This window comes from Triticum aestivum, chromosome 7A (genome assembly GCF_018294505.1).
Source record: "Triticum aestivum cultivar Chinese Spring chromosome 7A, IWGSC CS RefSeq v2.1, whole genome shotgun sequence".
NCBI classification, from domain to species: Eukaryota; Viridiplantae; Streptophyta; class Magnoliopsida; order Poales; family Poaceae; genus Triticum; species Triticum aestivum.
The window spans coordinates 274,544,253-274,616,341 of NC_057812.1; the positions used below are offsets into that span (position 1 = coordinate 274,544,253).

Genomic DNA, 72,089 nt, shown 5'->3' on the forward strand with positions numbered 1-72,089 from the left:
AGACATCTTCTATTGGGAAGAAAAGTGGACATTTTCACTGATCACAAGAGTCTCAAGTACATCTTCACTCAGCCTAATCTCAACCTCTGGCAAACTCGATGGGTCGAAATGATTCAAGAGTATAATCCGAGTATCGAGTATACTCCAGGCAAGGCCAATGTGATTGCTGACGCATTGAGCAGGAAAGCTTACTGCAACAGTATGATTCTCAAGCCTTATCAACCCGAGCTTTGTGAAGCTTTCCGCAAACTTAATCTGCAAGTTGTTCCTCAAGGATTCCTCGCCAACCTTCAAGTCTCTCCTACCTTGTAAGTCCAGATTCGCCAAGCCCAGCTTCTTGATGCTATGGTGAAAAAGGTGAAGATTGGGATTGCCAAGAGTCAGTCCAAGTACAAGTGCTACCGCCTTGATGACAAGGACACTCTCTTCTTCGAGGATCGTATTGTTGTACCCAAAGGTGACCTCCGTAAAGTGATCATGAACGAGGCTCACAATTCTCTCCTCTCCATCCACCCTGGGAGCAGGAAGATGTATCAGGACCTTAAGCAAGCTTATTGGTGGAATCGAATGAAGCGCGAGATCGCTCAATTCGTTAATGAATGTGATGTCTGGAGAAGAGTGAAGGCAGAACACCAAAGGCCAGCAGGTCTCCTCCAACCTCTTGCCATTCCAGAATGGAAGTTTGACCACATTGAAATGGACTTCGTGACTGGGTTTCCAAAGTCCAAGCGTGGCAATGATGCTATATTCGTTTTCATCGACAAACTCACCAAAGTGGCTCACTTTCTGCCTATCAAAGAGTCGATCACTGCAGCTCAATTGGCGGAACTCTATACCTCTTGAATTGTCTCTCTGCACGGTATTCCTCAAGTGATCTCTTCAGACCGTGGCAGCATTTTCACCTCGAAGTTTTGGGATTCTTTTCAGAAGGCCATGGGCACCAACATCCGCTTCAGCACAGCTTTCCATCCTCAAACTAGCGGTGAAGTCGAGCGTGTCAACCAGATTCTTGAAGATATGCTCAGGGCTTGTGTGATCTCCTTCGGCATGAAGTGGGAGGATTGTCTTCCTTATGCTGAATTCTCCTACAACAACAGTTTTCAAGAAAGTTCGGGCAAGGCCCCATTTGAAATTCGGTATGGCAGGAAGTGCCGTACCCCTCTCAACTGGTCCGAAACCGGTGAACGTCAGCTTTTGGGTAATGACTTAATCACAAAGGCAGAAGAAATGTGCAAAGTACTTCGCGATAACCTCAAAGCAGCCCAATCCCGCCAGAAGAGCTACTATGATAGTAAGCACCGCGATTTGGCTTTCGTGATCGGAGATCATGTTTACCAACGTGTCTCTCCTATGAAAGGTACTCGTCGCTTCGGTATCAAAGGGAAGCTTTCCCCTAGATACGTGGGACCTTTCAAGATTGTCAGCAAGAGAGGCGACCTCGCCTATCAACTCGAGCTTCCTTCAAACTTTGCAAATGTTCATGATGTGTTCCATGTCTCTCAGCTTCGAAAGTGCTTCAAGACTCCTGACCGCACCGTCAACTTCGAGGACATTGAGCTCCAAGAAGATCTCTCTTATCGTGAGCACCCAGTTGCTATTCTTGAAGAGACTGGCCGCAAGACTCGCAACAAGTCAATCAAATTTCTCAAAGTCAAGTGGTCACACCATTCCGACCGTGAAGCTACCTGGGAACGCGAGGATCACCTCCGTTCTGAGTACCCGGCGTTCTTTCAGTCCTAGATCTCAGGACGAGATCTTTTCGTAGTGGTGGAGTGTTGTAACACCCCGGATGTAACTTTCCCAATTTGTACTCCAACTCTTGCCGTTTCCGGCGTTAAGTTATATTTATTTCCTCGGGTTCGGGTTTTGTCTCCGTGTGTTGTTGTCGTTGTCATGCATCTCATATCATGTCATCATGTGCATTGCATTTGCATACGTGTTCATCTCATGCATTCGAGCTTTTTCCCTGTTGTCCGTTTTGCATTCCGGCGTTTCGTTCTCCTCCGGTGGTCATTTCTACCATTTTTTCGTGTGTGGGGATTAAACATTTCCGGATTGGACCGAGACTTGCCAAGCGGCCTTAGTTTACTACCGGTAGACCGCGTGTCAAGTTTCGTACCATTTGAACTTCGTTTGATACTCCAACGGTTAACCGAGGGACCGAAAAGGCCTCGTGTGTGTTGCAGCCCAACACCCCTCCAATTTGGCCCAAAACCCACCTAACTCTGCTCCATCATCTAGAGCGTTCGATCACAATCGCGTGGCCGAAAACCACACCTCATTTGGACTCTCCTAGCTCCCTCTATGCCTATTTAAAGACCCCTTCCCCGAAATTCAGATCTCCCTCTCCGAAACCCTAAAAACTGCACCTCCCGCCGACGGACACGTCCGATTCGGGCCGGACGCGTCCGCCGCCGCGCCCCAACCAACCGCCGCCCGCCACGTGTCCACGCCGCCGCCTCCCACCGCTCCGGCTCGGGGAGCCCGACCGCGGCCCTCTCGGCCCACGCGCCGCCGCCGCCCGGTTCCCTCGCCCGCGCCTCGACCCCGCCGCCTTGCTCGCTGGTCGGAGCCGCCGCCACCTTGCTCGCCGGCGCGCCCCGCCACCGCACCGGGCCGCCGCGGCCACCGCGCCCTCCGGCCGCTCCGCCGCCTCCACGCCTCGCCTTCGGCCAGATCCGGCCACGGGAGAGCCGGATCCGGCGCCCCCAACCCTGGCCGCCGCCGTCCTCGACTTCTCCGGCGAGCCGCGCCACCGCCTTGACTTCCGTGTCCCGAGTTGACTTTTCTCGCGGTTCGATTTTTCCTCCAAGTCCCAGGAATTGCAGATCCATGTGCTCATGTTCATGACCCCGTAACTTTGCATCCGTAGCTCCGATTCATGCATATAGCATATCAAAATGTTCATCCCAGAGAGTACATCATTTCATTCCATTGCATCATTTTCATTTGAGTGCATCTTGATGCCCGAAATGCTGTTAGAAGAGGGCTACTTGAGTTAATTGTCAGATCTGCTAATCCGTTTAGGTTTTTGTCATTTTTGCCATGATTAATGTGTGCATGATATGCCCTGATGCTCTACATGTGTTTTGTTAAGGGTTTTGTCATCTTTCCAGAGGTGCAACCCATGTATTTTTGTGATGTGTGTGGTGACTTGTGCAAGCTTGCAAAGTGGTGCACTTGCTAATTCTGTTTTCAGGGACTTAGCAATTTCACTGTCCTGGAGTTGTTTATCTCATGATGCCATATGTTCATGTTGTTTCCTAGTGATCCATGCCTCTTTTGAGGATGATTAGTAAGGATGTTTTGTTAATATTGTAGTACTCTATCCATACATTTCTTTGTTTGAAATTATGGAGCATCCTAGCTTGAGTCAATCGAGCTCTACTTTTGCTACTTTGTGAATCTGGGCAGATTGTCAACTTGTTTGCAATTTTGCCGATGATGTTGTAGTTGATCCGTGCATGCTATGCTATTGTTCTTGCCATGTCTAGCTTGCATTTTGTGCCTTCTTGATGGATGTATGCTTGTCTTGTCATGACTTGCACCGTAGTGAGTGCATCGAGCTCGTAAACATGCCTACTTGAGTTCTGTTTTCAGCATGCTCCAGTTTTCTCTAAGTCTGTGATCTAATTATGTTTTTGCTATGTTCACATGCTTGCAATTGTATTTTCTGATCCCTTTTGGCTCAAGGTCACTAAGGGACTTTTGTTAATCTATTTGAGTAGCTCTAGGAAATGCTTTACTTTGCCATGTTCAGGTCCTGTAGCATATAGTTTTGTTGCTCCGAAGAGTGCTACCTGATCTGAAATTCCAGACAAGTGTTAATTTCACTAAGTCTGAGATCTGTTTGCCATATGCATTTTTGCCATGCTTGTTTGAACCTGTTAATGGATGAATTGGACGTAGCTCAATGCTAGACTTTTGTTAAGCATCTGATGTGCATCCTTGCCATGTATTGTGTTGTCATGTTTGAGTGCTGTAGCATGTTCATCTCATTGCATTTAGTTGGCTACTTGCTCTAAATCGCAGACCGGTGTCATTTTTGAATCGCTTGCCATTTCCAAACCGTAACTCCGATTCCGGCGTTCTTTATATCGTTTTCAAGCGATTTCATCTCATCTTTCCAGTGGAACACTTGGTTTTCCAAGTTGAGGCCAGGTTCATGCATTTCCTGTCATATCTTGCATTTCGCATCCCGCATCGCATCCCGCATAGCATACCATCTTTGCATTGTGTTGTTTAAGTTTGCACGTGGTTGATTGTATCCTTGTTGCTTGTTTGTCTTGTTTGGGTAGAGCCGGGAGATGAGTTTGCTAACGAGGAGCCCGTTGAGTTTGCTTACGAGGATCCAGTCAACTCTGACAACTGTGCAGGCAAGATGATCATACCCTCGAAATCACTACTATCTTTGCTATGCTAGTTTGCTCGCTCTTTTGCTATGCCAATGCTACGATGCCTACCACTTGCTTTCAAGCCTCCCAAATTGCCATGTCAAACCTCTAACCCACCATGTCCTAGCAAACCATTCATTGGCTATGTTACCACTTTGCTCAGCCCCTCTTATAGCGTTGCTAGTTGCAGGTGAAGATTGGAGGCCGTTCCTCGTTGGAACATTTATTTAGTTGTTGGGATATCATTATATTATCTTGTTATCTTAATGCATATATATACTTGGTAAAGGGTGGAAGGCTCGGCCTCTCGCCTAGTGTTTTGTTCCACTCTTGCCGCCCTAGTTTCCGTCATATCGGTGTTATGTTCCCGGATTTTGCGTTCCTTTCGCGGTTGGGTTATAATGGGAAACCCTTGATAGTTCGCCTTGATTAAAGCTTTTCCAGCAATGCCCAACATTGGTTTTACCATTCGCCACCAAGCCTTTTCTTTCCCTTGGGTTCTGCAGACTCAAGGGTCATCTTATTTTAACCCCCTGGGCCAGTGCTCCTCTGAGTGTTGGTCCCACCGAGCGATGTCCGGGGCTACCAGGGGCAACTCTGGGCTGGCCTACCCGACGTCTTGCTCATTTGAGTGTGCCCTGAGAACGAGATATGTGCAGCTCCTATCGGGATTTGTCGGCACATTCGGGCGGTGTTGCTGGTCTTGTTTTAACCTGTCAAAGTGTCCTGAATTACCGAGATACCGAGTTTGATCGGAACGTCTTGGGAGGAGGTATATTCCTTCGTTGACCGTGAGAGCTTGTCATGGGCTAAGTTGGGACTCCCCTGTAGGGATTTGAACTTTCGAAAGTCGTGCCCGCGGTTATGGGCAGATGGGAATTTGTTAATGTCCGGCTGTAGATAACTTGAACCTTAACTTAATTAAAATGAATCAACTGAGTGTGTTACCGTGATGGCCTCTTCTCGGCGGAGTCCGGGAAGTGGACACGGTGTTGGAGTAATGCTTGCGCAGGTTGTTCTCTAGTTTCTCGCTCGCGCTTAGCCTCCTCTTCTCGCTCTCTTTTGCGAATAAGTTAGCCACCATATTTGCTAGTCGCTTGCTACAGCTCCACATATATTACCTTGCCTTACCTATAAGCTTAAATAGTCTTGATCGCGAGGGCGCGAGATTGCTGAGTCCCTGTGGCTACAGATTACTATTACACCAGATGCAGGGCCTGATGATTCCGCTCCAGGTGACGCGCTTGAGCTCAAGTGGGAGTTCGACGAAGACTCTCAACGTTACTATGTTTCCTTTCCCGATGATCAGTAGTGGTGCCTAGTTGGGGGTGATTGGGACCGTGTCGCATGTTGGGTTCTCTTTTATTTTGGCGCCGTAGTCGGGCCATCAGTGTTTGGATGATGTAATGTTATTTATGTACTTGATTGACGTGGCGAGTGTAAGCCAACTACGTTATCTCCCCTTTATGATTTATATTACATGGGATGTTGTGAAGATTGCCTAACTTGCGACATATGCCTTCAATGCGATTATGCCTCTAAGTCGTGCCTCGACACGTGGGAGATATAGTTGCATCGAGGGTGTTTCATAGAACCTTTATGAAGAACTCCGGTAAACAAAAAGAATAACGAAAATAAAGAGAAATTGGAAACACAAGGTGAAACCTTGTAATGATTCAGATGGATCTCCGTGATAATTAGAGCTTGGAACTCCGGGAAAGAAAATATAAACAAAAGAAATCAAGAATTTTGATGAACCTCTGGAACATTTATTTACTTGTTGGGATATCATTATATTATCTTGTTATCTTAATGCATCTATATACTTGGTAAAGGGTGGAAGGCTCGGCCTCTCGCCTAGTGTTTTGTTCCACTCTTGCCGACCTAGTTTCCGTCATATCGGTGTTATGTTCCCGGATTTTTCGTTCCTTACGCGGTTGGGTTATAATGTGAACCCCTTGATAGTTCGCCTTGATTAAAGCTTTTCCAGCAATGCCCAACATTGGTTTTACCATTCGCCACCAAGCCTTTTCTTTCCCTTGGGTTCTGCAGACTCAAGGGTCATCTTATTTTAACCCCCCCGGGCCAGTGCTCCTCTGAGTGTTGGTCCCACCGAGCGATGTCCAGGGCTACCAGGGGTAACTCTGGGGTGGCCTACCCGACGTCTTGCTCATCTGAGTGTGCCCTGAGAACGAGATATGTGCAGCTCCTATCGGGATTTGTCGGCACATTCGGGCGGTGTTGCTGGTCTTGTTTTAACCTGTCAAAGTGTCTTGAATTACCGAGATACCGAGTCTGATCGGAACGTCTTGGGAGGAGGTCTATTCCTTCGTTGACCGTGAGAGCTTGTCATGGGCTAAGTTGGGACTCCCCTGCAGGGATTTGAACTTTCGAAAGCCGTGCCCGCGGTTATGGGCAGATGGGAATTTGTTAATGTCCGGTTCTAGATAACTTGAACCTTAACTTAATTAAAATGAATCAACTGAGTGTGTTACCGTGATGGCCTCTTCTCGGCGGAGTCCGGGAAGTGGACACGGTGTTGGAGTAATGCTTGCGCAGGTTGTTCTCTAGTTTCTCGCTCGCGCTTTGCCTCCTCTTCTCGCTCTCTTTTGCGAATAAGTTAGCCACCATATTTGCTAGTCACTTGCTACAGCTCCACATATATTACCTTGCCTTACCTATAAGCTTAAATAGTCTTGATCGCGAGGGCGCGAGATTGCTGAGTCCCTGTGGCTCACAGATTACTATTACACCAGATGCAGGGCCTGATGATTCCGCTCCAGGTGACGCGCTTGAGCTCAAGTGGGAGTTCGACGAAGACTCTCAACGTTACTATGTTTCCTTTCCCAATGATCAGTAGTGGTGCCCAGTTGGGGGTGATTGGGACCGTGTCGCATGTTGGGTTCTCTTTTATTTTGGCGTCGTAGTCGGGCCATGAGTGTTTGGATGATGTAATGTTATTTATGTACTTGATTGACGTGGCGAGTGTAAGCCAACTATGTTATCTCCCCTTTATGATTTATATTACATGGGATGTTGTGAAGATTGCCTAACTTGCGACATATGCCTTCAATGCGATTATGCCTCTAAGTCGTGCCTCGACACGTGGGAGATATAGTTGCATCGAGGGTGTTTCATAGAACCTTTATGAAGAACTCCGGTAAACAAAAAGAATAATGAAAATAAAGAGAAATCGGAAACACAAGGTGAAACCTTGTAATGATTCAGATGGATCTCCGTGATAATTAGAGCTTGGAACTCCGGGAAAGAAAATATAAACAAAAGAAATCAAGAATTTTGATGAACCTCCGGAATAAGTAATTGAATTTACTCGATGAAACAAGAATAAGAATTACATTATGCTTATCCTTCACCAATTAAATTGATGACAAGCAACGGATTTGGCATACTACTTATTCTCGTAGGAGGGATTAAGAGAGATATAGCGTAAACTTGGAAGGTCTTCAATGAACCACGGGTTGGATTAGGAAACAACGAATGAATTGGTATGATAAAGAAGGAAGAGAAATCTTGAACAAACCACCGTAAGAATTAAAAATGAACGAAGAGAAGATAAAGAAAACACCGGGAAGAATTAGCAAATGAATGAAGATGCTTGAGAGAATTTATATATGAGAGAACGAAGAGATCATGCACTGATTAGAGGATATTTGATCGATGCACCGGTAAAATTAGGAGGATGAGAGCTGAAATCTAGAATGAATAATCCCGAAATTATGGCCTTCGGAGAATCAAACTGAAAATACTCTGAATTACTCTGGATGGGTGAAAAGAATTGTCACAATCAAAACAATTATGAGAGGATGACATCAAGCTAGAACCATGAATCTCTGAGAGAGCGGATAAGATATGGAGTAAAAACTCTTCTTTGGTCTTCAAGTGTTGAGAACGACGATGAGAAATACAACCATGAATTGTTTAGACACTCCGGGATGACAAATAGAAAGGTTGAGCCAACGATGAAAAGAATTTGACAGATCTTGGAGAAAGACATATGACCGATGATAATTCATTCTTACGTCAAACTTTAGAAGATTTGAGCAGAACTCCGGTAAAATTAGAAGAGTCAGGTAAGATCCTGGAAAAGACCTGTGGGTTAGGGCCCACTCAAAAGATACACCATTGAAATTATTTAAAAGAGAGAATGCACCAGTTGAATTAAATGACTTGAATGAGATAACATCCTCGAAAGATCTTGAACGACTGTAGAGTGGAAACATGAATCTTTTGAGCTATCTTCGGCACTCTGGAACAAATTTATAGCGGGAGGTGAATGATTAAGAGGTGCACCAGTATGAGATGGTATTTGAAACGAGGAAAGGATATGATCAACAAAGCTTGAATTGGTTCCACCGGAGAAGAAAGAGAATGAATAATGATGAACTTGAGGCTTTGTTAGGATCTTCATGAGAATCACCGGATAAGAACATGAAGGAAAAAGATTGGAGAGACTTCCATCAATAAAATGGATACTCGAAAAAGAAATCTGAGTCCTTGAAGAAAAAGGGAGGGAGGGTGGGAAAAACAAAGACACTTGGAACGGATGAAACGAACACCGTTGCAAAGAATTGAGAATTGATCTCGCGAATGTTGACATGATCGGATCCACTAGAAGAGGAGCAAGCCAGTAGAGAAGAAATTTAGATGACAATCTTGATGATTAAGAAGGAACTAGCATTCACATAGATATATGAGAACACCGCTTAGGGAAGGTTATGGAATCAACATTTGACTTCGAAGCAACTCGAATACCACAACTGAAAAACAAAACAAAGGATTGGCTTGCAAAATAAGCCGGAACAAACATATGATAGAGATTTCGTCTGAAGTTTTCGTGGTGGGGCCTACACGGGCCCGATCGTACAGCACCATCATGTACAAGGCAGTGCACATGACATACAAAGCGTCCCCGAGTCGGCATAGCCAAGGACTCTTTAAGACACAACGAGAACACTGTAAAACCAACCATGGATAGGCGGACCACTAGACGTCGAACCCCAATTTCATATCATACATCTGTCGGAAAGATATCCAAAGAGCTACTTGAATTCCCACTTATAAACTCCCCAAATTTTCCAGTTATGCAATCAGGTGTTGGGGATACAGGGGAAGCATAATATCTCACCCAACACTAACAATACCTACATCCAGCTGTATCCATCCTTCAACACATAACCAAGAAACCTTCGGAAATCATTTACCTCAACCTTCGAAAAGCATCCGCTGTACGAGTTATGGCAATACTCCCGAACTCTCGCCCCAGTACTGGGTGGCGTCGAGGTTATCTCACCAACAACTGCATAAAAGAGATTTTCAATGTCGGGGAAACTAATCTCAGGTATTCTAGAACTGCAACGATAAAATTGTGACGACAACACCTCAGAGCTCAACTCCACAGGACACTGCCACAACCCCTAAATGACAGGAGGCACCAAGAACAATGTTCTCGTCACAAAACCATCGGAACAATTCCAAGATACCCGCGTGATCCTAACTTTTTTTAGTGAAATTTGAGAAGAGAAGAGTCAAAACTCTACGTCAGGATGCCTCACCAGAGCGACGAAGGGACTGAGGAGTAAACAGAAGTCCTAACTCTCTGATATATATATATATATATATATATATATCCTAAATGACTCAAAACGTTTCTAGACTCAATAACACTAGAGATTCGATCAAGCAGGGGGCTCCTAAGGTCGGGGAAGACTCTGATTACCAACTTGTAACGCCCTCGATGCGGCTATATCTCCCACGTGTCGGAGCACGACTTAGAGGCATAACCACATTGAAAGCAATGCTGCAAGTGAGGTAATCTTCACACAACCCATGTAATACATAAGGGAAAGAGATACATAGTTGGCTTACAATCGCCACTTCACACAATACATGAATAAAGCATTACATCATCCAGATACAATCAAGGTCCGACTATGGAACCAAAATAAAAGAAGACTACCCCAAATGCTACACAGATCCCCGATCGACCCCAACTGGGCTCCACTACTGATCAACTGGAATGAAACAACACAACGGACAAAGTCTTCATCGAGCTCCTCCTGAGCTTAGTTGCGTCACCGACACGGTTCAACGACACCTGCAAGCTGGTTTTGGAAGTATCTGTGAGTCACGGGGACTCAGCAATCTCACACCCTCGCGATCAAAACTATTTAAGCTTATAGGTAAGGCAAAGGTATAATGTGGAGTTGCAGCAAGCGACTAGCATATATGGTGGCTAACTTATTCGCAAAATAGAGCGAGAAGAGAAGGCAAAAGCACGGACGAACAACTATGATCAAGAAGTGATCCTAGAACAACCTACGTCAAGCATAACTCCAACACCGTGTTCACCTCCCGGACTCCGCCGAGAAGAGACCATCACGGTTACACACGCGGTTGATGTATTTTAATTAAGGCCATCTTCAGGTTTTCTACAACCGGACATTAACAAATTCCCATCTGCCCATAACCGCGGGTACGGCTTTCGAAAGTTCATAACCCTGCAGGGGTGTCCCAACTTAGCCCATCACAAGCTCTCCTGGTCAATGAAGGATATTCCTTCTAGCGGGAAGACCCGATCAGACTCGGAATCCCGGTTATAAGACATTTCGATAATGGTAAAACAAGACCAGCAAAGCCACCCGAATGTGCCGACAAATCCCGATAGGAGCTGCACATATCTCTTTCTCAGGGAAGCTGACAGGTTGGACCAACACTCAGAGGAGCACTGGCCCGGGGGTTTAAATAAAGATGACCCTTGGGCAGGCCTACCCAAGGGAAAGAAAAGGTTAGGTGGCAAATGGTAAAACCAATGTTGGGCCTTGCTGGAGGAGTTTTATTCAAGGCAAACTGTCAAGGGGTTCCCATTATAACCCAACCGCGTAAGGAACGCAAAATCCGGGAACATAACACCAATATGACGGAAACTAGGGCGGCAAGAGTGGAACAAAACACCAGGCATAAGGCTGAGCCTTCCACCCTTTACCAAGTATATAGATGCATTAGTTAAATAAGAGATATTGTGATATCCCAACAAGTAAACATGTTCCAGCAAGGAACAACATCTCCATGTTCCAACAAGGAACAAACTTCAATCTTCACCTGCAAGTAACAATGCTATAAGAGGGGCTGAGCAAAGCGGTAACATAGCCAAACAACGGTTTGCTAGGACAAGGTGGGTTAGAGGCTTGGTTCAACAATATGGGAGGCATGATAAGCAAGTGGTAGGTATCACAGCATAGGCATAGCAAAAGAGCGAGCAACTAGCAAGCAAAGATAGAAGTGATTTCGAGGGTATGGTCATCTTGCCTGAGATCCCGCAAGGAAGAAGAACGAGTCCATGAAGAAGACAAACGGACGTAGTCGAACGGTTCCTCACAAATGCGACGTAATCGGAACCACCCCGAAGAAGCAACACCAGAAAGAAGCACACAACATAGTAAACAACCAACACATGAACATGGCATGATGCACAATCAAGAATGATGCATGTTCGGTTTAAAGAGGGCATGACATGTCAAAGTGCACAAACAATCCTACAAATTAAGTGGAGCTCAACATGCAACGGAGTTGCATATTGAAGAAAACACCACATGACTTATTTAGTTCTCTCTCGTTACCCAACAAGGTTAAATGTTGTTAGCATGGCAAGAGGTGAAGCATGATGAAACTATCTAATCTAGGCAAGTTTAAATGAGGCCGGAACAACAAAACAACAAGTCCGGAAACTCCTCATATGCATACATTAGGTTTGGTACTGTTCTGCCCTAAACACATTTTTAGAGTTATTAAACATGCAAGAAAAGTGCACCATGTTAAACTAGGCAATTTTCTACCCCATTTACATATAAAGTTTGTTAAAAACGGAGCTACGGTTATTTAGTTATGAATTAAATCATTTTAGCATGTTATTTAAGCAAATTAAAGCAACATCATTTTAAACATTTCAAACATGCAAGGAAGTTGGATATTATTATCCTACACAAAATTCTAAGCAACTTTCATATATAAAACATTTTAATAAGATGCACGGTTGATGAGTTATTAATTGCATGAACTCTAGGGACTTCTCTGTAAAACTGGCAAACTCTGGATAAAATGATAAAATCGTTGTACTGAAAAAAAACACAAACGGGCTGGATCTGTTGGACCAACAATGCAAAGGGGGGTTTCTCACCCAGTGGGCCTGGCCCAGATTGGTAGAGAGGTAGGCCGAAAGGGGGGTGCTGGGCCTTGGAGAGCCTGGAAGGGAGGCAGCCCAGGCACGGTGTTGGGGCGTCGTGTTCGTTCGACGCGGTCACAGGCGAAGGTGAGGCAGCCCAGGTGCGTGCGGTCGGTCGTGGGACTTGCGCGATCAACGCGGGCGGGCGAGGCGCTCGTCGTCTCGTCCTGTTGCTCGAAGCGGGGAGCACAAATAGGCGAGGCGGACGCATGTGGTACTCCGGCAGCGACAAGATGGAGATGGGTCGTCGTGAGAGCTCGGGATCTCTGTCGAAGAGGGAAAAGCTCGTCTCACTCGCACAGAGGCGAGGCCGGCAGCGGCTACGCTAGAACGGGGGGGGGGGGGACGGCGGCGCCCTCTGCCGGATGAGGACGATGGCCAGACCAGGGACAAGGCAAGGTGCAGATCCGGCAAGGCGGCTCCATTCCCGGCGGCATCCGACGGATCTGGCGAGGTGGTGGCCGTGCTCCTTCAGGAAGCCTCCAAGGCGGCGCTGCGTTGAAAACAGAGAGAGATCGTGAGGGAATGGGAGAGGGGGCTTACACGAAAAGGGAACGGGGAGAGGGAGTAGAGGCACAGCCTGGTGGTCGAGGACGCTAGCGGCGGCATGCTCCGGCGAGGGACTTCCGGCGGGGAGGGATCGGGCAGCAGGCGCTGGTAGGAGGCGGGCGATTGTGATTGGGTGGATCGGGCAGGGAAGATCCCGAGGGGGATTTGGAAAGCGGCGGCGGGCGATGGGACACATCTCCTAGATTTTAGGGTTGACTGTTATATAGGTAGGTTGGTTAGGTTAGGGGCTACTCGGTCCATCCGATCGTAATCGGACGATCACGAATAAAATATCTACGGAGTCTAAATAAGAAAACGGTGACGTTTTGCAAATGTTTGGGGATGATCCGGACACAACGGTGGCGACAGTCCGGGTCGGGTTCGGGACAACTTTCGGACACGCGCGAGGGGGGGGCTACGGGCTGACGAGAGAGGTTAGGATGGACCTGGAGGTAGGTAGTGGGCTGTGTAGATGGTCTCGCGCTGAGAGAAGAGAAGAGAGGGAGGCCCGGCGACTGTTTTCGGAGACCGAAAACGTCCGACGTGTGCCCGGCTATAATGCCGCTATAGTTTAACGGTTGGGCTATCAGACGAACTCCGAATGCGATGAAACTTGACACGCAGTCTATCTACACTATAATAAGACCACACGCCAACTTTCAACCCATTCCGAGAACATTTTCTGGCCACTTATAAAATACTATTACGGACATGCCGCGGGCGCGTGCAAGTGTGTCTAGGCTCAGAACGGACAACGGAGAGAACCGGAAGACCCGGATGGATGTAAGTTTTGAAAACATGATGATGCAATGCACATGATGACATGACAAGATGCAGCACGCAAGCAAAGACAGCGAAATAATTGGAAGACACCTGGCACATTGGTCTCGGGGCGTCACAAGATCTATCTCCCCTGGTAGTGCCACTGTCAGCGGTTCTACAGCCCCTACGGGCGGTACAACCGCTAGAGCGGTACTACCGGCGGAGGATCCGGTACAACCAGAGTATATCAACCACCCAGCATTGTTCTATCTTCTCTGTTGCCGCAACATGTTCCTTTTCTGCTAGTGTGTGCAATCCTCTCATCCTTGCTGGGTTTTGTGTGCTCTTTTCATGTGTGTGTTCAGGTGGCTCTAGTTCTCGCTCTGCTCCTCGCAAGACCAAGAAGAGGGCACGAAGGACCTTGTGCCCGGTTGTGTTTGATGATGAAGAAGAAGTTGTGATTCCCACCAAGCCCACTCGTCGTGAAAAGTTTGCAGCTGCTAAGCAACATGTGGTTAGGCCGTTGCATCGTTGGAAATCCAAGGAATGGGAAGCCTTCCGATCAAAGAATTTGTATGAGGTTCCCATTGCTCCTCGTTGGACCACTGTTCAGTTCCGGAATGAGATGCAAGTGCGGATTGTTCATGAACTCTTTGAGCACAACAAGAACAGATATACCAAGCAGTGGACAATTTATCTTGACCATTGGAGGAACAACCTGGAGTATTTTGGTGAGGCGCTGGCTCTCTGCGAGGAGTTTGATCTTGTCAAGCTCATGTCAGTCAACTGTGACTTTGATGTTCAACTCATTCATCAGTTCTATGCCACGGTTCATTTTGGGGAAGATGACACATGCACTCTCACCTTCATGTGTCGTGATGAATTGTTTCAAGTTCCCTGGAGGGCATTCTGCAATGCTATTGGGTACGAGGATACCGGTCTGGAAGGAAGGGGTGGCATTCGTCATCATGACTTTCCTGAGTCCATGCCTAAGGAGAATCTTGCCCCTCTGTACATTCGGGGCCGTGGGATTATTGGAGAATCCAAGGATTTGGAGAAGGTCTATGACATCATGCACCGAGTGTTCCACAATGTGCTCTTGCCCAAGGTGGGCAATCAAGATGAGATTCATGGTTATCTGGTTGATTTGATGGTTGCTATGAAGACCATGGTGGGGACAGGGGCAACGTTTGATGTGTCCAATTGGATGTGGCATGAGACGTACAACATGGTCATCTACCGTAAAGTCCCAATCTATGCTCCGTTTGTCATGTGCTTTCTGAACTCTGTGTGGGCTGTTCCTCGTCCTGGAGAGCTCCTCACTTCTCCAGACAACCTCACTGTTCATGAGGTCAAGCTCCTTAAGAAGAAGAAGCATGCTGAGCCTCGCTTCCCTGCCAATGCTCGTGAGGATGTCTATGCTACTTCTGACGATGAGGACTTTGAGATGGAGCCAGGGGCCAAGCCCTCATGGGTGGCCAAGCTCACTGCCAAGGTGAAGAAGACCTTTTGTCTCCAGGCTGACATCCAGAAGAGGATGTATGAGGCACATGTCAATGAGAAGCTTGCACGATGTCGCCAAATTGCAATGATGAAGCACCTCAACATGCCGGTTCAGAGTGGCTCTGAGAAGAGCATCACCCCGGAGGAGCGTTGGATATCTACCCATAGCACCTGGACTGATGATGAAGCCCCTCCCCAGCCATCCTCCTCGTTTGCAGCAGCTGACAATGCCATGGAAGAATCTGATCACGACGACGATGACGACTCTGATGATGACGATCCAGATGCGACTGTGGAGTCAGAGGAGGACGCCTGAGCTTTGGGACGCTAGCTTCGCTCTTTTCCTTTTTGGTGTCTTGATGCCAAAGGGGGAGAGGGTTCTATAGGTCTCGGGGATTTGCATGGGTTTTTCTTTTTCTCGTTTTCTCGTGTTGGTCTTTGTTCGTGGACTTGTTTCGTTCCTTGCTGAGTGTGAGACTTGTTACTCCTGTTACCTTTCCGTTCATCGGTCATTATCGTTATTATTGCACTCTAAGTATTATATTGTCTCTGTTTTTTATGTTTAGAGTGGTGAGTCTATAAAATCAAGGGGGAGTCTAGTCTTGAAAGTGTTGGGGAACGTAGCAGAAATTCAAAATTTTCTTACGTGTCACCAAGATCTATCTATGGAGAAACCAGCAATGAGGGTAAGGAGAGTGCATCTACATACCCTTGTAGATCGCTATGCAGAAGCGTTCAAGAGAATGCGGTTGAAGGAGTTGTACTCGTCGTGATCCAAATCACCGGAGATCCTAGTGCCGAACGGACGGCACCTCCGCGTTCAACACACGTACAGCCCGACGACGTCTCCCATGCCTTGATCCAGCAAGGAGAAAGGGAGAGGTTGAGGAAGACTCCATCCAGCAGTAGCACAACGGCGTGGTGGTGGTGGAGGAGCGTGGTACTCCAGCAGGGCTTCGCCAAGCACCGCAAGAGACGAGGAGGAGAGAGGTAGGGCTGCGCCAGGGAGAGATCAAATCGTCTTGTCTTGGGCAGCCCCAAACCTCAACTATTTATAGGAGGAGGGGAGGAGGGTGCGCCCCCTCTAGGGTTCCCACCCCTAGAGGGGCGGCAGCCCTAGATGGGTTGGAGGGGGCGGCCAAGAGGGGGAGAGAGGGAGGCGCACCACTAGGTGGGCCTTAGGCCCATCTGAGCCTAGGGTTTGCCCCCTTCCACTCTCCCTTGCGCCTTGGGCCTTGGTGGGGGGGGGGTCGCACCAGCCCACCTGGGGCTGGTCCCCTCCCACTCTTGGCCCATGCAAGCCTCCGGGGCTGGTGGCCCCACTTGGTGGACCCCCAGGACCCTCCCAGTGGTCCCGGTACGTTACCGATAAAACCCGAAACTTTTCCGGTGACCAAAACAGGACTTCCCATATATAAATCTTTACCTCCGGACCATTCTGGAACTCCTCGTGATGTCCGGGATCTCATCCGGGACTCCGAACAACGTTCGGTAACCACGTATATCTATTCCTTATAACCCTAGCATCATTGAACCTTAAGTGTGTAAACCCTACGGGTTCGGGAACCATGCAGACATGACCGACATGTTCTCCAGTCAATAACCAACAGCGGGATCTGGATACCCATGTTGGTTCCCACATGTTCCACGATGATCTCATCGGATGAACCACGATGTCGAGGATTCGATCAATCCCGTATACAATTCCCTTTGTCTAGCGGTATTGTACTTGCCCGAGATTCGATCGTCGGTATCCCGATACCTTGTTCAATCTCATTACCGGCAAGTCTCTTTTACTCGTTCCGTAACACATCAGCCTGTGATCAACTCCTTGATCACATTGTGCACATTATGATGATGTCCTACCGAGTGGGCCCAGAGATACCTCTCCGTTTACACGGAGTGACAAATCCCAGTCTCGATTCGTGCCAACCCAACAGACACTTTCGGAGATACCTGTAGTGTACCTTTATAGTCACCCAGTTACGTTGTGACATTTGGCACACCCCAAGTATTCCTACGGTATCCGAGAGTTGCACAATCTCATGGTCTAAGGAAATGATACTTGACATTAGAAAAGCTTTAGCATACGAACTACACGATCTTTGTGCTAGGCTTAGGATTGGGTCTTGTCCATCACATCATTCTCCCAATGATGTAATCCCGTTATCAACGACATCCAATGTCCATGATCAGGAAACTGTAACCATCTATTGATCAACGAGCTAGTCAACTAGAGGCTTACTAGGGACATGGTGTTGTCTATGTATCCACACATGTATCTGAGTTTCCTATCAATACAATTCTAGCATGGATAATAAACGATTATCATGAACAAGGAAATATAATAATAATCAATTTATTATTGCCTCTAGGGCTTATTTCCAACAGTCTCCCACTTGCACTAGAGTCAATAATCTAGTTCACATCGCCATGTGATTAACACTCACAGGTCACATCGCCATGTGACGAACATCCAAAGAGTTTACTAGTGTCACTAAACTAGTTCACATCATCATGTGATTAAGACTCAATGAGTTCTGGGTTTGATCATGTTTTGCTTGTGAGAGAGGTTTTAGTCAACGGGTCTGCAACATTCAGATCCGTATGTACTTCGCAAATCTCTAGGTCATATTATAAATGTTGCTTCCACGCTCCACTTGGAGCTATTCCAAATGGTTGCTCCACTATACGTATCCGGTTTGCTACTCAGAGTCATTCGGATAGGTGTTAAAGCTTGCATCGATGTAACCCTTTACGCCGAACTCTTTATCACCTCCATAATCGAGAAACATGTCCTTATTACTCCAAGGACAATTTTTGACCGCTATCTAGTGATCCACTCCTGGATCACCTTTGTACCCTCTTGCCAGACATGTGGCAAGGCACACATCAGGTGCGGTACTCAGCATGGCATACCGTATAGAGCCTATGACAAAAGCATAGGGGACGACCTTCGTCCTTCCTCTTTCTTCTGCCGTGGTCGAGCTTTAAGTCTTAACTTCATACCTTACAACTCAGGCAAGAACTCCTTCTTTGGCTGATCCATCTTGAACACCTTCAAGATCATGTCAAGGTATGTGCTCATTTGAAAGTACCATTAAGTGTTTTGATCTATCCTTATAGATCTTGATGCTCAATGTTCAAGTAGCTTAATCCAGGCTTTCCATTGAAAAACACTTTCCAAATAACCCTATATGCTTTCCAGAAATTCTACATCATTTCTGATCCACAATATGTCAACAACATATACTCATCAGAAATTCTATAGTGCTCCCACTCACTTCTTTGGAAATACAAGTTTCTCATAAACTTTGTATACACCCAAAATCTTTGATCATCTCATCAAAGCATACATTCCAACTCCGAGATGCTTACTCCAGTCCTTAGAAGGATTGCTGGAGCTTTGCATACTTATTAGCATCTTTCAGGATTGACAAAACCTTCCGGTTGTATCACATACAACCTTTCCTCAAGAAAATCGTCGAGGAAACAATGTTTTGACATCCTATCTGCAAGATTTCATAAATAATGCAGTAATCGCTAATATAATTCCAACAGACTCTTAGCATCGCCACGAGTGAGAAAGTCTCATCATAGTCAACTCCTTGAACTTGTCGGAAAAAATCTTAACGACAAGTCGAGCTTTCTTAATGGTGATACTTACCATCATTGTCCGTCTTCCTTTTAAAATCCATCTGTACTCAACAGCCTTACGACCATCAAGTAGTTCTGCCAAAGTCTACACTTTGTTTTCATACATGGATCCTCTCTCGGATTTTATGGCCTCGAGCCATTTATCGGAATCCGGGCCCACCATCGCTTCTCCATAGCTCGTAGGTTCATTGTTGTCTAGCAACATGACTTCCAAGACAGGATCACGTACCACTCTGAAGTAGTACGCATCCTTGTCATCCCACGAGGTTTGGTAGTGACTTGATCTGAAGTTTCATGATCACTATCATAAGCTTCCACTTCAATTGATGTAGGTGCCACAGGAACAACTTCCTGTGCCCTGCCACACACTAGTTGAAGAGACGGTTCAATAACCTCATCAAGTCTCCACCATCCTCCCACTCAATTCTTTCGAGAGAAACTTTTCCTCGAGAAAGGACCCGATTCTAGAAACAATCCCTTATTGCTTTCGGATCTGAGACAGGAGGTATACCCAACTGTTTTGGGTGTCCTATGAAGATGCATTTATCCGCTTTGGGTTCGAGCTTATCAGCCTGAAACTTTTTCACATAAGCGTCGCAGCCCCAAACTTTTAAGAAATGACAGCTTAGGTTTCTCTAAACCATAGTTCATACGGTGTCATCTCATCGGAATTACGTGGTGCCCTATTTAAAGTGAATGTGGTTGTCTCTAATGCCTAACCCATAAACTATCGTGGTAATTCGATAAGAGACATCATGGTATGCATCATATCCAATAGGGTGCAGTTATGATGTTCGGACACACCATCACACTATGGTGTTCCAGGCTGTATTAGTTGTGAAACAATTTCCACAATGTCTTAATTCTGTGCCAAACTCGTAATTCAGATATTCATCTCTATGATCATATCATAGATATTTTATCCTCTTGTCACGACGATCTTTCAACTTCACCCTGAAATTACTTGAACCTTTCAATAATTCAGACTCGTGATTCATCAAGTAAATATACTCAACATCTACTCAAATCATCTGTGAAGTAAGAACATAACGATATCCACTACATGCCTCAGCACTCATTGGACTGCACACATCAAAATGTATTACTTCCAACAAGTTGCTTTCTAGTTCCATTTTACTGAAAACGAGGCTTTCAGTCATCTTGCCCATGTGGTATGATTTGCATGTCTCAAGTGATTCAAAATCAAGTGAGTCCAAACGGTCCATTTGCATGGAGTTTCTTCATGCATATACACCAATAGACATGGTTCGCATGTCTCAAACTTTTCAAAAACGAGTGAGCCCAAAGATCCATCAACATGGAGCTTCTTCATGCGTTTTATACCGATATGACTTACGTGGCAGTGCCACAAGTAGGTGGTACTATCATTACTATCTTTTTGGCATGAACATGTGTATCACTACGATCGAGATTCAATAAACCATTCATTTTAGGTGTAAGACCATTGAAGGTATTATTCAAATAAACAGAGTAACCATTATTCTCCTTAAATGAATAACCGTATTGCGATAGACATAATCCAATCATGTCTATGCTCAACGCAAACACCAATCTCGATGGTAGAGGGAGCGTACGATATTTGATCAACCTTGGAAATACTTCCAACACATATCGTCATCTCACCTTTAGCTAGTCTCCGTTTATTCCGTAGCTTTTATTTCGAGTTACTAACACTTAGTAACCGAACCGGTATCTAATACCCTGGTGCTACTAGGAGTACTAGTAAAGTACACATTAACATAATGTATATCCAATATACTTCTATCGACTGCAGCCTTCTCATCTACCAAGTATCTAGGGTAATTCTGCTCCAGTGGCTGTTCCCCTTATTACAGAAGCACTTAGTCTCGGGTTTGGGTTCAACCTTGGGTTTCTTCACTAGAGCAGCAGCTGATTTGCCGTTTCATGAAGCATCCCTTTTTGCCCTTGCCCTTCTTGAAACTAGTGGTTTCACCAACCATCAAAAATTGATGCTCCTTCTTGATTTCTACTTTTGTGGTGTCAAACATCGCGAATATCTCAAGGATCATCATATATGTCCCTGATATATTATAGTTCATCACGAAGCTCTAGCAGCTTGGTGGTAATGACTTCGGAGAAACATCACTATCTCATCTGGAAGATCAACTCCCACTCGATTCAAATGATTGTTGTACTCAGACAATCTGAGCACAAGCTCAACAATTGAGCTTTTCTCCTTAGTTTGTAGGCTAAGAAAATCGTCGGAGGTCTTATACCTCTTGACGTGGGCACGAGCCTGAAATCCCAATTTCAGCCCTCGAAACATCTCATATGTTTCGCGACGTTTCAAAACGTCTTCGGTGCCTCAATTCTAAACCGTTTAACTGAACTATCACGTAGTTATCAAAATGTGTATGTCAGATGTTCGCAACATCCACAGACGACGTTCGAGGTTCAGCACACTGAGCGGTGCATTAAGGACATAAGCCTTCTATGAAGCAATGAGGACAATCCTCAGTTTACGGACCTAGTCCGCATAATTGCTACTATCAACTTTCAACTAAATTTTCTCTAGGAACATATCTAAACAGTAGAACTAAAGCGCGAGCCACGACATAATTTGCGAAGACCTTTTGACTATGTTCAGGATAATTAAGTTCATCTTATGAACTCCCACTCAGATAGACATCCCTCTAGTCATCTAAGTGATTACATGATCCGAGTCAACTAGGCCGTGTCCGATCATCACGTGAGACGGACTAGTCATCATCGGTGAACATCTTCATGTTGATCGTATCTACCATACGACTCATGCTCGACCTTTCGGTCTCTTGTGTTCCGAGGCCATGTCTGTACATGCTAGGCTCGTCAAGTCAACCTAAGTGTTTCGCGTGTGTAAATCTGTCTTACACCCGTTGTATGTGAACGTTAGAATCTATCACACCCGATCATCACGTGGTGCTTCGAAACAACGAACTGTCGCAACGGTGCACAGTTAGGGGGAACACTTTCTTGAAATTTTAATGAGGGATCATCTTATTTACTACCGTCGTTCTAAGCAAATAAGATGCATAAACATGATAAACATCACATGCAATCAAATAGTGACATGATATGGCCAATATCATATTGCTCCTTTGATCTCCATCTTCGGGGCTCCATGATCATCATCGTCACCGGCATGACACCATGATCTCCATCATCATGATCTCCATCATCGTGTCTTCATGAAGTTGTCTCGCCAACTATTACTTCTACTACTACAGCTAACGGTTAGCAATAAAGTAAAGTAATTACATGACGTTTATGTTGACACGCAGGTCATAAATAAATTAAGACAACTCCTATGGCTCCTGCCGGTTGTCATACTCATCGACATGCAAGTCGTGATTCCTATTACAAGAACATGATCAATCTCATACATCACATATCATTCATCACATTCTTCTTGGCCATATCACATCACATAGCATACCCTGCAAAAACAAGTTAGACGTCCTCTAATTGTTGTTTGCATGTTTTACGTGGCTGCTATGGGTTTCTAGCAAGAACGTTTCTTACCTACGCAAAAACCACAACGTGATATGCCAATTGCTATTTACCCTTCATAAGGACCCTTTTCATCGAATCCGATCCGACTAAAGTGGGAGAGACAGACACCCGCTAGCCACCTTATGCAACTAGTGCATGTCAGTCGGTGGAACCAGTCTCACATAAGAGTATGTGTAAGGTCGGTCCGGGCCGCTTCATCCCACAATGCCGCCGAATCAAGATTGGACTAGTAACGGTAAGCATATTGAACAAAATCAACGCCCACAACTACTTTGTGTTCTACTCGTGCATAGAATCTACGCAATAGACCTAGCTCTGATACCACTGTTGGGGAACGTAGCAGAAATTCAAAATTTTCTTACGTGTCACCAAGATCTATCTATGGAGAAACCAGCAACGAGGGGAAGGAGAGTGCATCTACATACCCTTGTAGATTGCTATGCGGAAGCGTTCAAGAGAACGGGGTTGAAGGAGTCGTACTCGTCGTGATCCAAATCACCGGAGATCCTAGTGCCGAACGGACGGCACCTCCGCGTTCAACACATGTACAGCCCGACGACGTCTCCCATGCCTTGATCCAGCAAGGAGAAAGGGAGAGGTTGAGGAAGACTCCATCCAGTAGCAGCACAATGGCGTGGTGGTGGTGGAGGAGCGTGGTACTCCAGCAGGGCTTCGCCAAGCACCGCAAGAGACGAGGAGGAGAGAGGTAGGGCTGCGCCAGGGAGACATCAAATCGTCTTGTCTTGGGCAGCCCCAAACCTCAACTATTTATAGGAGGAAGGGAGGAGGGTGCGCCCCCTCTAGGGTTCCCACCCCTAGAGGGGCGGAAGCCCTAGATGGGTTGGAGGGGGCGGCCAAGAGGGGGAGAGAGGGAGGCGCACCACTAGGTGGGCCTTAGGCCCATCTGAGCCTAGGGTTTGCCCCCTTCCACTCTCCCTTGCGCCTTGGGCCTTGGTGGGGGGCGCACCAGCCCACCTGGGGCTGGTCCCCTCCCACTCTTGGCCCATGCAAGCCTCCGGGGCTGGTGGCCCCACTTGGTGGACCCCCGGGACCCTCTCGGTGGTCCCGGTACGTTACCGATAAAACCCGAAACTTTTCTGGTGACCAAAACAGGACTTCCCATATATAAATCTTTACCTCCGGACCATTCCGGAACTCCTCGTGACGTCCGAGATCTCATCCGGGACTCCGAACAACATTCGGTAACCACATATATCTATTCCTTATAACCCTAGCGTCATCGAACCTTAAGTGTGTAGACCCTACGGGTTCGGGAACCATGCAGACATGACCGAGACGTTCTCCGGTCAATAACCAACAGCGGGATCTGGATACCCATGTTGGTTCCCACATGTTCCACGATGATCTCATCGGATGAACTACGATGTCGAGGATTCGATCAATCCCGTATACAATTCCCTTTGTCGAGCGGTATTGTACTTGCCCGAGATCCGATCGTCGGTATCCCGATACCTTGTTCAATCTCGTTACCGGCAAGTCTCTTTTACTCGTTCCGTAACACATCATCCCGTGATCAACTCCTTGATCACATTGTGCACATTATGATGATTTCCTACCGAGTGGGCCCAGAGATACCTCTCCGTTTACACGGAGTGACAAATCCCAGTCTCGATTCGTGCCAACCCAACAGACACTTTCGGAGATACCTGTAGTGTACCTTTATAGCCACCCAATTACGTTGTGACGTTTGGCACACCCAAAGTATTCCTACGGTATCCGAGAGTTGCACAATCTCATGGTCTAAGGAAATGATACTTGACATTAGAAAAGCTTTAGCATACGAACTACACGATCTTTGTGCTAGGCTTAGGATTGGGTCTTGTCCACCACATCATTCTCCCAGTGATGTGATCCCGTTATCAACGACATCCAATGTCCATGGCCAGGAAACCGTAACCATCTATTGATCAACGAGCTAGTCAACTAGAGGCTTACTAGGGACATGGTGTTGTCTATGTATCCACACATGTATCTGAGTTTCCTATCAATACAATTCTAGCATGGATAATAAACGATTATCATGAACAAGGAAATATAATAATAATCAATTTATTATTGCCTCTAGGGCATATTTCCAACCGAAAGTGTGCCCATGCTTTCTAACAGCTAGTTCCTATTGGGGCACATATTCAGGGGGAGTTCCGTCTAGATTTCATTGACTTATCTCTTGCAAATCGTGTTGTTGTCATCATCCACCAAAAAGGGGGAGATTGAAAGGGCATTTCCCTACTTTATGTTTTGGATGATGATGACAACCCTTTGTTGGCCTAATCGTGTGCTATATATTTCAGGTTCTCGATGCTTAGGCTTACATCGGATTTCTATTGCCTCTCGTAGGAAAAGATCAGAGACGTGTCCTCTACGCTTTTATTTTCTTTGGTCGTAGAGTTCCCGTACTATCAAGAGGGAATCCTCATTAGGAAGCTCTGGGGGAATCTTTTCACGTACACTTTCCTCTCCCCTCATTTGTCTTCCTCAGTTGTGAAAGAGAGTGTTCCCCCTATCTTTCCTTTTGTTTTCTGCTCTTCCCACCAGTTGTACCGCCCCCTGGAGTGGTTGTACCGCTGGACCTTGTCGCTCTCCAGCTTTTACCGAGCGGTTGTACCGCTGCCTCTGGGTGGTGGTACCGCCACCTTGCTCAACAAAGGCTAGGGCGGTGGTTCCGGCCATGCACCGCTCAAGTATCGCTCAAGGTTCTGTTTTGATGCGGTTCTCGAGCGGTGGTGGCCCGGTTGATCCGGTCGATCCTCGTTGAACGGTACCACCGGTGGTCTGAGCGGTTCTTCCGCTCAGAACTTCGCCGTCCAAGAGCTCAAGGCCATGCGGTTGTTCCGGTCTTGCACCGCTCAAGTACCGGTCTCGTCTCTGTTCTGAGGCGGTAGTTGTGCGGTGGTTGGGCGGTTGGTCCGGTCATTTTTCTTAACCGGTACTACCGCCCAGTGGCCCGGTTATACCGCCTGGTAGGGTTCTGCAGCTACACCGTGAGTCCCGGTTGTACCGGGACAAGGACCGGTTGTACCGCTACGGGGCTGAAAACGCAGCAACGGCTGGATTTTTAGGGTTGCTATATAAGAGTCTTTCTCCCACCTACCACTACCACTCTCACCTTTGACCTCTCTTACTCCACCATTAATGCACTTCAAGCTCTCTTGCCTGATCTCTCTCCATAGCCACTCAAACTTGTTGATTTGCTAGGGATTGAAGGAGGAGACCTAGATCTACACTCCCACCAAAGGATAATTGCTTCCCGCATAATTTCTTGTGTGGATTTTGTTACTCTTGGGTGTTTGAGCACCCTAGACGGTTGAGGTCACCTCGGAGCCATATTCCATTGTGGTGAAGCTTCGTGGTTTCGTTGGGAGCCTCCAATTAAGTTGTGGAGAGAGCACCAACCTTGTTTGTAAAGGTTCGGTCGCCGCCTTCAAGGGCACCAATAGTGGAATCACGACATCTCACATTGTGTGAGGGCGTGAGGAGAATACGGTGGCCCTAGTGGCTTCTTGGGGAGCATTGTGCCTCCACACCGCTCCAACGGAGACGTACTTCCCTTCAACGGGAAGGAACTTCAGTAACACATCCTCGTCTTCACCATCTCCACTCTTGGTTATCTCGTGCCTTTACTTGTGCAAGCTTATTTGTGTTATATCTCTTGCTTGCTTGTGTTCCTATCCTTGCTGCATCATATAGGTTGCTCACCTAGTTGCATATCTAGGCAACCTACTTTGATGCAAAGTTTAAATTGTTAAAGAAAAGCTAAAAATTGTTAGTTGCCTATTCACCCCCTCTAGTCAACTATATCGATCCTTTCAAAGGACTTAGCTATTGGGAATGTGAAAACCCGTGGAAATAAAAAAAAAGTGCTCCTTCTACTGAAGTGGGGCCCGCTACTTCAAGGCAATGAATCGGATTCCACAAGTGGCATTCGACAATAAGAATAAGTTCAACAAGATCGTCATCAACCTCCTTTGCCTTCATCTCAAGCACAAGATGATCAAGAAGAAGAGGAAGAGGAAGCTCAACCCCCCAAGAGACTATCACGAGTTCGAGCTGGAGTGAACAAAAATCATCTCATTGATCAAATCATAACTGACATAAATCAAGGGCGAATCACTCGATCCAAATCAAGGGAGACTATCACGATCAGCTAACTTCAAGTGCATAGCACCATGGACCTGCAACCTTCTTCACTCCCTTGCTATCGGCTGCCTGGACGCATTGCAGATCCTCATCAAGTTCACCGTGCTTGATCTGATTATCTCAACACCAGAACAAAGTTTTACCACATCTTCGCCCTGCTGGAGACGTGACCAATACAATAAGAAGGATCACATGGAGAAAACGATCTCAAAAGGAGTTTTCATCAGTTTTTTCCTCAAAAGTGGCTCGATTTTGAGCTAACCAAGTGTCCCAAGATATAGTCGCTAAGCCAATAGTATAAAACTTTTCCCCACAAGGGAGAAAAGTGTAGCACCATGCAAAATACTGCCAATAATTGTTCGGACACAAGTCAGTCCCAAGCACCACTCCGATGGATTGGCAGACCACCCGAGCCTGTGGACATGTGAAGAAAAGATGTTGAGACGACTCTGGTTCTCTAAAGAAGGAACGACTAGGATTATCAGACCAATTTCCTTATTGCATCACTTGCCGAGTAAGCACAACGTCTTAAATACAACTACCATAGAAATATTTGAATTTTGAGAGGTAGTTTAGCCTTCCAAATCCATTTGAAATTGCATCCTCTAGGAGGTTTCTCTAACCACTTATACATGGATTTGGTTGTGTAACAAGCTGTCTTGTTTAACCCTCAGTTTACACTGTCTTTCTCATCAAATAATTGAATGTTAGAAATACATTCACATAAAGTTTACCACCGCCCCAACATATCTGTGTTGAGTCTTCTCCGAAACAAGATACATGTGTCAACAGTATAAAATTTACTAACACTACAATCTTATTCAACACAGATATCAAAAAAGTTGAGGAAATTGGACACAAAATAGGGTTAGCCCATCGATGGAGTACTTCCAACTCTAGCTAAGTCCCAGATTTAACTTTAATTTTTGTACAAATCATGTACTCCCTCCGTTCCTAAATATTTGTCTTTTTAGAGATTCAAATGGACTACCACATACGGATGTATATAGACATATTTTAGAGGGTGGATTCACTTATTTTGCTTCGTATGTAGTCATTTGTTAAAATCTTTAGAAAGACAAATATTTAGGAACGGAGGGAGTATAATAAGTCTTTGATTTTCAGAAGAGCTTAACAGGGGAGTCTGAAAATCTGGAACTCACTGTAGCCACAGTCTTGTTAGCTAGGTATCTGCCCTTCACAATGTCTTGTGCCACATCATTTTGAGTCTTTTCCACCACCATTTGACCATAAGACTTATATTTTGTTTCTAAGATCGTTTACTCCCAAACTCCCTTTTTCTTTAGACCAACAAATCTTGTTCCATTTGACAAGGTGCCATCTTTTCGCTGTGCGTACTTGTCTCTCGGTGCCGTGTACTCCCTCTGTTCCTAAATGTAACTCTTTTTAGAGATTTTACTACAAATACATACAGATGTATATAGATATATTTTAGAGTGTAGATTTATTTATTTTGCTTCGTATGTAGTTTATAGTAGATTTTTTAAAAAGACTTATATTTCAGATCGGAGGGAGTAAAATGAACGGTGGAACAAGCAATCTTTGCACGGCCAGCCGGCTTCCCCAACGGCACAGCATCCGACCGTCCAGACCGTCTCCCGCGTTGCTTCACAGCACAAACCCGATGGAATCTTGTTGCCAAGGACAAAGGAAACGTGACAGGTATCAGTGCGCACGAACATTCTACAGCCGTCGGTTCTCTCGGGTATATGGCGCAGCTGCCACGTGCAGCGTCTAGCAGCCGTAGATGGCGCGGCACGCAGCCCTACGCGGCCACGATCGTGGCGCGTATTAACTCTCCCTTTCCCCCCGGGTGACACCGCGTTCCGCACTCCAACCTGTACACACCCGTCCCGTCCCGCGGGCAGCATAAGTAGGGCGCGCGTGGGCCGCCGCGGCCACGAATAGAGGCGGCCATGCAGGATCTCGCGGCGAGCCGCAGCGCGGGACACGGCTGACCCCCCGTCGACGCGCCAACAAACGCGGCACGCCCACGCGCGGCCCCGACGCGAGGAAGGCAGGGAGAGGGGAAGAGAGGGGGCAGTGCAGGGCAGGAGCGCCTTCGCGGCGGGCTCGGCGAGGGAGGTGGCTCGATGGGGGGCTGCTACTCCGCCTACGCCTGCTCGCGGAAGCTGCGCGGCCGCCTCGGCAACCTCTCCTTCGTCCTCCCCGTCACCGAACGCGACGCCGCCGCCGCCTCCGGGGCCAGCACCAGCAGCGCCCGCGCGGGCTCGGACCGCTCCTCCAAGAAGAGCGACCACGGCAGCTCCAGGCGCAACAATGGCGACGGCCCCGCCGGCGGCACCGAGGAGGAGGAGCTCGTGGCCAAGATGACGTCCGCGGAGTTCGGGCGGCGCTACGTGCTGGGGAAGGAGCTCGGCCGCGGGGAGTTCGGGGTGACGCGCCGCTGCAAGGACGCCGCCACGGGCGAGGCGCTCGCGTGCAAGACCATCCGGAGGCACCGCCGCCGGGGCGGCCGCGGGGCGAACCGCAAGGCCGCGGGTGGCGGGGGCGCGGAGGCCGCCGCGAGAGCCGCCGCCGCCGCCGCGGCGGCGCACGCGGCCGACGTGCGGCGGGAGGTGGCCATCATGCGGCGCATGTCAGCCCGCGGTGGCTCGGCCGTTGTGCGGCTGCGAGAGGCCCGCGAGGACCAGGAAGGCTCCGTGCACCTCGTCATGGAGCTCTGCGAGGGCGGCGAGCTCTTCGACCGCATCGTCGCCCGCGGCCACTACTCCGAGCGAGCCGCTGCCAAGATCTTCCGCACCATCGTCAACGTCATCCAGGTACGCAACCCGCATGCAAGATTCGTTCAAGAACACCTCAACACGCTTCTCGATCAACGTTCTTGCGCACCAATCTCGCAACGAAGGCGACGAACTAAGTTTCCATTCGAACGCAGTTGTGCCATTCGAACGGGGTGATCCACCGTGATCTCAAGCCGGAGAACTTCCTGTTCGCCAACAAATCCGAGGACGCCCCCCTCAAGGTGATCGACTTCGGCCTCTCGGTGTTCTTCAACCCCGGCGATCGCTTCACGGAGGTGGTGGGGAGCGCCTACTACATGGCCCCCGAGGTCCTCAAGCGCAACTACGGGCAGGAGGTGGACGTGTGGAGCGCCGGCGTCATCCTCTACATCCTCCTCTGCGGTGTGCCGCCCTTCTGGGGGGACAACGACGAGAAGATCGCGCAGGCCATCATCCGCGGCGGCCTCGACTTCAACCGGGAGCCTTGGCCCAGGGTGTCCGGCAACGCCAAGGACCTCATCAGGGGGATGCTCGACCCCGACCCCGCCGCCCGGCTCACGGCCGCGCAAGTTCTTGGTACCGCACCATTGCACTTCTACTGATTAGCACGTGGTGTGGATGGACGTAGAACTAACGCAGGCATTGTGTTTGTGATTGGCAGAGCACCCGTGGCTGAAGAACGCGGAGACGGCGCCGAACGTGTCGCTGGGCGAGGCGGTGCGGTCTCGGCTGCAGCAGTTCTCGGCGATGAACAAGTTCAAGAAGAAGGCGCTGGGCGTGGTGGCGCGGAACATGCCGGTGGAGGAGCTGGACAAGTACGTGCAGATGTTCCATCTCATGGACAAGGACAAGAACGGCAACCTGTCGCTGGAGGAGCTCGTGGAGGGCCTCCACATCAACGGCCAGCGCGTGCCGGAGTCGGAGATCAGGATGCTGCTCGAGGCCGCGGACACGGACGGCAACGGGACGCTGGACTGCGACGAGTTCGTCACGGTGTCGCTGCACCTCAAGAAGATGACCAACGAGAAGTACCTGGCGGCGGCGTTCCGCTACTTCGACAAGGACGGCAGCGGCTTCATCGAGATCGACGAGCTCCGGCAGGAGCTGGGACCCAACGAGCAGGCCATCCTCGAGATCATCCGCGACGTCGACACCGACCGGGACGGACGCATCAGCTACCAGGAGTTCGAGCTGATGATGAAGTCCGGGGCGGACTGGAGGAACGCGTCCCGCCAGTTCTCGCGAGCCAACTTCAGCACCCTCAGCCGGAAACTATGCAAAGAAGAAACTTCCTCCTCGTGATTCGTGAATTCAGTTTGTTCGACCGCTAGATGTGATTCTTTTTGTGCATGTAAGCTGCAGAGTTAACGAGATCAACTTAGGCACGAACAAATGGACGTACCTGGGGTTGTGCAGTGACAAGAACTGGAAATGAATGAATGATATTTTCTCACACACAAAAAAAAAATGCTGCTTCATCACACGTCATCCGTAAGTGCAGTGTTTTCTTTTTTGGAAACACTACCGCCCACATGTGTGGCACTTCTTTAACTCGTTTGTTCACATACCTGGATCACCGTTGATTCAATTTTGCATGAATCTTGACACTAGGAGGCAGATTTCATGTGCCAACTTCTCTAACTCGTTTGTTCACATACCTGGATCGCCGTCGATTAGATTTCATGTGCCATATAGGACAGGGCCGATGGTGTGTAGTTAGTTCGCCTTGTTGAATATAATGTTTATTAGGAAAGACAAGATAGATTAGGATTTGTTCTGACTTATCTTGTACTCTAAGTAGATGATTTTACTTCTATATATATGCCCACGAGGCTCAAGCAATACATCAACAATTTCATCAAATCCCTCTTTCCCTTCTAACATGGTATCTATCGCAAGTCGATCTTAAACCCTAGCCGCCGCCGCTACCGCGCCCGCGCGCCGCCCCCGGGGCGGTCGGCCTCCATGACCGCCACCGGGGGCCGTGCTGCTTGTACCTATGGTTTGTCCGCCGGTCATGTTGACCGACTGTCCTAGAGAGTCTTTTCTCCGAGCCTTGCTCTGAGGTTTTCTCTCTCCCCGTCGGTTATCTTGATCGCGCGGTTTCTTTTTGGTTTTCTGATCTATTCTTGACCGGTTTGCGTCACCCACCGCCGCCATCGACCCCGAGCGCCTCTACTCCGACCCCGGCGTGACCAACCGGCCTCTCCTCCGACTCGACGGCCACGCGACCGAGGCGGCCCGTCAAGGCCAGCCGCCGTCCGCGCGTCGGTCTGTCCGTCACCGTCTTGCTCCGACCGGGACACCTGCATCGCCCCGACCCGGCGGCCTTGCGCCATGCGACGACCAATCATAGTCGTCGCTCGCGCGCCGGCCCGCCCATGGATCCACATCACTCGCCTCCGCCGCGTTTGCATGGCGGCCTGGCGGTCTACCTCGCCGGCCTCCTCCTCAGCTGCAGCGGGACGGCTGCGTCGGCTGCCTCAACTCGGGCGCCGCTGCTCTGTTGGTCGCTCGGGCCTCGCTGCCCGGGTGCCGGTGTTGCTTTGGCAGCCTGGGTGTTGGTGCTGACAAGCTCGTCCGCACGACGTCCCACGCCGTCCGTCGTCGCCAGCTTCACTCCGCCGCCACCACCCCTCCATCGAGCGGCGTCCCCGACCTCACGCGCGATCGGCTTGATCACCCGTTCGCCGCCGCGATCCGCCTCACCTACGCCACTCGACTGACCTGGCCCGTCGGTTACGCGCGCCTCCACAGGTCCCGTGAAGATCGTCCCCGAGTTCAGCGCGCCTCTCCACCGACAGAGCATCGGGCTGCCGCTGCGTCACCCCGTCGGGCCGCAGCGCCGCCGCTGCGTCGCCCCTTCGGGCCGTAGTGTCGCGATACGCGGTCCCTCCCGCCGCCCCGAGGCCATCCCCGCAGTTGCATCGACTCGCGAACCGCCGTTGTGTCGCCCCTTCGGGGCGCAGCGTCGGGGCCCGCGGTCCCCGCCGCCCAGAGGTCTTCCCGCCATCGCCCCGACCCGCCTGTCGCCGCTGCGTCGCACCTTCAGGCCGTAGCGCCGCGGCCCGCGGTCCGCTCCGCCGTCACCGTGCGTCGACCTCCTGTGGTATGCGTCGCGCCGTCTTCCTTGGCGCGGGAACGCCACCGTCCGCGCCGGTCTTCGTCACGCTGTCAGGGTTTTTCGCCTGCTTTGAGCACCGCCGCCGCACTCCTAACCTAGCCGCCGCCGCCGTCGTCAGGCTGCTGCCGTCGCTCTTCTTTGGCCGCCGCCGCCGCTACCTCCATAGCCGCCACCGCCCGTCCACCCCCTTCGTCTTCGTCCAGCACCAGCTCATCGCCAGCGTCGCCGTCATCTACCCCGACCGCTTCATCTACTCTGACAACCGCAGACGACATTGGCCCCGCGCCGATTGGCGCCGCAACCGTCGTCGAGTCCTTCTCTCCTGGCCTCTCCGACCTCTTCAACATGGCGTACAGCTCGTGTAGGTCCCAGTCTACGCATGCCTGATGCGGGCAACACCGTCGCGTGCCTTCGTCCACGACGTGTCCCCGGGCCTGGCAAGCCTGGTGCGGTGCTTCGTTAACTTCGTCTTCGACCGTCTACGCATGCCCGGTGCTGGCAACATCGACGCGTGCCTTCGTCTATGATGTGTACCCAGGTTTGGCAACCCCGGCGCGACGCCTCGTCAACACCGTCTTCTCCCCGGCGCACAACTCTTCGACACTACTGCGCCCATGCTAACTTGGTGCCCCCTTGCACCCGCGGATCCACGGCGACTTACGCGACACCGGCCACCCCGACTCGACATCGACCATGGCATTCTTCGCACGGCTACCTCGACCACGGCTCCACCACCCACGCTCTCGGCTACATCGACCAACGACACAAAGGGCTACCGCCTCCTTGAGCAACCTCGTTGGTTTTCACTCCAGCCACGACTCCGCGATGCGTCGACCGTTACGACTGTGGGGGGGGTGTCCGTCGGCTTGCCTTCGGATTCTTCTCCAGTCTCACCGTCTGCGTCGCTACCGTTGTGACTACGAGGGGATGTTGAGTATAATGTTTATTAGGAAAGACGAGATAGACTAGGATTTGTTCTGGCTTGTCTTGTACTCCAAGTAGATGATTGTACTCCTATATATATGCCCACGAGGCTCAGGCAATACAATGAACAATTTCACCAAATCCCTCTCTCCCTTCTAACACGCCCGCACGTCATTTCTTCCTCGGACGACAGCAGTTGCGAGTCGGGGCATAAGGTGGAACTGCCGTCGCGCCCGCACGCCGCGCACGACTTCGGTTGCCGTCTCCCACGACTCGCCATTCCCTCCTCTCGATGTGGTTTCTTTGCTCCCCTTCGCATTCATTTATCCCCAACCCACTATCCATAGCAATTCCATTCGATTGGAGGAGGAGACAAGAGGAGGAGGAGGAGGCGGCGGCGGAAGAGTCGATGGCATTCGCGACCGTTGCTGGGGTTCACCGGACTAGCCGCGGTGAGAAGGTAAGGCTATCGAAGCTTGTCACATTCCTCCCTGTGAAATCTGTCCCCTCCCTCTGTGGTCACATTCCCCTCGAGTATTCTCGAGATTCCGGCGGATTTGCGGCGCTCTGGTGTCCCCGTCGGCGGTGGAGTCGCGTGTTTGCCATTTAGGGCGGCATTGCGCAGTTTCGTCGCCGTCGCGGTGGTAGTCATGCCGGTGAGGCTCGCCTGGTCGGCAACCACATCTGTATATACGTGAGATTAGTTCCTGCATTTGCCTGTGCAAGCGATTTCTAGTTGTTAGTTCTGATTTGCCTCGAGGCTATGGTCATCACTGTTTTTAGGGTGTTTTTCGTTGTTGAATCCAGGGTATGATAGTTGTGAATGAACCCTAGATCTAGTTAGGTGCATTTCAAAGTGTAGGATAATGACAGTCATGGCAATTTCAACACCCTTGTTTTGTCCCCAACTATCATCACTGATGGCAACTAATTTTCTGAATCAACTATGTCAGTTGCCATGTCATATGTAAGATAATGTCAGTTTATGAGATCCAAGTCAATGAGTAATTTTTGTGTATGATTTCTATATCTAGGTAGTTGCATATTTAAGTGTGTGATAATGTTAGTCACGGCAATTCATTGCATTTGTTTACCTACAACTATCCTCTAAGTGGCAACTAATTTTGTGAATCAACTATGCCAGTTGCCATGTCATATGCAGAGTAATGGCAGTTTGACTGTACAATAGACTCACTATGTTGCCATGCTGATTTGTGATAGCACAACATTTTTTGATTGCATTACATGGCAACTCATTTTTTACGAGGCCAGGGTGTGAGTTGCCACATTATGTGTTGTAGACTGGAAGTTGTGTGTCCTATTTGAAGTGCCTTAGCTGCCACATCTTTTATTTGTTAACATGGCAACTTGAACCTAGTAGATGTGACCTGTACTTTTATGAAGCCAATGTGTTAGTTGCCACATTACATGTTGGACAATCCTAGTTGGGTGCTCCTTTGTACTGCCTCAGTTGCCACTTTTAATAGCGCCAACATGGCAACTTGATTCTGCTACATGGCAACTGCTTCCTTAAGAAGCACACACATATCCAGTTGCCATGTTTCTGCATTTGCTTTTTAAGTTGGTTATTTTTCTGCCTATTTGTGCATGTTCGGCACATGGCAGTTACTTCCTTTTTCAGATGCTAAAACTTTGGGGTAACCATGGCAGTTTTCATTTTTGTTTATCAATGATATCTAGTGAATCGTTACTTCGTGCATCTCTGTCCGCATCTGTCGGCTGTGTTTTCATTTCACGCTAACGTGTTTTTGTTCTTATTGTAGCACAATGGCTCGTGGTGACCATCAAGATGATGATGATGACTTCATGGAGTTACCGCCACGAAATCGTGCGATTGGTCATACAAAAGATGGCGATGAGGTCACTCTCCCCCTATGTTCTAATTTGACATTGAGTTTTCAATCTTCTGTTAGAACTGAATTTTTACTACATTGAACATGGCAACAAATGATCCTCTTTGTGTTATGCAGAAGAAGAAACGTCAGCTTAATAGGGCTTCGCAAGAACATCTAACTATATTGACCGAGGGATTTACAGATGAGCAGAAGGGAGCTTCCAGTGAGATGGGGATGTAGGCTGTGATGGTCGGTGCAAGAACCTAGTAAATCCTGTATGTGACTGGCTCGGTGAGATATATGAGCCTGTGTCTAGGGAATTCATGATTTCGGGACATGGAAGACTGCCTTTGGATGAGGAATCTGTGTTCTGCACTTTGGGTGTGCCCCGTGGAGAAATCAAAGTGACGTATGAGGTGAATAATAAGATTGAGGAAGCTTTGTTCGCCCGTTTGTTTCCTGGAATGGCATCCATGCCTAATACGACTGTGCTGGCAACTTCGCTGGAGGTCATGAGAACGCATGACGAGGTATTTAAGATGAAGGTGCTCATGTACTTGATCTCAACTGTCTTTGCGCCTACCACATCTCTTCACCCAAGCAACAAGTGCTTCCCTATCCTGGTGAATGCTCTCTCTATTTATTTTTCCATACAATCTTTTGATTTTGATGCCACGCAGAAGCTAGTCACTGTCAGTTTTTATGTTTTTATTGAATGCTGATGCGGCATCTTTTTTGTCCTGAATTTGTGTTGTGCAGGCGAATCTGAAAGACGTTAAGAACATGAATTGGTGTAAATTCATCGCGGACTTCCTGCATGATGCATTTTCAAATAAGATGTACCAGAAGGGTTGTCGCTTGCACCTAATGGTATTTTCCACTACTCTTATGCAAATGCTCTTATCATGGTTCATTCTTTCCTAAATCAACATTATAGATGTTCATAAGTGTGAACCAACTTGTTTTGCATTTTTCAGTATCTCTGTTCGGCTATAATCTGACAACCAACAGCTTTTAACTGAATTTTTGTTTTTCCTTTTTTGATGGCAACCGTAGGCGATCGTGCATGGCAACCCTTTTGTTTCATTTTTCCGTGAATCTTTACATGTCAAAGAGAATTTTGTTTGTTCCATGGCATCTGTAGTTGATGCCTACAAGGAAATTACATTTTTCTACAACACACATAGTGTTCACTTCCTACATTCATTCTTCTTATAATATCTGGATGGCAACCATCATGTTGAGCTGGTGGCAACTTCCAGCATAACAAGATGGCAACTGCCAACATACCATGATGGCAACTAACATAGATAGATGGCAAATCTTTCTTCCTTTTTTTCAACTTGTGACTCAAGGGAGATTGCATAAGCTTTTTTTCAACACAGCATGATGGCAACTAACATAGCTTGCTTTACTGTGTAAACCAGCTCATGTACGTCGCTCGTCTTGATTTGTCCGCTGTCGACTTTACTGAGATAGGAGGCCCGCCGCCTCCACATAAGTTTGATGTCTCTGCGTGGACGTACAATGCTGTCAAGGCTGTGCTTGCCGCAGACAAGATAACTGATACGAAATATGGGAAACTCCAGGTTAGTTCTGTCTTCTTTCTCGCACGGCATTCTTAAATTTTGATGTTGGATATAATACGAAAAAAATCCCCGTACGACAACCATTTATGGCTAACAAGTCATAAATACTTTGGCAACCATGGTTGTGTGCACATGGCAACCATGTTTGACCCCATATGGCAACTCTGCCGTTCCCTGTCGAAACTCCTTTTTTTCCTTTTGCAATCCATGAATTGTAGTCACTCCTCCTTATTTCTTTTGACATCATAGTGGTTTTTGCTGTTTTTCAGCTGATGGCCAAGCATGCTATAGACTACAGTGTGTTTGGTTGGCAACAAAGCATTGGCAAGTGGATGGATGTGCATTCAGCTCCATCTTGTCCTGCTGAGGTAATCAAGGATGTTTATTTGTTTTCTGAAATTATATTTTCTTGCATTTGATATATCTTTATGGCTGTTTGGCTTATTTTTCTTACCCACGTGACTCTAATATGTTTGGTTCTTGTTACTTTTTGTTTTTGCTCAGGCGAGGGCACCTGTTGAGCACCTAGTTGGGCAGTTTGCTTCCGGCATGACGAGCTTGCTCGGGAAGTTGGTTGAGGGTTGGACGACACTTAATGGTTCTGATAGCGACGCGGTTGGGAGGCAATTCACATCATTTGTTGGAGAACGAACACATCGACCAACTGGTTGTCGTGGCCGGTACAACTACAACAACTCTCAGGAACTCCCTGACACGCAAGATGAGCTAGATGGAGATGGTTTTGGTGGCGTGGATGCTGGTCTCGACAAGGACGATGACGATGACATGAAGAAAGTGCCACATGGAACCGATGATGATGAACATGTTGAAGTTCGTGTAGGCGGTAAGAACAATAAGCTGCACCAAAAGTTCCTCCACCGGAGGAAGGCATTGATCAAACAGTTGCGAGAGATACGTGGTTTCGCTCTCAAAGAGGGGCAGGGCTCCAGAGGATGTTGGGCAAGGCTCTGCTGGCAAGAGGTGTAGGACCGATCCCGTGGCTACTAGGAGGAGCTTCGACGTCTATTTAGTATTTTGTTTGTCCTTCCTTTTAACAGCCCGACCTTTTTTTCATTTGTTGCTAAGTGCGCCATGATTTTTGTGTCTCACACTTGGTATCTTTTTGCCATTTTTTTTCTATGTGCAGTAAGGCGACAGCTGGTGGATGATAAGTTAAGAAGAAACAAGCACCCACGCCAACCCGTGTTTCTGCCCAATTGAACAAGGTACTCCCACTGCTGGTGCCACCACTTCCACTAGGTCGTCTCCTCGTACGTCGACGTCCAACACCGGGGATCCTGTCGTGCTGGAAGACTTGAGGAAGACAATCAAGAAGTGGGTTCTCCCTGTTTTTATTGTCCTAATGCTATTTTTTGTTCAATGCATTCTAAATCATATACAACCTTTTACTTGATCCATTTCTGTGGCAACTACTGTCTGCTTCTCATGGCAGCTATCTAACTTGCCACATGGGCTACTGCTATCTGTCCCACATGTCAACTGCTGTTTTCATGATCTAAATTTCTGCATGGCAACTCCTGCCTCTTCTGCATGGCAACTGCTTACTAGACCACATGGCAAATCTTTTCCACTCATATGGCAACTGGTAACTTTCCACTAACTTCAACCACTTGCATTTCATGTGTGTTCATCCATGCCTTGTTTTCGAATGGCAGCTCTAGCATATCACACATTTTCATTTTATGATGACTACCATGGCAATTATTTTGCTCACCTTTTTGAACTCTTCATGCATTTTCTTTGCAGGGTGAAGAAGACTACTACGTGCTCGACCAAACGCACTAGCAAAGACCCACTTGAACACATTCACTCCAAGTTGTCGACAAGTGGTAATGCAAATATTCATGAGCCGCCAGTCGACAAAACTGCCACTGCACCATCCACTGTTCCCACTAGCTCTAATGGAAGTTGTTGCCCATCTCCGCCGGTTGCAGTTGTGCAGACTACAACAGCAACCATCCGTACATCTAGGAGTGACGAGTCATTATCTGCCAGGACTGCTGAGATATTGCCCACCCTGGTGGCAATGAGAGATGTTGTTGTGATCCATGCCATCAGACCAGCAAGTGTTGAAGTGGACGCTCCCGAGCTGAACCTAAACAAGGAAGATTCCCGCTCATCTAATACTGATTCCAAGCGTGTGGCTGGTGGCACTTCTGTGTCCACAAAAGAAGGGGCTGCGACCATGTTTTAGAATGATAGGCCATCCGCGGACGAGACTCATCGCACAACAGCTCCAGTGGCTGGTGGTCCAGAGGCTGCTACTGCGACCATTGCGCGAGCTGGTCTGCCACCTAGGCAGCGTAGCCCCCATAAGCATCCTGCACAGATATCCAATGCACCAGAGGTTGCTAAGAGCAGCAGATGTGACTTTGGTTACGTGCCTACTTCCACATTGTTCCCACCTTCTGCCAAAAGCAATGTTATGGAGAAAACGGAAGTCCGGAATACAACAGACACATGTGGTAAGTGATACGTCTCCAACATATCTATAATTTTTGATTGTTCCATGCTATTATATTATCCATCTAGGATGTTTTATATGCATTTATATGCTATTTTATATGATTTTTGGGACTAACCTATTAACCTAGAGCCCAGTGCCAGTTTCTGTTTTTCCCTGTTTTTGAGTTCTACAGAAAAGGAATACCAAACGGAGTCCAATTGACGTGCCAATTTTTGATGATTTTTTATGGACCAAAAGAAGCCCCCGAAGTAAAAGAGTTGGGCCAGAAGAGTCCCAAGCCATCCACGAGGGTGGAGGGCACGCCCTACCCCCTGGGCTCGCCCCCTATCTCATGGATGACTCGGAGACCCCCCCTGATGTGATATCGATGCCAAAAATTCCAATAAATACAGAAACCCCCGAAAAGAAACCTAGATCGGGAGTTCCGCCACCGCAAGCCTCTGTAGCCACCAAAAACCAATCAGGACCCTGTTTCGGCACCCTGCCGGAGGGGGATCCATCACCGGTGGCCATCTTCATCATCCCGGCGCTCTCCATGACGAGGATGGAGTAGTTCACCCTCGGGGCCGAGGGTATGTACCAATAGCTATGTGTTTGATCTCTCTCTCTCTCTCTCTCTCTCTCTCTCTTGTTCTTGATATGACATGATCTTGATGTACCACGAGTTTTGCTATTATAGTTGGATCTTATGATGTTTCTCCCCCTCTATCTCCTTGTGATGAATTGAGGTTTCCCTTTGAAGTTATCTTGTCGGATTGAGTCTTTAAGGATTTGATAGCACTTGATGTATGTCTTGCATGTGCTTATTTGTGGTGACAATGGGATATTCTCGTGATCCACTTGATGTATGTTTTGGTGATCAACTTGCGAGTTTTGTGACCTTGTGAACTTATGCCTAGGGGTTGGCACACATTTTCGTCTTGACTCTCCGGTAGATACTTTGGGGCACTCTTTGAAGTTCTTTGTGTTGGTTGAATAGATGAATCTGAGATTGTGTGATGCATATCATATAATCATACCCACGGATACTTGAGGTGACATTGGAGTATCTAGGTGACATTAGGGTTTTGGTTGATTTGTGTCTTAAGGTGTTATTTTACTACGAACTCTAGGGCTGTTTGTGACACTTATAGGAGTAGCCCAATGGATTGATCGGAAAGAATAACTTTGAGGTGGTTTCATACCCTACAATAATCTCTTCGTTTGTTCTCCGCTATTGTGACTTTGGAGTGACTCTTTGTTGCATGTAAAGGGATTGTTACATGATCAAATTATGTTATTATTGTTGAGAGAACTTGCACTAGTGAAAGTATGGACCCTAGGCCTTGTTTCAACGCATTGCAATACCGTTTTCGCTCACTTTTATCATTAGTTACCTTGCTTTTTTATATTTTCATATTACAAAAACATATATCTACCATCCATATTGCACTTGTATCACCATCTCTTCGCCGAACTAGTGCACCTATACAATTTACCATTGTATTGGGTGTGTTGGGGACACAAGAGACTCTTTGTTATTTGGTTGCAGGGTTGTTTGAGAGAGACCATCTTCATCCTACGCCTCCCACGGATTGATAAACCTTAGGCATGCACTTGAGGGAAATTTGCTACTGCCCTACAAAACATCTGCACTTGGAGGGCCAACAACGTCTACAAGAAGAAGGTTGTGTAATAGACATCAAGCTCTTTTCTGGCGCCGTTGCCGGGGAGGTTAGCGCTTGAAGGTATATATTTAGATTGCAATCGAATCTTTTTGTTTCTTGTTTTATCACTAGTTTAGTCTATAAAAGAAAACTACAAAAAATGGAATTGAGGTTGCCTCACATACTTCATCTTTTTAATATCTTTCATGAAAATGAGGATTCCGATAATTGTGCCAAAGTGTTAGAAGAAGAATGTATTAAAAAGTTTGGCACTAAATCTTTGGATGATGAGCATGATTGCAATGTTGTTAGTATGAATTCTTTGAATACCCATGATGCTAATGATATGCAAAGCCACAAGCTTGGGGATGCTATGTTTGATGAAGATGATATTTTTTGTCCCCCAAGTTTTGATGAGCAAATTTATTATGATGAAAGCATCCCTCCTATCTATGATTATTATTGCGATGACACATATTCTATAAAGAATAATGATATCCATGAAACTTGTCATCGTGATTTTAACATTCAATTGGATTATGCCTCACATGATAGTTATTTTGTTGAGTTTGCTCCCACTACTATTCATGAGAAGAAATTTGCTTATGTGGAGAGTAATAAAAATTCTATGCTTATGCATCATGAAAAGAGTGCTTTATGTGATAGTTATATTGTTGAATTCATTCATGATGCTACTGAAAATTATTATGAGGGAGGAATATATGCTTGTAGGAATTGCAATAATATCAAGTTTCCTCTCTATGTGTTGAAAATCTTGAAGTTATGCTTCTTTTACCTTCCTATGCTAGTTTATTCTTGCTCCCATAAATGATTTGCTCATAAAATCCCTATACATAGGAAGTGGGTTAGGCTTAAATGTGCTAGTTATATTATTCATGATGCTCTCGTTATGTTTCAATTCTTATCTTTTTATGTGAGCATTGATACGTCTCCATCGTATCTATAATTTTTGATTGTTCCATGCCAATATTCTACAACTTTTACATACTTTTGGAAACTTTTTATACTATTTTTGGGACTAACATATTGATCCAGTGCCCAGTGCCAGTTCGTGTTTGTTGCATGTTTTTTGTTTCGCAGAAAATCCATATTGTTGGGGATATGACTATCAGATATGACCCGCCCAGAAGGGACCGGGTCAACCACAATGACGGTTCACCTGTATGAAGCCCAAGAGTATACAAGGTGGCGGTTCATAGTTAGGCTTATGATAGGCCCAAGCCCAGGGGCGGCTTAGGGCCCATAAGTATAAACCGCCATGTATGAATAGACTTGTAATATAAGGCATGTAAGATACATCACCGAGTCGGACACGTTGTATGAGCCGGCCGGTACTCTGTAGGCTGCAGGGCATCAACTCGTGTATATAAGGGGACGACCCGGCGGCGGCCTAGGGTAAGAAACAACAGATCGAGAGCCAGGTTAAGCATATTCGCTCCTTGGTCATCGAAACCTAGCAATATCACCTCAACTGGATTAGGCCTTTACCTTCACCGCAAGGGGCCGAACCAGTATAAACCTCTCGTGTCCTTTGTCCCGTTTAACCCCTTTAAGCTTCCTAGTTGCGATGGCTCCACAATTAAGTCCTTTCACTAGGACATCTGCCGTGACAATTGCATGACAGTTGGCGCCCACCGTGGGGCCTGCGCACGGTGGATTTGAGTTCTTGAAGGGCAACTTCGAAGGGCTCAAGGGGTACGTTGTGGGACGGATGACCAAGAGTCGTCGCGGCAAGCTCTACATTGACGACACTGGCTGGGGCCCCGACGCTGACTCAATTGAGTACGGGTACTGGGTCCCCTTCGGCGGAATCCATATCTTCATCGGCCAGATCGGCGAGCCGGGCCCTGAGCCGGACATCCGCACCGACATCATCGAGACGGCTCAGCGCGCGAGACCCGCTCGGACTTAGCCCGCCATGAAGCGTGCCTTCGTGGGATGCATCCATGGAGGAGAGTTTCTTGAAGGATCTGCGTCTGGCGATGAGACGACCATCTGCTCTGACGGTGGATCATCCACAGGGGAGACGAATTCTTTATATCAAGTGCAAGATGGTGGGCTTGGGGGCTGTTCCGATGGCATCAATATTCCGGACCCCTTTGAGCCGCCAAGAAGGGCAGGGATCTTCATGACTGGCATGCAGCCCATTCAAACCTCTACGACTGTGGCAGCGATAACCTCCGGGTCAGCGGCGGCCGGGGTAGGATGCCCTACGCGCCCGCTGGCTCAGGTACTGATGGATCTCATGGACAGGGTGACAGCCCTATTAACTGCCGTGGTTAACCCGGCAGATTAGGCTCAGCATGATGCAGAAGTGGCATGGTTACGTGAGGAGGTAGTACAAGCCAAGGAAAACCTAGCAGCGGAGGACGTCAGGATGGCCGCGGAGCGAGCGGCTTTAGATGCTCGAGCTTAGCAGATTCAATCAGAGGCTTTCCAGCTCACGATGGATCTGAACGCATGAAATGAGGTCATGAGGAGAAGACACCAGAAGGCTCAATCACATCTTCCTCTGACTTATGATCCTAGAAACCTCTTTCGCACACCCGGTGCAGGCCCCAGTAACCCACCGGAGGTAAACCGGGTGGCAACGCCCGGGGCTGGGACGCCGGTTCAACCATGGGTGATGGAACCTCCTCATATGAATACCGCTCCACCTCCTTATTTACTAACACCACCGGGTCATTATTCTAACCCTTTGGAGAACATGATCGCTGCGGTGACGCAACTGGTGGCTCTCCCAGCGGAGGGTGACTCTTCTATGGCAATTGAAACCCGAAGGGTCAGAGAACTTCTTCAGACGGCTCTCGCGCAGCAGGAGGCATATTTTTATAGTCGAGACAGGATCCATTCGACCCCTCGCCCAAACCGGAGCCCGAGTTATAGCAGGCACATAGATTCAGCAAGCGTTTCAAGCAACGCCCGGCGCCGTGACCAGCCGTGCGGGCATGACACGGCACGTGATGGGGCTCTTAACTTGGTGGACCAGGATAGGATCCACCAAGAGGTTGAGCGGGCGGCTCAACAGGCAGCTGAGCAGGCGGCTCAGTGGGCAGCTCACTAGTCTTTTCCGGTTCATCGGACGACCTCTATTGAGGCAGGCGTGGCCACAAGGACTAGAGGTGTCCCTTGTTTGGTACCAGCTCTGCGTAATGAGTGTTTGCCCAAGGATTTCAAGGGGCCTCGAAAGGTGCCTAATTACACGACCGATTTACAGCCAGGGGCGTGGATTGAAAGCTATGAGATGGCCATGGAACTACTGGAGGTCAGCGACGCGGCAATGGCCAAGTACTTCACCATGATGTTGGATAGAACGGCCCGCACCTGGCTGAAGGGGCTGCCGCCCAATTCCATTGGTTCATGGGCAGAATTAAAAGCTCGGTTTATTCAGAATTTCAAAGACACCTGCAAGCAGCCTATGTCAATTGTGGATTTAACTAATTGTAAACAAGAGGAAGGAGAATCCATGACCCATTGGGCGCGCCGGGTCAAAGCCATAATACATTCATCTGATAAGATGGATGACGGCTCTGCAGTCTTAATGTTGGAGAAAAATTGCCGTTTTATGCCTCTGAAACAGAAGCTGGGGCGGCTCAAACGTTATTGTAATGACATGGGCCAGCTGATGGCGACTCTAGTCAAGTACGCCGACTCTGATAATACCAAGGATCCCGAGTCTGACGAGGAGAAGACAGGGAAGGGGAAGAAGAACGACAAGGGTCATCAACATAACCCGACAAATCAAGGAGGCAATAATAAACATAAGGCTGATGGTAGCTTGGAGTTTGTGGCTAACACCAATGCACATGGCAACAATCAGCAACGTACGGGGAGGCCACCTCCTCGGTCCGGTGGGTCAGGTCCCACTCTTGAGTAGCTATTAAATGAGCCCTGTCCAAGGCACGGTACTCAGCAGAAACTGGCCACTCACCTATGGAAGGACAGTACGATCATGAAGGCTTTCAAGAACTCTAACATGTTCAGTAGCAATCTGAAACGCCCTCGATGCGGCTATATCTCCCACGTGTCGAAGCACGACTTAGAGGCATAACTGCATTGAAAGCAATGTCGCAAGTGAGGTAATCTTCACACAACCCATGTAATACATAAGGGAAAGAGATACATAGTTGGCTTACAATCGCCACTTCACACAATTACATGAATAAAGCATTACATCATCCAAATAGAAACAAGGCCCGACTACGGAGCCAAAATAAAAGAAGACTACCCCAAATGCTACACAGATCCCCGATCGTCCCGACTGGGCTCCACTACTGATCAACTAGAACGAAACAACACAAGGACAAGATCTTCATCGAGCTCCCCCTGAGCTGGGTTGCGTCATCTATACGGACTCATCGGCACCTGCAAGCTGGTTTTGGAAGTGTCTGTGAGTCACGGGGACTCAGCAATCTCGCACCCTCGCGATCAAGACTATTTAAGCTTATGGGTAAGGTAAAGGTAAGAGGTGGAGCTGCAGCAAGCGACTAGCATATATGGTGGCTAACATACGCAAATGAGAGCGAGAAGAGAAGGCAATGCACGGTCGAGAAACTATGATCAAGAAGTGATCCTAGAACAACCTACGTCAAGCATAACCCCAACACCGTGTTCACTTCCCGGACTCCGCCGGAAAGAGACCATCACGGTAACACACGCTGTTGATTCATTTTAATTAAGGTCAACTTCGGGTTTTCTACAAACGGACGTTAACAAATTCCCATCTGCCCATAACCGCGGGCACGGCTTTTGAAAGTTCAAATCCCTACAGGGGTGTCCCAACTTAGCCCATGACAAGCTCTCACAGTCAACGAAGGATATTCCTTCTAGAGGGAAGACCCGATCAGACTCGGAATCCCGGTTACAAGACATTTCGACAGGGTAAAACTAAACCAGCAACACCGCCCGAATGTGCCGACAAATCCCGATAGGAGCTGCACATATCTCTTTCTCAGGGCACACTCAGATTGTCTTAGTTACGGGTAGGCCAGCCCAGAGTTGCCCCTGGTGGCCACCGGCAGCTGACAGGTTGGACCAACACTCAGAGGAGCACTGGATGGGGGGTCAAAATAATGATGACCCTTGAGTCTGCAGAACCGAAGGGAAAAAAGGCTAGGTGGCAAATGGTAAAATCAAGGTTGGGCATTGCTGGAGGAGTTTTATTCAAGGCGAACTGTCAAGGGGTTCCCATTATAACCCAACCGCGTAAGGAACGCAAAATCCGGGAACATAACACCGATATGACGCAAAACTAGGGCGGCAAGAGTGGAACAAAACACCAAGCATAAGGCCGAGCCTTCCACCCTGTACCAAGTATATAAATGCATTAAATAAATAAGATATATTGTGATATCCCAACAAGTAAACATGTTCCAACAAGGAACAACATCTCCATGTTCCAACAAGGAACAAACTTCAATCTTCGCCTGCAACTAAGAACTCTATAAGAGGGGCTAAGCAAAGCGGTAACATAGCCAAACAACGGTTTGCTAGGGCAAGGTGGGTTAGAGGCTTGGTTCAACAATATGGGAGGCATGATAAGCAAGTGGTAGGTATCGCAGCATAGGCATAGCAAAAGAGCGAGCATCTAGCAAAGCAAAGATAGAAGTGATTTCGAGGGTATGGTCATCTTGCCTAAAATCCCGCAAGGAAGAAGAACGAGTCCATGAAGAAGACAAACGGACGTAGTCGAACGGATCCTCACAAACGCGACGTTATCGGAACCAACCCGAAGAAGCAACACCGGAAAGAAGCAAACAACATAGTAAACAACCATCACATAATCATGGCACGATGCGCAAACAAGTATGATGCATGTCCGGTTTAATGAGGCATGGCATGGCAAAGTGCACAAACAATCCTACAAATTAAGTGGAGCTCAATATGCAACGGGTTGCATATTGACGAAACACCACATTCAAGTTATTTAGTTCGATCTCGTTTATGTACCCAACAATATTAAATGTTGTCAAACATGGCAAGAGGGTGAAGCAAAGTAAAACTACCTATCTAGTCAAGTTTAAATGAGGCCGGAAACAACGACCAACAATTCCGGAAACTCCTCATATGCATATATTAGGTTTGGTCCTGTTCTGCCCTAAACCATATTTTATAGTTATTAAACATGCAAGATGATGCCACCATGTTAAACTAGGCAAAATTCTACCCCATTTACATATAAAGTTTATTAAATTCGGAGTTACGGTTAATTAGTTATGAATTAAAGCATTTTAACATGGCATGGGAGCAAATTTAATCAAACAACATTTTAAACATTTCAAACATAGATGAAAAAGTTGGATATTATGAATCTAGACAAAATTCTAAGCAAGTTTCATATATAACTTATTTAGATCCGATGCACGGTTCATGAGTTATTATATGCATGATCCACAAGGGTTTTCCTGCAAAAATGCTCTCCTCTGGAAAAATAGACAAATTGTAGATCTGAAAAAAAATAGAGGCAGGCCGAATCGGACTGGGCCAACAGTGCACAGCGGGGTTCTCACCCAGTGGGCCTTTGCCCATGGCGGTGGAAACAGCAGGCCGGGCGACTGGGCCGGGAGGTGGGCCTTGGGGCGCATCGGCCCACGCGGGGCCCACACGAGAGGCGCTCTTCCTCCTCGTGCCTGCACGAACCGAAAGGCAGAGATGGCGGCGACGGCGCACGCCGGCGAGGGCGCAACAACGGCGGGGAGGTCGCGGGGACATGGGGATGGCCGGATCTGGTCGCGTCGGGTCCATTCTGGCCGGATCCAACGGCGGTTCGTCGTGGGCGTCGGCGAGGGAGCCCTGGTGGCGGCGCTGACCACGTGGAAGCGCAGAGAGGTCAGGGAGAGAAAAAGAGAAGAGAGAGAAAAGGGAGAGGAGAGGGACGGGGTCGACCTGGTGGAGCTCGTTGCTGCTCCGGCAGCTCCGGCGAGGACGTCGACGGGGCCTGGTGCGGGAGCTCCCTCCCCTGGAGCTCGGGGACGAGGGAGCGGGAGGCGACGCGGGGGCTGTCCCGAGCCCCAGATGGGCTCAGGTGGGCCGCGGCAGGGCTCGCAGGGCCGGCGGCGGTGGGGAGCGCTGGGGTGAGGTGGCGACGCCACATGGCGGCCCAGGGGTGGCTGGAGACGGCCAGGGGCGACGTGGCACGCCCGGATTGGTCCGGGGCGCGGCGGCGGCGCCAAGTGGCGGTGGGAGGCTGGATGTGCACGGAATTCGAGGAGGAGGTGGGGATTGCGGCTGGCTAGAGGTAGGGGATAGGTTTAGGCTAGGTTTGTCCAAAAATGGGCTAGGGAAGGTGTATATATATAGAGAAGGGGCTAGGGTTAGGGGGGTTTCGGAGCCCTCCGATCGTAATCGAACGGTTCCGGTCGGAGGGGGGTTTAGTGTGCTGGACTCGGGCTGTGTAGGAGGGTTGGACTGAGAGGAGAGAAAAGAACTGCAGCCCGACACGGGTTTCCAAAGACCGAAAACGTCCGACGAAAATACCGGCAACGGTGCCGCTATATATATAACGGTTGGGCTATCAAACGAGCTCCGAATGCGACGAAACTTGACAGGCGCTTTGTCTACACTATAATAAGACCGCACGCCAAGTTTCATCCCATTCCGAGAACATTTTCCGGCCACTTATAAAATACTATCTCGGACATGTCGCGGGCGCGTGCAAGTGTGGTTGGGCTCAGAACAGACAACGGAGAGAACTCGGAGAACCCGGACGGATGCAAGTTTCGAAAACATGATGATGCAATGCAGATGATGACATGGCAAGATGCAACACGCAAGCGAATGACAAGGCAACAACAGTGAATAACTAGAGGACACCTGGCACAACGGTCTCGGGGCGTTACAACACTCCACCACTACGAGAGGATCTCGTCCCGAGATTTAGAATGGCACCGGAGGGAAAACGGAAGAGAAAGAGAAGCGGTAAAACTAAGTTGCTTCTTTGACAAACGAGTGAAACCAAAGAACCTTGCGAGGTTGAACAAATTGAAAAGAATAAAACAACGGAGATGAACAAAGTGGAAAACACTCCGTTAGGAAAGAGGAACGAGGAAGAACAAGGTTGAAAGCACTCCGGTAGGGAAGAGTAATAAGGAAGAACAAATTCGAACAGCACTCCGGTTGAGAAGGGATGCAAGACTTGATAAGGCGAAAAGAACTTGAGCAAAAGGCACAACACTCCGGTTAAATGGATAAGCATGAAAAGAACATGATCCTGACAAGAACAAGAAGAAGGTTTGAAGAAAGCAACATCACAATGCCTCCAGAAGAAGTGAGAGAATGGAACTGAATGAACGGGGGAGAAAAAACAAGGTCTTGAGAGAGCACGCTTACACCAAAAGCTAGAACGAAGTTGTTGGGTTATCAACAACGAAAAGGATAAGCTTGATATGGACTTATAGAATACATCTCAAAATTATGAGGTGACAACCTGCCATTCACGGGAAAAAGAATTGGATTGATAAGAACAAGGAGACGAGAAGCTATCTCACCGGGAGGATAAAGAAGAGCTTGGGTCCTTTATAAGCACCATAATTAGCAACAATCCTTAGGGAAAGTTTTAGGTGAAATATAACCCAAGATAACTCCAATGAAGAGATTGATGGATTTACAATACCCCATTCTTAACAACCTGTGAATCATGAAACATGAACTCAAATATCAAGAATGATGTAAAACCACCTCCAATGATATGGTAGAAAGAAATGCACTCCGGATTGCAAGATGAAGAAAGCTTGAGCTCCTTAGAAAAGAAACTCAATGAAAAACTTCTAGACGGAAATAAATCCTTGATGAACCATCATGTAGAGCCTCCATGAAGAACTCCGGTAACAAAAGAATAAAAAGAAAGAGAAATTGAAAACACAAGGTGAATCCTTGCAATGGTTTAGATGGATCTCCGTGATAATTAGAGCTTGGAACTCCGGGAAAGGAAAGATAAAGCATCTCGAACTGAGAATATGATATGATGAACCACTCCGGAAAAAGGAATTAATCACTTGGATGGAACAAGAATAAGAATTATGTTATGCGTATCCTTCAACAATTTAATTGCTAACAAGCAACGGATTTGGCATACTACTTATCCTCGTAGAAAGATTAAGATAGATATAGCGCAAACTTGAGAAAGTCTTCAACGATCCACCGGTAGAATTTGAAAAGCACGAATGCATAGATATGATACACGAAGGAAGAAAACTCTTGAACGAACCACCGTAAGAATTGAAAATGAACGAATAAAAGATAACGAATCACCGGGAAGAATTTGCAGATGAACGAAGATGCTTGAGAGAAACTAGATACATGAGAACGAAGGGATCACGAACTGATTAAAGATCACTTGAACGAAGCACCGGTAAGATTGAAGAACGAGAGCTGAAAGCTGAGAATGAATAATATTTGAAAAGATGGATTCCGGATAACAAATTGAGAAGACTCTTGAATTTGCTCCGATAGTTGAAAAGAATTCTCACAATCCAAAAACAACTATGAGAGGATGGCAACAAGCTAGAATCACGAATCTTGAAGAGAATGGAGCAAGATATGGAGGAAAAATTCTTCTTCGGTCTTCAAGTGTTATGAAAGACGATGAGAGACACCACCATGAATTATTGAGACACTCCGGAATGAAGAATGGAAAAGTTGAGCCAACGATGAAAAGAATTTGAAAGATCTTGAAGAAAAGCATTTGACTGATGATAAATCATTCTTACGTCAAACTTTGAGATGAATATGAGAATAACTCCGGAAATTAGAAGAGTCAGGTAAGATCCTGGGAAAGACCTGTGGGTTAGGGCCCACTCAAAAGATACACCGTTGAACTATTTAAAAGAGAAAACACCGGTTGAGTTAAATGGTTTGAATTAGATAACATCCTCAAAATAGCTTGAACGGATTAAGAGTGGAAACACGAATCTTCGAGACATCTTCAGCACTCCGGAACAATTGAATAGCGAGAAATGAATGAATATGAGTAGCACCGTCAAGAGAAGGTATTTGAAATGAGGAAAGGGGATATAATCGACAAATCTTGACTTGAATCCACCGGAGAAGAGAAGAAACAAAGAATGATAACTTGAAGCTCCGTTAGGATCTTCATGAGAATCACCGGATAAGAATATTGACGGAAAAGGATGGAGAGACTTCACAAGAATAAAAGGATACTTGATTAAGAAATCCGAGTCCTTGAGGAAAAAGGGTGGGTGGGTGGGAAAACAAAGGCAACTTGGAGACGGATGAAACAAACACCGTTGAGAAGAACTGATACTTGATCTTGCGGTTGTTGAAATGATCGGATCCACTTGAAGAGAAGTACATCGATTGAGAAGAAATTTAGATGACAAGCTCGATGATCGAGAAGGATTAGTATTCCCATAGAAATATGAGAACACCGTTTAGAGAAGGTATGGAATCAACATTTGACTTCGAAGAAACTCGAATACCACAACTCAAAACAAAAACAAAGGGTTGGCTTGCAGAATAAGCCGGAACAAACATATGATAGAGATTTTGCCCGAAGTTTTCGTGGTGGGGCCTACACGGGCTCGATCGTACAGCACCATCATGTACAAGGCAGTGCACATGACATATGAAGCGTCCCCAAGTCGGCATAGCCAAGGACTCTTTAAGACACAACGAGACTACTGTAAAACCGACCGTGAATAGGCGGACCACTAGACGTCGAACCCCAATTTCATATCATACATCTGTCGGAAAGATATCCTAAGAGCTACTTGAATTCCCACCTATGAAACTCCCGAACCTTTCCGGTTATGCAATCAGGTGTTGGGGATACAGGGGAAGCATAATATCTCACCCAAAACTAGCAAATCCTACATCCAGCTGTATCCATCCTTCAACACATAACCAAGAAACCTTCGGAAATCATCTACCTCAACCTTCGAAAAGCATCCGTTATACAAGTTATGGCAATACTCCCGAACTCCCGCCCCAGTACTGGGTGGCGTCGAGGTTATCTCACCAACGAACTGCATAAAAGAGATTTTCGATGTCGGCGTACTAAACTCAGGTATTCCAGAATTGCAACGATAAAATTATGACGACAACACCTCGGAGCTCAACTCCCCGGGACACTGCCACAAAACCCCTGACAGGAGGCACCAAGACAATGTTCTCGTCACAAAACCATCGGAACGATTCCAAGATACCCGCGTGATCCTAATTCTTTTTAGTGAAATTTGAGAAGAGAAGAGTCAAAACTCTACGTCAGGATGCCTTACCAGAGCGATGAGGAGACTGGGGAGTAAAAAGAATTCCTAAACTCCCCGATATATAATTCCTAAATGACTCAAAACATTTTTCTAGACTCAACAGCGGCTGCTAAAAACGATCAAGCAGTGGGGGCTCCTAAGGTCGGGGAAGGCTCTGATTACCAACTTGAAACGCCCTCGATGCGGCTATATATCCCACGTGTCGAAGCACGACTTAGAGGCATAACCGCATTGAAAGCAATGTCGCAAGTGAGGTAATCTTCACACAACCCATGTAATACATAAGGGAAAGAGATACATAGTTGGCTCACAATCGCCACTTCACACAATTACATGAATAAAGCATTACATCATCCAAATACAAACAAGGCCCGACTACGGAGCCAAAATAAAAGAAGACTACCCCAAATGCTACACAGATCCCCGATCGTCCCGACTGGGCTCCACTACTGATCAACTAGAACGAAACAACACAAGGACAAGATCTTCATCGAGCTCCCCTGAGCTGGGTTGCGTCATCTGTACGGACTCATCGGCACCTGCAAGCTGGTTTTGGAAGTATCTATGAGTCACGGGGACTCAGCAATCTCGCACCCTCGCGATCAAGACTATTTAAGCTTATGGGTAAGGTAAAGGTAAGAGGTGGAGCTGCAGCAAGCGACTAGCATATATGGTGGCTAACATACGCAAATGAGAGCGAGAAGAGAAGGCAATGCACGGGCGAGAAACTATGATCAAGAAGTGATCCTAGAACAACCTACGTCAAGCATAACTCCAACACCGTGTTCACTTCCCGGACTCCGCCGGAAAGAGACCATCACGGTAACACACGCTGTTGATTCATTTTAATTAAGGTCAACTTCAGGTTTTCTACAACCGGACGTTAACAAATTCCCATCTGCCCATAACCGCGGGCACGGCTTTCGAAAGTTCAAATCCCTGCAGGGGTGTCCCAACTTAGCCCATGACAAGCTCTCACGGTCAACGAAGGATATTCCTTCTAGCGGAAGACATCCGATCAGACTCGGAATCCCGGTTACAAGACATTTCGACAGGGTAAAACTAAACCAGCAACACCGCCCGAATGTGCCGACAAATCCCAATAGGAGCTGCACATATCTCTTTCTCAGGGCACACTCAGATTGTCTTAGGTACGGGTAGGCCAGCCCAGAGTTGCCCCTGGTGGCCACCGGCAGCTGATAGGTTGGACCAACACTCAGAGGAGCACTGGCCCGGGGGGTTAAAATAATGATGACCCTTGAGTCTGCAGAACCCAAGGGGAAAAAAGGCTAGGTGGCAAATGGTAAAACAAAGGTTGGGCATTGCTGGAGGATTTTTATTCAAGGCAAACTATCAAGGGGTTCCCATTATAACCCAACCGCGTAAGGAACGCAAAATCCGGGAACATAACACCGATATGACGCGAAACTAGGGCGGCAAGAGTGGAACAGAACACCAGGCATAAGGCCGAGCCTTCCACCCTTTACCAAGTATATAGATGCATTAATTAAATAAGATATATTGTGATATCCCAACAAGTAAACATGTTCCAACAAGGAACAACATCTCCATGTTCCAACAAGGAACAAACTTCAATCTTCGCCTGCAACTAACAACGCTATAAGAGGGGCTGAGCAAAGCGGTAACATAGCCAAACAACGGTTTGCTAGGGCAAGGTGGGTTAGAGGCTTGGTTCAACAATATGGGAGGCATGATAAGCAAGTGGTAGGTATCGCAGCATAGGCATAGAAAAAGAGCGAGCATCTAGCAAATCAAAGATAGAAGTTATTTCGAGGGTATGGTCATCTTGCCTGAAATCCCGCAAGGAAGAAGAACGAGTCCATGAAGAAGACAAACAGACGTAGTCGAACGGATCCTCACAAACGCGACGTTATCGGAACCAACCCGAAGAAGCAACACCGGAAAGAAGCAAACAACATAGTAAACAACCATCACATAATCATGGCACGATGCGCAAACAAGTATGATGCATGTCCGGTTTAATGAGGCATGGCATGGCAAAGTGCACAAACAATCCTACAAATTAAGTGGAGCTCAATATGCAACGGGTTGCATATTGACGAAACACCACATTCAAGTTATTTAGTTCGATCTCGTTTATGTACCCAACAATATTAAATGTTGTCAAACATGGCAAGAGGGTGAAGCAAAGTAAAACTACCTATCTAGTCAAGTTTAAATGAGGCCGGAAACAACGACCAACAATTCCGGAAACTCCTCATATGCATATATTAGGTTTGGTCCTGTTCTGCCCTAAACCATATTTTATAGTTATTAAACATGCAAGATGATGCCACCATGTTAAACTAGGCAAAATTCTACCCCATTTACATATAAAGTTTATTAAATTCGGAGTTACGGTTAATTAGTTATGAATTAAAGCATTTTAACATGGCATAGGAGCAAATTTAATCAAACAACATTTTAAACATTTCAAACATAGATGAAAGTTGGATATTATGAATCTAGACAAAATTCTAAGCAAGTTTCATATATAACTTATTTAGATCCGATGCACGGTTCATGAGTTATTATATGCATGATCCACAAGGGTTTTCCTGCAAAAATGCTCTCCTCTGGAAAAATAGACAAATTGTAGATCTGAAAAAAAATAGAGGCGGGTTGAATCGGACTGGGCCAACAGTGCACAGCGGGGTTCTCACCCAGTGGGCCTTTGCCCAAGGCGGTGGAAACAGCAGGCTGGGCGACTGGGCCGGGAGCTGGGCCTTGGGGCGCATCGGCCCACGCGGGGCCCACACGAGAGGCGCTCTTCCTCCTCGTGCCCGCACGAACTGAAAGGCAGAGACGATGGAGATGGCGCACGTCGGCGAGGGCGCAGTAACGGCTGGGAGGTCGCGGGGACATGGGGATGGTCGGATCTGGTCGCGCCGGGTCCATTCCGGCCGGATCCAACGGCGGTTCGTCGTGGGCGTCGGCGAGGGAGCCCTGGTGGCGGCGCTGACCACGTGGAAGCGCAGAGAGGTCAGGGAGAGAAAAAGAGAAGAGAGAGAAAAGGGAGAGGAGAGGGACGGGGTCGACCTGGTGGAGCTCGTTGCTGCTCCGGCGAGGACGCCGACGGGGCCTGGTGCGGGAGCTCCCTCCCCTGGAGCTCGGGGACGAGGGAGCGGGAGGCGACGCGGGGGCTGTCCCGAGCCCCAGATGGGCTCAGGTGGGCCGCGGCAGGGCTCGCAGGGCCGGCGGCGGTGGGGAGCGCTGGGGTGAGGTGGCACGCCCGGATTGGTCCGGGGCGCGGTGGCGCCAAGTGGCGGTGGGAGGATGGATGTGCACGGAATTCGAGGAGGAGGTGGGGATTGCGGCTGGCTAGAGGTAGGGGATAGGTTTAGGCTAGGTTTGTCCAAAAATGGGCTAGGGAAGGTGTATATATATAGAGAAGGGGCTAGGGTTAGGGGGGTTTCGGAGCCCTACGATCGTAATCGAACGGTTCCGGTCGGAGGGGGGTTTAGTGGGCTGGACTCGGGCTGTGTAGGAGGGTTGGACTGAGAGGAGAGAAAAGAACTACAGCCCGACACGGGTTTCCAAAGACCGAAAACGTCCGACGAAAATACCGGCAACGGTGCCGCTATATATATAACGGTTGGGCTATCAAACGAGCTCTGAATGCGACGAAACTTGACAGGCGCTCTGTCTACACTATAATAAGACCGCACGCCAAGTTCCATCCCATTCCGAGAACATTTTCCGGCCACTTATAAAATACTATCTCGGACATGTCGTGGGCGCGTGCAAGTGTGGTTGGGCTCAGAACGGACAACAGAGAGAACTCGGAGAACCCAGACGGATGCAAGTTTCGAAAACATGATGATGCAATGCAGATGATGAAATGGCAAGATGCAACACGCAAGCGAATGACAAGGCAACAACAGCGAATAACTGGAGGACACCTGGCACAACGGTCTTGGGGCATTACACAATGATGGGACGGGCGACGGTGATACGTCCATTTTGCATCATGCTTTTATATCGATATTTATTGCATTATGGGCTGTTATTACACATTATGTCACAATACTTATGCCCATTATCTCTTATTTTACAAGGTTTACATAAAGAGGGAGAATGCCGACAGCTGGGATTCTGGGCTGGAAAAGAGCAAATATTAGAGACCTATTCTGCACAGCTCCAAAAGTCTTGAAACTTCACGGAAGACATTTTCAGAATATATAAAAAAAACTGAGCGCGAGAAGTTCACCCGGGGAGCCACAGCCTGCCCATGAGGGTGGGGGCGCGCCCTGCCCCCCTAGGCGCACCCCCTACCTCGTGGGCCCCCTGGTGGCCCTCCGATGGCCATCTTTTGCTATATGGAGTCTTTCGATGAGGAAAAAAATCATAAGCCATCTTCTCGGACGAAACTCCGTCGCCACGAGGCGGAACCTTGGCGGAACCAAGCTAGGGCTCCGGCGGAGCTGTTCTGCCGAGGAAACTTCCCTCCAGGAGGGGGAAATCATCGCCATCGTCATCACCAACACTCCTCTCATTGGGAGAGGGCAATCTCCATCAGCATCTTCACCAGCACCATCTCCTCTCAAAACCCTAGTTCATCTCTTGTATCCAATTCTTGTCTCCAAGTCCGGGATTGGTACTAGTAGGTTGCTAGTAGTGTTAATTACTCCTTGTAGTTGATGCTAGTTGGTTTATTTGGTGGAAGATCATATGTTCAGATCCTATATGCATATTAATACCCCTCTGATTATGAACATGAATATGCTTTGTGAGTAGTTATGTTTGTTCCTGAGGACATGGGAGAAGTCTTGCTATTAGTAGTCATGTGAATTTGGTATTCGTTCGATATTTTGATGAGATGTATGTTGTCACTCCTCTAGTGGTGTTATGTGAACGTGGACTACATAACACTTCACCATTATTTGGGCCTAGAGGAAGGCATTAGGAAGTAATAAGTAGATGATGGGTTGCTAGAGTGACAGAAGCTTAAACCCTAGTTTATGCGTTGCTTCGTAAGGGGCTGATTTGGATCCATATGTTTCATGCTATGGTTAAGTTTACCTTAATACTTTTGTTGTAGTTGTGGATGCTTGCAATAGAGGTTAATTATAAGTGGGATGCTTGTCCAAGTAAGGCCAGTACCCAAGCACCGGTCCACCCACATACCAAATTATCAAAGTACCGAACCGAATCATATGAACGTGATGAAAACTAGCTTGACGATATTCCCATGTGTCCTCGGGAGCGCTTTTCTCTATATAAGAGTTTGTCCAGGCTTGTCCTTTGCTACAAAAAGGATTGGGCCACCTTGCTGCACTCTATTTACTTTTGTTACTTGTTGCTCATTACAAATTATCCTATCACAAAACTATCTGTTACTACTTATTTCAGTACTTACAGAGAATACCTTGCTGGAAACCGCTTATCATTTCCTTCTGCTCCTCGTTGGGTTCGACACTCTTACTTATCGAAAGGACTACTATAGATCCCCTATACTTGTGGGTCATCAAGACTCTTTTCTGGCACCGTTGCCGGGGAGTGAAGCGCCTTTGGTGGGTGGAATTTGGTAAGGAAAATTTATATAGTGTGCCAAAATTTACTGTCACTTGTTACTATGGAAGTAATCCTCTGAGGGGCTTGTTCGGGGTATCTTCACCCTGACCAGTAGAGCAAAGATTTGCTCCTCAACCTACTGAACCTACTGAAATTGGAAATGTCTTCTTTGAAATTCCTTCGGGTATGTTAGAAAAACTGCTAGCTAATCCTTTTGCAGGAGACAGAACAATGCATCCTGATGAGCACCTAATATATGTGGATGAAGTTTGTGGATTATTTAAGCTTGCAGGTGTACCCGGAGATGTTATTAAGAAGAAGGTCTTCCATTTATCTTTGAAGGAAGATGCATTGACATGGTATAGGCTATGTGATGATACGAGGTCATGGAACTACAAACGATTGAAATTGGAATTTCATCAGAAGTTTTATCCTATGCATCTTGTTCATCGTGATCGCAAGTATATATATAATTTTTGGACTCGCGAGGAGAAAGCATCGCTCAAGCTTGGGGGAGGCTTAAATCAATGTTATATTCATGCCCCAATCATGAGCTCTCAAGAGAGATGATTATTCAAAATTTATATGCTCGGCTTTCTGGTAACAATCGCACCATGCTCGATACTTCTTGTGCTGGATCTTTTATGATGAAGACTATTGAATTCAAATGGGATTTATTGGAAAGAATTAAACGTAACTCTGAAGATTGGGACCTCGACGAAGGTAAGGAGTCGGGTATGACACCTAAGTATGATTGTGTTAAATCTTTTATGGATACCAATGTTTTTCGTAAATTTAGCACTAAATATGGACTTGACTATGAGATAGTAGCTTCTTTCTGTGAATATTTTGCTACTCATGTTGATCTCCCTAGGGAGAAGTGGTTTAAATATCATCCTCCCATAGAAGTAAAAGTAGCTGCACCTATTAAAGTTGAAGAAAATACTATCACTTATAATGATCCTATTGTTCCTACTTCTTATGTTGAGAAACCACCTTTCCTTGTTAGAATAAAGGATCATGCTAAAGCTTCGACTGTGGTTCATAAAAGCAATATTAGAACGTATACACCTCCTGCGCAAGTTAAAGTTGAACCTAATATTGCTATTGTTGAAGATCTCTTATCTGATAATAATGATGGGCATGTTATTCATTTCCTTGATGAGACTACTAGAATTGCTAAACCTTGTGCTAAAGATAAAAACAGACCTGTGGTAGGCATGCCTGTTATTTCTGTTAAAATAGGAGATCGTTCTTATCATGGCTTATGTGATATGGGTGCTAGTGCTAGTGCAATACCTTACGACTTATACAAAGAAATTATGCATGATATTGCACCTGCTGAGTTAGAAGATATTGATGTCATAATTAAACTTGCCAAGAGAGATACTATTTCACCAATGGGAATTGTTAGAGATGTTGAAGTCTTGTGTGGGAAAACTAAATATCCTGCTGATTTTCTTGTTCTTGGTTCCCCACAAGATAGCTTTTGTCCCATTATATTTGGTAGACCCTTCTTAAACACTGTTAATGCTAAGATAGATTGCAAAAAGGATGTTGTTACTATCGGTTTAAATGATATGTCTCATGAATTTAATTTCTCTAAATTTAGTAGACAACACCGTGAAGAAGAATTACCTAGTAAGGATGAAATCATTGGTCTTGCTTCTATTGCCGTACCTCCTAGTGATCCTTTAGAACAATATTTTCTAGACCATGAAAACGATATGTTTATGAATGAAAGAAGGGAAATAGATGAAGTATTCTTTAAACAGGAACCTATTCCGAAACACAATTTGCCTGTTGAAATCCTAGGGGATCCTCCTCCACCCAAGGGTGATCCCGTGTTTGAGCTTAAACCGTTGCCTGATACTCTTAAATATGCTTATATTGATGAGAAAAAGATATATCTTGTTATTATTAGTGCTAACCTTTCAGAGCATGAGGAGGAGATGAGCTCAGATGAAGATGAAGTCCCACTACCTCAACCTGGGGACATGCATGTGGAGTTCAAAAAGTCAAGCATCCCTGATAGAGTAAAGAAACCTAAGATCGAGTTTATCCCTTTTTGCCTCTTGCAGGAAAACAAGCAGGAACTATGCAAAAAGATACTGAGCCTGGAGCAGGAGATCGAGGACCTAAGGGACCAAAATTCTGTCCTCAAGCACAAATTAAGGAAGAAGTCCACACCATCAACAAAACCATCACCTTCTTCACCAGCAAAGAAGAACTGAGTACCTGGTATGGGCACTCCCCTTGGCAACTGCCAAGCTTGGGGGAGTGCCCCGGTATCGTATCACCATCACTTTTATCTTTACCATTTTTCTTAGTTGGATCCTTTTGGCAATATCTTGATCTAGTAGAATAAAGTTTATGGCATCATCTAGTTTTGAGTTTTGCTTTATGATCCCTTTATGTAATCGAGTCCGTGAGCTATATATAATAAAGATTAGTGTTGAGTCAAGGGCTTGATTATTTTGCCATGATCCTAAGTGGATAAAAGAAAAGATAAATAAATAAAAAAGGAAACAAAGGGATCATATGGATCTTATGGAGAGTAATGAGCTCACATAGAAAAAGTATGATGAATAAAAGTTGTTGAGAGTTGACAAGCATAGTTTTGGTCATCGTTTTAATTAATAGGAAGTAATAAAGAAAGAGAGGTCTTCACATATAAATATACTATCTTGGACATCTTTTATGATTGTGAGCACTCATTAAAATATGACATGCTAAAGAGTTGACGTTGGACAAGAAAGACAACGTAATGGGTTATGTTTTCTTACATCTAAGATAAATTATATTGTCATGGATCATCCAACATGGTTGAGCTTGCCTTTCCCCCTCATGCTAGCCAAATTCATCGCACCAAGTAGAGATACTACTTGTGCTTCCAAATACCCTTAAACCAGTTTTGCCATGAGAGTCCACCATACCTACCTATGGATTGAGTAAGATCCTCCAAGTAAGTTGTCATCGGTGCAAGCAATAGAAATTTCTCTCTAAATATGTATGACTTATTAGCGTGGGAGAAAATAAGCTTTATACGATCGTGTGATATGGAAGAAATAAAAGCGACAGACTGCATAATAAAGGTCCATATCACAAGTGGCAATATAAAGTGACGTTCTTTCACATTAAGATTTTGTGCATCCAACCATAAAAGTGCATGACAACCTCTGCTTCCCTCTACGAAGGGCCTATCTTTTACTTTTTATCTCCTACCTTGCATAAGAGTCATGGTGATCTTCACCCTTCCTTTTTACATTTTATCCTTTGGCAATCACAGTATGTTGGAAAGATCCTGGTATATATGGCTAATTGGATGTGAGTTTTCATGAACTATTATTGTTGACATTACCCTTGAGGTAAAACGTTGGGAGGCAAAACTATAAGCCCCTATCTTTCTCTGTGTCCGATTAAAACTCCATGCCCATAAGTATTGCGTGAGTGTCAGCAATTGTGAAAGACTATATGATAGTTGAGTATGTGGACTTGCTGAAAAGCTCTTATATATTGACTCTTTCCTATGTTACGATAAATTGCAATTGCTCCAATGACTGAGATTATAGTTTGTTAGTTTTCAATGAAGTTTACGATTCATACTTTAAATTGTGATTGAATTATTACTCTAGCATAAGAAATCATATGACAAGAATTATATAAGTTATTGTTCTAAGAATGATCATGATGCCCTCATGTCCGTATTTTACTTTTATCGACACCTCTATCTCTAAACATGTGGACATATTTTTCGATTTCGGCTTTCGCTTGAGGACAAGCGAGGTCTAAGCTTGGGGGAGTTGATACGTCCATTTTGCATCATGCTTTTATATCAATATTTGTTGCATTATGGGCTGTTATTACACATTATGTCACAATACTTATGCCCATTCTCTCTTATTTTACAAGGTTTACATAAAGAGGGAGAATGCCGACAGCTGGGATTCTGGGCTAGAAAAGGAGGAAATATTAGAGACCTATTCTGCACAACTCCAAAAGTCCTGAAACTTCACGGAAAACATTTTCAGAATATATAAAAAATACTGAGCGCAAGAAGTTCACCAGGGGGCCCACACCCTGCCCATGAGGGTGGGGGGCATGCCCTACCCCCCTGGGCGCGCCCCTACCTCGTGGGCCCCCTGGTGGCCCTCCGATGGCCATCTTCTGCTATATGGAGTCTTTCAATGAGGAAAAAATCATAAGCCATCTTCTTGGACGAAACTCCGCCGCCACGAGGCGGAACCTTGGCGGAACCAATCTAGGACTCCGGTGGAGCTGTTCTGCAAGGGAAACTTCCCTCCGGGAGGGGGAAATCATCGCCATCGTCATCACCAATGCTCCTCTCATCGGGAGAGGGCAATCTCCATCAGCATCTTCACCAGACCCTAGTTCATCTCTTGTATCCAATTCTTGTCTCCAAGTCCGGGATTGGTACTAGTAGGTTGCTAGTAGTGTTAATTACTCCTTGTAGTCGATGCTAGTTGGTTTATTTGGTGGAAGATCATATGTTCAGATCCTATATGCATATTAATAACCCTATGATTATGAACATGAATATGCTTTGTGAGTAGTTATGTTTGTTCCCGAGGACATGGGAGAAGTCTTGCTATTAGTAGTCATGTGAATTTGGTATTCGTTCGATATTTTGATGAGATGTATGTTGTCTCTCCTCTAGTGGTGTTATGTGAACGTGGACTACATAACACTTCACCATTATTTGGGCCTAGAGGAAGGCATTGGTAAGTAATAAGTAGATGATGGGTTGCTAGAGTGACAGAAGCTTAAACCCTAGTTTATGCGTTGCTTCGTAAGGGGCTGATTTGGATCCATATGTTTCATGCTATGGTTAGGATTACCTTAATACTTTTGTTGTAGTTGCGGATGCTTGCACTAGAGGTTAATCATAAGTGGGATGCTTGTCCAAGTAAGGGCAGTACCCAAGCACCAGTCCACCCACATACCAAATTATCAAAGTACCGAATGCGGATCATATGAACGTGATGAAACCTAGCTTGACGATATTCCCATGTGTCCTCAGGAGCGCTTTTCTCTATATAAGAGTTTGTCCAGGCTTGTCCTTTGCTACAAAAAGGACTGGGCCACCTTGCTAAACTTTATTTACTTTTGTTACTTGTTGCTTGTTACAAATTATCCTATCACAAAACTATCTATTACCACTTATTTCAGTACTTGCAGAGAATACCTTGCTAGAAACCGCTTATCATTTCCTTCTGCTCCTCGTTGGTTTGACACTCTTAATTATCGAAAGGACTACGATAGATCCCCTATACTTGTGGGTCATCAGGCGGCTCAGGTGGCGGCGGTTTTCATGGTCCAGGCGGCGGTTCAAATTCCAATTTTTAAGGCTCTCAAGGAAATCAAGGTGGTTACAATCAGCAACCTGGCCAAGGAGGTCAGCAACAGCAATAGCAATCGGGATACCAGAGCAATCCAAAGCAGTTGAATAGTGGACAGTACCATGTGTTCACCACCAGTTTGTGTAGACGGGACTAGAAGCTTCATAAGAGGGCTGTGAATGCTGTTGAGCCGGCAGTCCCTCATTATTTGAGATGGTCTGAGCAACCTATTCTATGGAGTAGGGAAGATCACCCCCCCCCCCCCCGGGTTGACAATCCGGGTCACCTGGCCTTGGTGGTGGCACCTCAAGTTGGTGGATATAAATTCACTAAAGTACACATGGACGGAGGCAGTAGCATCAACATCCTCTATTATGAGACTTTCCATCGCATGGGGTTGACTGACAAAAATCTTAAGACATCCAACATTGTTTTCCATGGAGTGGTGCCAGGTAAGTCGGTGTACCCAGTGGGCAAGATTGAACTGGAAGTAGCCTTTGGAGATGAGCATGATTCTAGGGCTGAGAAGTTAACTTTTGAGGTGGTCAAAATCAAGAGCCCGTATCACACCTTGTTTGGACGACCGGCTTATGCCAAGTTCATGGCATGACCCTGTTATGTTTATTTGCGGCTCAAGATGCCGGGTCATAAGGGTACCATCACAGTGCATGGGAGTCAGAAGATAGCCTTGGAATGTGAGGAAGGCGATGCCTCTTACGCTAAATCTATTTGTGCAATAGAGGAGTTAAAGTTTTACAAAGACAATGTTGACCCGGCGGACATGACGTCTTTGAAAACGCCAACTACAGAGCATGAGCCGTTGCTGAAGTTTAAGTTGGCTGATGACACTAAGCTTGTTGATTTTGTTCCAGGTGACTCATCTAAGCAGTTTAGTATCAGTGCTAATCTGGATCCCAAATAGGAAAGTGCACTCATCGAGTTCATCTGTGAGAACCGAGACATCTTTGCATGGAAACCTTCTGACATGCCGAGTGTACTGAGAGAACTCGCTGAGCACACTCTCAATATTGATCCAAAATTTAAGTCGGTCAAGCAGTTTCTTCGGTGGTTCAATGAGGAAAGGCGCAAGGCCATTGGTGAAGAAGTGGCCCGGCTCTTGGCGGTCGGGTTCATTATTGAAGTTTTTCATCCAGAGTGGTTGGCTAACCCAGTGCTCGTGCTTAAAAAGAACGGCACCTAGCGTATGTGTGTGGATTACATGGACTTAAACAAGGCTTGTCCGGCTGATCCTTTTGCTCTCCCTCGCATTGATCAAATCATTGATGCTACGGCGGGTTGTGAGCGTTTGAGCTTTTTGGATGCTCATTCTGGTTATCATCAGATCAAGATGGCAGTTAAGGACCAGGAGAAGACGGCATTTATTACTCTGTTTGGAGACTTCTGCTATGTGTCTATGCCTTTTGGGCTTAAAAGTGCCCAGGCGACTTATCAACAATGTGTGCAGAACTGTCTTCACAATCAGATTGGGTGCAATGTTCATGCTTATGTGGACGATATAGTGGTGAAGTCCAGAGAGAAGGAGACCTTGATAGATGATCTGAAGGAAACCTTTGATAACCTCCAGGTCTACAAGATGATGCTTAACCCGGCCAAGTGCGTTTTTGGAGTGCCGGCGGGCAAGCTTTTGAGTTTTTTGGTTTCTAACAGAGGCATCGAGGCTAACCCGGAGAAAATCAAAGCAATTACATCTTTGGCTAAACCGGCGTGCATCAATGACGTTCAGCGGTTGGCAGGTCGTGTTGCTGCTTTAAGCCGGTTCATAAGCCGGTTAGGTGAGAAGGCCATACCGCTGTATCAAATGATGAAGAAGACAAATGATTTTATCTGGAGTGATGTTGCTAACTCTGCATTTGAAGATCTGAAGAGATAGCTCGCTAAGCCGCCGGTTTGTGCTGCTCCCATTGATAAGGAGCCCTTATTGTTATATGTGGCTGCTAACACACGGGTTGTCAGTGTGGCCATTGTCGTAGAGTGCAAAGAGGCTGGAAAGGAATATCCGGTTCAACAGCCGGTTTACTATGTTAGTGAGGTGCTCATTGAGTCCAAATAGAGATATCCACATTGGCAGAAACTTGTTTATGGGGTGTTCATGGCGACCCGGAAGCTTAAGCATTATTTTCAGGGTCATCCTATCACCGTGGTTAGCTCTGCTCCTTTAGGAGATATTATTCAAAATAGAGAAGCCACATGACGAGTTGCCAAGTGGGCCATTGAGCTTGGGCCTCATGGTTTAAAGTATGTGCCACGCACTGCCATCAAATCTCAAGCACTAGTGGATTTCATCAATGATTGGACAGAGCTGCAGATGCCTGAAGAGAAGCCGGACAACACATATTGGACTATTCATTTTGATGGGTCCAGGCAATTAGAGGGCTCGGGGGCTGGAGTTGTTTTAGCTTCCCCTCGAGGTGACAAATTTTGTTATGTGCTACGGTTGATGTTTCCCTGTACTAACAATGCAGCTAAGTATGAGGCCTTGCTCCATGGTCTTCGGATGGCTAAGGAGATGAGCTTGACCCGAGTAAGATGCTTTGGCGACTCAGATTTGGTATCTCAACAAGTATTAGGCAAGTGGGATTCCAAGGATCCTCTCATGGAGGCTTATCGCCGCGAAGTTGATGCCATTGTTGGACACTTCGAGGGTTACCAAGTGGAACACATTGATCGCAGAATGAATGAAGCGGCTGATGCTTTAAGCCGGCTAGGGTCTCAGTGTAAGCCGGTGCTGCCTAACACTTTCTTAGATGTTCTGCATAACCCTTCTGTCAAGTTGCCTACAGAGGAAGACTTGGTTGTTCTAGACCCGGAAGCACAATTGGTGGCGGCTCTTCACGTCATCCCAGATTGGACAGTGCCATATTTGGCTTATATGACCCAAGGCGAGTTGCCTGAGGATGATACCTTGGCTAGATAGATAACCCGGCGGTCTAAATCAATGACAACTGCCAATGGTGAGTTGCATCATCGCAGTGTCACCGGGGCGTTTCAACGATGTGTCTCTCTTGAGGAAGGTCAAGAAATTCTTCGTGAAATCCATGAAGGAGATTGTGGCCATCATGCCAGTCCAAAGTCTCTTGTAGCCAAAGCCTTTGAACCGGCATGATGGACACAATCTCCTTCATGGATTTCACTGGCTGGCAGATTGTGGCCATCATGGTTTTTACTAGCTGATGACACATGCTGATGCGGAGGATCTGGTCAGTAGGTGCGATGGTTGTCAAAAATTCGCACGACGGGCACACGTGCCGGCTCAAGAATTGCGGATGATTCTAATTACTTGGCCATTTGCAGTCTGGGGGCTTGATATGGTTGGACCTTTCAAAAGATCCAAATATAAAAAGACACGCCTTTTGGTGGCAGTTGACAAATTCACAAAGTGGGTTGAGGCAGACCCGGTCAGTAAGTGTGATGCAGCCACGGCGGTTCAATTCATGAAAAAGGTGATATTTCGTTTTGGCTTTCAACACAGCATTATAATTGACAATGGTATTAATCTGTCCAAGGGTGCTATGGAGGAATTCTACCAACGTGAGCATGTCCGACTTGATGTTTCATCAGTAGCTCAACCCCAATCTAATGGTCAAGCTGAAAGAGCCAATTAGGAAATCTTGAAAGGTCTCAAGCCCCGGCTTATGGTTCCTTTACAACGAACGTCGGGTTGTTGGGTGGAGGAGTTAGCCTTTGTGATATGGAGCATCAATACTACCCCCAATAGGTCTACAATTTATACCCCTTTCTTCATGGTTTATGGAGCGGAGCAGTCTTGCCTAGTGACATCCGTCATGATTCACCCCGTGTGGCAGCTTACGTTGAAGCTGATAACGAACGAGCCCGTTAGGATGCACTTGACTTGTTAGATGAAGAGCGTGACTTAGCAGTAGCCCGTTCGGAGATTTACCAACAGGACCCGCGTCGTTATCACAGCCGCCGGGTTAAGTCCGGAACCTTTCAAGAAGGTGACTTGGTGCTCCGGCTCATCCAGGATCAAACTGATGCACACAAATTCCCCACCTTGGGAAGGACCTTTTGTGGTCAGCGGGAACTTGAACAATGGGTCATACTACCTCATCGATGTTCGAGAGCACAAAGACTCACGTAAGTCAGAGGAAGAGACCCACCGGCCGTGGAATATCGCTCATCTTCGGCCTTACTATACTTGAGCCATCGGCTCTAATGATGTACATACTTTGACGCTGTATATATTATGATAAGTAATAAAGTAGGACCTCTGTCCTTTTCATTCTCAATAATCACATGTCTTCATCATTATACTTTCAAAATGACCAATTAGGGGCTGATTGTGCTCAAATCTAGCTTAACCCTTTGGTCCGGCTCATGATCGTATTCGAATCTAGCCTAAACCATATGATCACTAGGGGGCTTCCTGTTCAAACATAGGTCATATTCGAACCAAAGAGAACATAGTTGTCGGTACCGTCTTGATTGGCGCAATGCCAAACTCACCAGGGGGCTTCTCGACTGTATTCAAATAATAGCTTAACCCCTTTTGGGTTCGACTTTGATCATATTCGAATCAGAGTCGTTAAAAAATTCTCAAGGTCAGTTGGGGGCTTCCTGTTCAAACATAGGTCGTATTCGAACCAAAGAGAACATAGCTGTCGGTACCCTCTTGATCGGTGCAACGCCAAAGCCACTGGGGGCTACATGATCATATTCGAATCCTAGCTTAAACCCCTTTGGTACGGTTTACTGGTCGTATTCGAATCAGAAGCCTACAAATTTTTGTTTGTGTTTGACTTACGTTTTTTGAAAGACAATCTTTGTTTTTTACGGCTTTTTCGTCTAGATCTAAGTATAAGTATGGCTTCAATTTAACCCGGCTTGGTTTTTTGACGATAAATCGCCAGTGTATGACAGTCATCATACATATGGAAGTGCTGGATTCTAAAGATTGGGTTATCACCCTTACTGTTCGGGTCACATAAGCCGACGGTTCAGATTCAAGATCACAGGTACGATATTGCCGTTGTGTTTTAAAGTTAAAATTCATAACAGGCTTATATGTGTCGCTTCAATCGGAGGTTTTCCAGCCTTAAATATCCTTACATTCGGCCTTAATTATACAGTTATGATTGGTTTCCATGGTTGTGTACTGGGCGTTTTGACCCGTCCGGCAATAAACTGCCAGGATAATTTTCATATCTTACATGCAGGAACAGATTCAAACAGTACTGATATTGTAAAGGATGTAAGGCATATCTTCACATGACGGATAAAAGTGTTGTATGCAGCACAATATGCACGATGGCATAAGCAAAACATGAAGTTTTAAGCTAGCCTATTACAAGGCACTTGGAGCCCAAAAGGATAATGATGTTTTTAAACTCTCATAGCAGATGATAAACTAAAGCCGGTTCATCAATCCTTGCCGGGTTGTTTGGATGGTTACGACTCATCCCTTGCCGGTTCATCCTCCTCCAACGTTTGGAAATTGGGCTTGGACCAATCGAAGCCATGAAGGGCGACGAACTTAGCCTCATCATCAATCAGACCAGACGGGTCAATTTCCGGGGTGAAAGTGTGCTGGCGAACCGGCGGGATTAGATCCGTCACTTTATATGAAGGAGTCGCCATCTTTTTATTTTCTGCATCAAAACCCGGCTAATACTTGGTAAGGTTGGTTTCTTCGGCAATGATGGTGGCATGAGGGTGAATCTCTTTTACACAAGCAACAAAGTCTTCTTGGTCGAAGGGACTCCCATCTTCCTTAAAGATGGGGTACCCCTTGGCTACGTCCGCCGGGTATAGCTCCGGCACCCAGGATTTGGAGTGGCTTAAAGCAGTTACGGCTCCGGCTCTCGCACAGGAACACTTGACTTCTTGAAATCTGGCGGGTAAGATGGATAGCTTCTTAAAGACATCACTCTATAAGTTTGGTCCTTGGTTAGCTGGGGAGATAATGGCAAGAGCCCTTGAGCTCCAGTATACAATTGCTCCACAAGAGTGTAAACCACATTGAGCTTTATCAAGCTTTTTTGACTCAGATTGCTGCTCCGGGGACCTGTGAAGTGTTCCCAATGGGTTAAGTAGGTGGCTTACATTATGGTGATAAATATAGACTTTGAGTAAGTAAGAATGATTTACCAAAGATTGCAGATACCATCTGAGACACACGGTTCTTTAAACTGGTGAGTTCAGCGGTAACTTCTTTCAGATCTGCCTCGGCCGTTTCAGCACGCTACGTCAGGGTAGTCTTCTCATCGGTCCAAGACTTTTTCTCTGGATTAAAACTAGTCTTCAGTTTCTCTGCTTTAGACATGCTCAACTGGAGTTTGGATTCAATTTTCTTTGTTTCAGTCTCCTGAGTCGACAGCCGGGTCTTGGCTTCAGTCAATTGAGATTCCAGTTCTGCGGTTGCAGCCTGTATACATAATAAGATTGTTAAGTTTCATGGTGGATTATAAAAGCAAGTCCCAAGTGCTTCGCAAGCAATAACACTTGGCACTTGAGGGCTAATGTCTGTCAGTGTAATTTTCTTGTCAAAGGAATTGGATTTTTTTCAGAAGTCCCAAGTGCTTTGCAAGCAATAACACTTGGCACTTGGGGGCTAATGCATATTGCTGTTTTTTCCTACCTAAGGTAAGTCGGATGTGTTATTCATCGCTTCAGCCGACTCATCAGGATATCTAGTCAAAGTATTTGTCTGTTACATATTGTCTAGAAGAAACGGTTCATTCATACTAATTAAACCAGCCCTTGGGGACTACAAATGCAATGGTTATGCTATCACCAGAATCCGGGCTTACAGTATATAAACCAGACTTGGAGGGAGTCTAGGACAGAAGCTTCTAAACATTTCAAAGTCTACAAATTATTCAAGTTTTTTCATAATCAGAAGACTTGGGGGTTGACAGGATGTATATATAAGCCGGATGACATACCTCATATTTCTGATAGAATGGTTTGACCATTTCAATTTCTGAGTCATGGCTGGAGTTGACTTGGCTAAGATAGCCAGATAGTACTTCGCTAATAATCAGATGGGTGTGGTGGGAGACATCAAACCAAACTTTCTGCCTCTCCATGACCTCTTGCTTGGCAGAGTGTCTTGCCAGCACAGTTGGATTACCCGGTTCAACGAATCTGCTACCAGTGATTAAAACATCATTGCTGTAAGTCTCTAGCGGGTTAGAGCTTGATGTCTACTACACAACCTTCTTCTTGTAGACATTGTTGGGCCTCCAAGTGCAGAGGTTTGTAGGACAGTAGAAAATTTCCCTCAAGTGGATGACCTAAGGTTTATCAATCCGTGGGAGGCGTAGGATGAAGATGGTCTCTCTCAAACAACCCTGCAACCAAATAACAAAGAGTCTCTTGTGTCCCAAACACACCCAATACAATGGCAAATTGTATAGGTGCACTAGTTCGGCGAAGAGATGGCGATACAAGTGCAATATGGATGGTAGATAAAGGTTTTTGTAATCTGAAAATATAAAAACAGTAAGGGAACTAATGACAAAAGTGAGCACAAGCGGTATTGCAATGCTAGGAAACAAGGCCTAGGGTTCATACTTTCACTAGTGCAAGTCCTCTCAACAATAATAACATAATTGGATCATATATCTATCCCTCAACATTCAACAAAGAGTCACTCCAAAGTCACTAATAGCGGAGAACAAATGAAGAGATTATGGTAGGGTATGAAACCACCTCAAAGTTATTCTTTCCGTTCGATCTATTATAGAGTTCGTACTAGAATAACACCTTAAGACACAAATCAACCAAAACCCTAATGTCACCTAGATACTCCAATGTCACCTCAAGTATCCGTGGGTATGATTATACGATATGCATCACACAATCTCAGATTCATCTATTCAACCAACACAAAGAACTTCAAAGAGTGCCCCAAAGTTTCTACCGGAGAGTCAAGACGAAAACGTGTGCCAACCCCTATGCATAAGTTCATGAGGTCAAGGAACTCGCAAGTTGATCACCAAAACATACATCAAGTGGATCACATGATATCCCATTGTGACCACAGATAAGCACGTGCAAGACATACATCAAGTGTTCTCAAATCCTTAAAGACTCAATCCGATAAGATAACTTCAAAGGGAAAAATCAATCCATCACAAGAGAGTAGAGGGGGAGAAACATCATAAGATCCAACTATAATATCAAAGCTCGTGATACATCAAGATCGTACCACCTCAAGAACACGAGAGAGAGAGAGAGAGAGAGAGAGAGATCAAACACATAGCTACTAGTACATACCCTCAGCCCCGAGGATGGACTACTCCCTCCTCGTCATGGAGAGCGACGTGATGATGAAGATGGCCATCGGAGAGGGATTCCCCCCACTGGCAGGGTGCCAGAACGGGTCTAGATTGGTTTTTGGTGGCTACGGAGGCTTCTGGCGGCGGAACTCCCAATCTATTCTGCTCCTCGATGTTTTTAGGGTATATGGACATATATAGGTGAAAGAAGTCGGTCAGGGGAGCCACGAGGGGCCCACGAGGGTGGGGGGCACACCCAGAGGGGTAGGGTGCACCTCCTTGCCTCATGGCTTCCTCGAAGCTTCCCTGACGTCTACTCCAAGTCTCCTGGATTGCTTCCGTTCCAAAAATAACTCTCCCGAAGGTTTCATTCCGTTTGGACTCCGTTTGATATTCCTTTTCTTTGAAACACTGAAATAGGCAAGAAAACATCAATTTGGGCTGGGCCTCCGGTTAATAGGTTAGTCCCAAAAATAATATAAAAGTGTTTAGTAAAGCC

The 72,089-nt window shown here is 46.7% G+C and overlaps 1 protein-coding gene across 1 annotated transcript; it reads left to right on the forward strand.

The window, feature by feature from the left end:
• Nucleotides 1-28,656: 28,656 nt before the first annotated feature.
• On the forward strand, nucleotides 28,657-30,946 carry LOC123153429 (calcium-dependent protein kinase 21). Its single transcript, XM_044572557.1, has 3 exons — nucleotides 28,657-29,600; nucleotides 29,717-30,137; nucleotides 30,223-30,946. The coding sequence occupies exons 1-3, from the start codon at nucleotides 28,911-28,913 to the stop codon at nucleotides 30,861-30,863; spliced, it is 1,752 nt and encodes a 583-aa protein (XP_044428492.1). The 5' UTR covers nucleotides 28,657-28,910; the 3' UTR covers nucleotides 30,864-30,946.
• Nucleotides 30,947-72,089: the final 41,143 nt, after the last annotated feature.

What these genes read in the sequence shown, in the direction of transcription:
- LOC123153429 (XM_044572557.1), top strand. Translation starts at nt 28,911, where the DNA reads ATGGGGGGCTGCTACTCCGCCTACGCCTGCTCGCGGAAGCTGCGCGGC. An exon ending in CCATCGTCAACGTCATCCAG is followed by an intron (nt 29,601 to 29,716) that starts GTACGCAACCCG and finishes ATTCGAACGCAG; the next exon opens with TTGTGCCATTCGAACGGGGT. An exon ending in CACGGCCGCGCAAGTTCTTG is followed by an intron (nt 30,138 to 30,222) that starts GTACCGCACCAT and finishes TGTGATTGGCAG; the next exon opens with AGCACCCGTGGCTGAAGAAC.